Source organism: Onychostruthus taczanowskii, unplaced genomic scaffold (genome assembly GCF_017590055.1).
Source record: "Onychostruthus taczanowskii isolate IOZ18803 unplaced genomic scaffold, ASM1759005v1 scaffold59, whole genome shotgun sequence".
In the NCBI taxonomy this organism is placed as follows: domain Eukaryota; kingdom Metazoa; phylum Chordata; class Aves; order Passeriformes; family Passeridae; genus Onychostruthus; species Onychostruthus taczanowskii.
Window position 1 is genome coordinate 4,753,078 of NW_024503568.1, and position 72,089 is coordinate 4,825,166.

At 36.6% G+C, this 72,089-nt stretch overlaps 1 protein-coding gene across 1 annotated transcript; it reads left to right on the forward strand.

Annotated features, from left to right (window-relative positions):
- Positions 1 to 8,894: 8,894 nt before the first annotated feature.
- Positions 8,895 to 13,044, forward strand: NDUFA4 (NDUFA4 mitochondrial complex associated). Its single transcript, XM_041418232.1, has 4 exons — positions 8,895 to 9,306; positions 9,900 to 9,988; positions 10,310 to 10,370; positions 12,824 to 13,044. The coding sequence occupies exons 1-4, from the start codon at positions 9,262 to 9,264 to the stop codon at positions 12,878 to 12,880; spliced, it is 252 nt and encodes an 83-aa protein (XP_041274166.1). The 5' UTR covers positions 8,895 to 9,261; the 3' UTR covers positions 12,881 to 13,044.
- Positions 13,045 to 72,089: the final 59,045 nt, after the last annotated feature.

Consider the following 72,089-nt stretch of genomic DNA (forward strand, 5'->3'; position numbering starts at 1 on the left):
CAAATAAAATATTCTGTTGTCTTTAATCTGATTTCTTGTGTAATGAAAGGAGAAAACAGCCTTTCACAGAAAAAAAAAAAAAAAAAGAAAAAAAGAAAGTATGCTATGAAACTCCTTTTCATTTAAATATGCTAACTCTTATGTTCTGCCAGTTCCCAAAGAAAAATTTTGATGTCTTAGAAATACAAGACATGCTGTAGTTTCCCTCTTCACGTAATTTTCATTTCAGTCAGGAGTCTGCTGTTCAAATAAAATAAATTCCTGCTCAGAAGTCTGATTACAGTTATATATTTCATGCAATCACACAATGTGAATCTTACAGATATGCTGTATACATTATTCAAAGGAGAAGGATGAGCTCAGTCCCACATCAAAGCACATTATTATCCTTTTCCCATAAATATAATAACACAATTTCCTACATTGAAATGAAGCTGTATTTAAAGAAAGGGAATACTATTTCTCGATAAGTGGTACATCACACAGTTTTTAACCACGTAGGAGTTTCATAAAAGAGTAAGTAAAACTCAAGAATAACCAGAACAATTACTTTAGTGCACTTTTTGATAAAGCTTTTGTGATTTATTAAGGAGAGATATTGAGATACTTTGTATTCTTAAGATCAGAACATCGAGTTTTATACTAATCTAGACAAAAGCATAGACAAAAAATGTCATTCTTCAAAATGTGTGCATGCAGCACTTTAATCTGCATCCAGGCTGAAACATGGTCTATCTCCCTTCTCCCAAACAGAGAGAGTACAGCATATTTATTTATTATTTACCCAGAAAGGAGACAAGCTGGATTTCATGTTCCACTATGCTAGAAATTATCTGCATAAAGTACTAATCATTCAAACAAATGTGATCATTTGAGATATTGAAAAAGGACAATGGCTTAGAGTTTCTTTACAAGAACTTGTCACTGCCCTCCCATGCCAATTCTGTTTATGTCTGAATTACACTTCATCTGGCAAAACCACAAAAAGGTTTAAACCATTGCTAACATACCAGTTGCTTATTCCCGGTTATATGCCATGTCTCTAAAATCAGGCCACTTAAAAAACTCATCAGACATTGCAGTGTCTGATGTCATATCCTTCATAGCAGGAATCCCAAAACTAATGTTTTTGCACATCATGAACCATGGGAAAATAGCAAGACACAGATATTATTAGATGTTCTGCACAACAACTCCAAGTCTCCCCAGGTTCATATCAGGATACTGCAGATATCTTGGGTTTGCTCTGAAGGGTAATGTAAGCACGAGATTTACCCAGAAACATCTTCTCAAATGCAACTGAAGTCTATCCTTGTGCATCAGCTTTTATCTCCAGTGATTTTGGCAAAGGCCAAATATGACTTCCTGAAAGAGTGATTTATCCTAGTTCTACCTTAGATTGCCTCTGGGATCCACCCATATCTTTCTACTGATTTCAGAAGCAAGACTTGCTTAAACTAAACTCCTAACTTTTACATTTCTATTGGAATGTATTGCCCCCAGTGCATTGTCATTCACTGAAACATGTGCAAAACACAGTCCACACCAATCCTTTTCAGATGGCTCTGTGCCACCCAACCGTGCCAGGATCTGCAACATGATCCAAAGACTCCTGAAGTAATCAATAATAATTCTGTCATCTGGTATTAGCAGCTGGAATGATGTATCTCTTTTTGCTGCGATGCATACAACATACTGGATTTCTCAACTACCTGAAAAATATTCTTTTTCAATTTCTATTCAGTAATCCTTCCTACTTCGCAAATATTAACCTTCTTCTAAACACTACAGCAGAAAAGAGTGGCAAATAAAGTACGTTAATAACATCCTTACTTCCAAAATAGCAGTATCTGTCCTGTTCATAAATTGCAAGAATCCCTTGTTACCCTGTCCATAAAGAAAAGCATACAGCTCTTATTAGTGGAAGACAGATGAGATTTTCTTCAGCCTAGGTTTGTGGAAAATAGTTTGATCAGAATTATGTCTCATCCTGTCCTCTAAAGGCTCTATCACTGTCATAAATGAGAACAAGTTTTAGCTCATTGAAACTGTTAGATTTGGAAGCTTATTCTTTCTACAAATTGTGGTTCCATTAAAATACTGGCTTTCTCCATGGCATTAAAAATACAGAAAAAAAATTAGAATACAAAATCTATTTATTCTTTTCTAACTGCATAATCCTTTGTTGGCACAGCTTTTGCAGATAGTCCCACAGCAATAAGACTATACTTTATAAACATGCACAGTTTTCATGTTTGTTATTACTATATTGTCCTCTCTAATATTTGGAATGTATAGTGAATGTGTGATCTCATGCATCATTCCTGTTGCACAGTCAATTATACTTTGTGGGGGTGTGTGTGTATTTCTACATTTGCTACCTGTAAGCAGTTTGCTCTGTTCCCAGATTGTCTGCTTGAGTCACTCCTGTGGCAGCTGCAGCAGTTTCTCCTAAGCAGCAATATGTCCTAGAAAGGGATGTTAAGACCAAACTATTATTTTCTGGCAAAGGAAAACAGCTTTAATCAAAGAGCAAACCCTGATCAATTTTTTATATATCATTAGCCAATAGTGGATGAAATATGATAAGTTTTTATTAGTGTCACTCTAACTGTCACGCCAGACCTGGAAATCCATGACTTGTCTCAGTCGGTATAGATTCCCAGCATTTAACAAAACAAACAAAACAAAACAAAACAAAACAAAAAAAAAAAAAAAAAAAAAAAAAAAAAAAAAAAAAAAAAAAAAAAAAAAAAACACCCCACCAGCTGAGATGTGAGTACATTTTCCTAAAACTATGTGCAAACAAAAGATTAACCAAAGGCTAGCTTAAGTTTTGAACATCAGAGCAGAGGACTCATAACAACTATCTATTTCTTCTCCAGCATATGTAAAAGAAATTACAAAGAATGGTCCTGAACTATTATTCAAACATGTTTCTCCTTACTCCATAGCAGAAACCAAAAAGCATACTTAAACCTCCCATATTAAGATGAAAGATCAAAAGCCTTGAGACAATTACAGGAATTAGAAACAGAAGCACCTTGAATTTATCTCCAGTAAGTTGTTGCTGAATAGTTGAAGCAGCATCTAGTTAAAAACAGTTTGAGATACCAGTCCTGCTTACCTTTTTAGTGAAGATTTTGAATTTCTATTGATCCATTAAACTCATCTTTTATTTATGGAGTCCAGATAGTTTTTAAAATCAAACATAAGAGCAGCTTACAGGGAAATACCATTTATGGATGCAATTCCATGAAAAATATTATCTGTAAAATGACACTGGATCAACTTACCATTCAGGGGGACCACTGCAGTAATTTCTTTCCGTCTTCTGGTCACATTCAAGCCATCCAGTTGGGTGAAAGCTGTGTGGGGCCTGTATTTCTGCATCCTAAGTTTTGGCAGATTATATAACTTAAAGCAAACTATATTTTAAATATAAACACCAACTGTTTTCATTTGCTATTTTGAACCTAGAAAGTAAGCAGGAACAGGGACCACAATTAATTTCCTTTTAAATACTTAATTATTGGCTGTTATGTTTTTGCCCTGTCCTTTATTGTGTACTTTTAATGGATGTATGGAGATAGGAACCTTTATGAACACATATTTTTGTGACATAAATGAAAGGAATAGAATATTTCCATACTATACCTCTCAGTACCATTAATTTTTAATTTCTTCTTTATTATATCCCTTGTGCTATTAGTTTTCAAATTTCCAGTAGTTTACTTCCTTTCACCTAGTTTCTTAAATGCTAGACATATTTTTTGTTGCAGTTAAAAAAAAATCTTGTTTCTAATCTTATTTCTTTTCTTGATACTTTCTTTTTCCTCTACAAGCATAGCATTTTACTTAACTAACATTATGAAATTCTTAAGGCTTTTTTTTTTTTTTTTTGCAGAACAATTGCAAAGCTTACACTTAATGGAAGATTTTATCACAAGCTGCTGTATTGAAATGTTAGTGCCCTTATCCATCCACCTCATGTCTCCCATGTCTCCTTATGGCCATTAAACCAGGCATTCAAGAAGAGAATATGCAGCCACTCCATTTTACAGAGTCAGAACCAAATATAGATCAGATGTTAGGAAGATCTAAGTGAGCTATCCCAATGGGCTTGGCAGAGGTCTGCACACATACATCCTGTTCTGCTGTTGCCCCCTGCTAAGTGCAGAGAAAGGAATACAAGGATGTACAAGAGAGGGAACAGACAGTAAAAATAAAACAGAAACAGTAAAATAAAATCAAATCACAAAAATCCCTGTGTATTTGTCACAGGTAAGTTTTGTTTTACATTTTTACATGTTTTTGAGGGTTTTTAATATATTTTGTTCTCCTGTGATTCTTTTTCTCTGCTAAGAATTTTAAAAGTCCTTGCCTTTTCACAAAATCTGGTGAGACCCATAGAAATCCTCAGTTTATACATTGTCCAGATTAACAGAGAAATGTCCTGGTGCTATAGGACAATTCACAATGAATTTGGTTTCTTGATCAGTAACCATTTGAACATCTCCAAATCTACTAATCTTTCCTTTCTATTTTCCTCCAAGTAAAATATGTAACTTCATACTCTCTATAATTTTATCATTTTTTTTAATGAACTGACTTTGTCAAACCTTAAGAGTCCAATTCTTCAAATAACCTGATTTTATTATGACTTCTGATTCTTGTTCTTCAGGAGATCAGACCTGATTATATTTGTGGCTAAAATCAGTTGCTTTAAATTAAGAAAAATGAGACATACCATCTTGTTGTTGAACAGATTAGAAATCTACAGATTTCTATGAATCAATTCATATTGGCAGGTAAGGTTTGAGGAATTAAGACTTTAGAAACAGGAAGGCCACCAAAAACTAAAACAAAGCATCTGAAATAGAAGAAAAGTTTCTGAAATCAAAAGCTCAAATGAGCCTAAGGACAGGAACAAGGTACAGTAACAATAAAGGAAGGACAGTGGGAGACAGAAGCCATGAGGTGAGGCTGTACAGGAGAACAAAAGACAAGAGGAAGAAATAAATGGCAAAGCACCAGAATAACCTGAGGAATTGCTTTATTAGCAGTGCTGAGCACTACTGCAAGTCTAGCCCCTAGTTCTTAGTGGACTGGTTCATCACAAAATCTTGCCAAAATACCTGAAGGATTTAGGCATCCACTTATTTAAAAAGCAGAAACCTACACAAAAATAACTTAGATTAAAGGAAGCAACATGTCTAACTAAAGGATCATAAATTTAATTGTCAGGTGAGAACATAAAGGTACAAAACCTTAAGAGGGAATAAATGTGTTTACTTTCAGCTTGAATAGCTAAGTGACAGATAAGAGAGTGGCAAAATTACCTACCTTTATCCAGTGTTCACTGTCTTTCTGGGAATAGGTTGATAAGTTACAGAAAATTGTTAGTCTTGAAGTATGTCAATGACAGCATTGCTATGAAGTAACCCATGCAATTTATATAACTATAGCATAGTACAAGCACTCAAATTTGGCAGCTGAGAAGGTATTTCTCAGAACCATGGATCCATCATCAAGATGCCATGAGGTACTTTGAGTTCATACTCAGTATTTTGCTTAGTGATGCGAGGGGTTGCATTTTTTAGCAATGCTGCATTGTGTGAAATTTAAAAATATTAACTTGCAATTTTCAAAACCAGAATGGAAATATCTGAATTCTGATTGTTTTCAAACTTTAATTCTTTTATGTCTGCAAAATTCAATCCCATACACAAAATTCCAAGTGTTATAAATAATAAGGCATGCATATGAACAACAAAAGAGCAATGTCCAGGCAATAAAAAATGACAAAAATTTATGAAAGCCCATGAAATGCATGACAAATTTTGCAAATTGATCAGTTACTATGCCACTTTAAATTCCTAAAAGCATAAGTCAGCAAAAAGCTATAAATCATTGTGAAAAAAATTATACTGAAAAGCATATAAAAATCATGATGTCTTTCCTAAAAACATGTGCCCAAGACATAGCCTAGTGGAAATAATGTACCTCTGATGCTCCTCCCTTAGTATTGTAGAAACAGGATACTTGTAGTCTACAAATTTTCTCACTTAGCCATATGTTGGCTGTGCATAAGGAAGCAGACTCTTTTAGTCTGAGCAGAGTTTTGCTGAGCAGCCCTACATGGTTTCTGGCTGTCCATCTACCCTTTGGTTGCTCCCTGGTTTTCCTGCAGCAACTGGCATATCCTGCAATCCAGGTAATACGGTGAAAAGTTCAACTACTCTGCTCGAAGGTGAGCACTGTAACCTTCCAAGTTACTCTTAGAGGTTTCATACATTTCTCTTTTATAGAAGAATAGCATCAATAGTATTATTTTCATAGTTTTAACACAGACAAAATATTCTTTCCATTTAAAAAAAAATGGAAAAGTACTGTTGTCATGATACAACGAATACTGGAACAGTTAACAGACCCCTGGAGCATACTAACTATATTTTTTCTGTTTATCAAATCTGAAACAAATGAATGGGACAAGCAAAAGATTTGCATTGCTCCAAAGATAACATTGTTATAACTATTTTTTTTGTGCCACCCAATGACTTGTCAAGTCCATCTGTACAAGTTCCTGAACTTAGCTGTTATCCAGGTTAAAGTGGCTCTGGCAATCTGGGAAAAAAAAAAAAAAAAAAAAAAAAAAAAAAGATTTTTGAATGATATGCAAGCAATACAGTTTGGGGTTTTTTTAGCATTTATCATAACAGAGACAATTTGAGACAATGGTTGAAAATAAGCAGAAGCCAGTCTGTGGAACTAGGGAGTAAAACAGAAGACATCCATTTGCTTCAATACATTTATTCTCTGCCACTTTGTTATCATTTACTTCAGAATTTTACTTTGTTATACAGCCACAGAAACTAAGAGCATTCATGCAAAGTTCTTTTGCTTCTAACCTACAAAAATGACTATTTCTGTCTTAGGTTAGTAGCATGATGATGGAATCCCTTTACCTAATAATTAATTTTTTAATGCCTGGGCATAAATTTACCTTTTGGGCTACCTTTTGTGAAAGAAATCACACCTCAGAGTGGCTGGTGATACTATCCAAAGATAGGCATTAGGTTCCCAGTTTTGTATAATATACATAGTAATGGAGAAAAAAACAAGACAGCACTTGGACACAGTACCATACAATAAATAGCTATGTTGTTCATTTAAAATTATACAACAAGAAAAAAAAAAAATTCAAGCCATATTTAAATAATTAAAGCAACCTTAGTAAAAATATAATGGAATTATAGAATAGATCAGGTTGGAAGGGACCTCAAAGGTCATTTAGATCCAAGCCCCTTAGATCCAAGCAGGGGTACCTTCCACTAGACCAGATTGCTCAAAGCCCCATCCAACCTGGCCTTGAATGCAGGGATGGGACATCTACAGCGTCTCTGGACACCCTGTTCCAGTGCCTCACCACCCTCTAAGTAAAGTTTCTTCCTACCCTCTGTAAGTTTAGAGCCATTCCCCCAGGTCCTAGCCCTACATGTCCTTGTAAAAAGTCCCACTTCTGCTTTCTTGTAGGTTCCCTTTATGTACTGGAAGGCTACAAATGGGTCACTTCATAACTTTTCTCTTTTCTAGGCTGAAAAACCTCAACTCTCAACCTTTCCTCCAGCCCTCTGATCACCTTTGTGGCCTCAACTGGGCTAGCTCCAGCAGGTCCATGTCTGTCCTCTAATGGAGTACTCCAGGTGGAGCAGACAGGGAGAATCACTTACATGTAATATATCATTCTGAACCATTTTTGAAAATCAAAGGGCTGTCTCAATGCCCTGTACGCACCCTTTTGCCAACCTGACTGTAGCAAAATAATTAAGTTGGCAGTTCTATGATGAATTTCATTCCCTGTATCCTTTTCAGGACAATGAAACTCTAACCCTTTAGCCTCACCTTTAAACCACTCATTCGAGTTTTAACCCCGGCTGGTGAGTGCTCAGGCCTGCCCTGTGAAGGGAGCTCAGCTGAGAGGCAGACGCAGGTGTGCAGGTACCCACTGCTGCCACACACCTTGCCAGCGGTCCCGATGCCACAGGGAGCAGGCAGTCGCCTCTCGGCAAGGCCGTGGCGGGCTCTGCCCCACCTCTCTGAGGCAGCAGCTCTGGGACGATGTGAGGGCAGCGCCAAGAAAGTCCTGCTGGACAACGAGCTGTCCATGAGGCAGCAGCGTGCCCATGCGGCCAAGGAGACCAGCGGTGTCCTGGGGTGCATTAGGAAGAGCATTGCCAGCAGGCTGAGGAAGGTGATCCTGCCCCTCTATTCAGTCCTGGTGAGGGCTGCACCTGGAATGCTGTGTCCAGTTCTGGGCTCCTCAGTAGAAGAAGGAAGCTCCTGGAACAGGTCCTGTGGAGGGTTATCAAGGACAATTAGGAGAGCATCTCTCTTAAGAGGAAAGGGTGGGACAGCTGGGCCTCTTCACCCTCCAAATGGAATGAGTGGAAGGGAACTTGCTATCTATAGGGAATATCAAGAGGATGGAGCCAGGCCCTCCTTGGTAGTGCCAAGCAATGGGATGTAAAGCAACGGGAAGAAACTGATACACAGGAAGTTCCACCTGAATACGAGGAAAAACTTATTTATGTGCAGCTAACCACACACTGGAACAGACAGTCCACAGCGGCTGTGGAATCTCTTTTATGAGAGACATTCCAGAACCGTCGAGATGCAATTTTGTGCCATGTGCTCTAGAATGACCCTGCCCGGGCAGGGAGGTTGGACCAGATGACCCACTGAGGTCCCTTCCAACCTGGCCCGTTCTGTGAGAGGGGCGGCAGGCGGGCGCCCCTCCGTGCCGGGCTGCCGCGGCTCCGGGGCCCTGCCCGCCGCGGGTAGCCCGGGCGCAGGCGCTGCCCGGGCGCAGGCGCTGCCCGCCGACAGGGGCCGGTGTGGGGCGGCGCTGCCCGGCTGCCCCGGGGTGCCCGGGCCGGTGCCTGCTGTCGCCCGCTGTGCCCGCGCTGCCGGCGAGACGGGGCCGCGCTATCGCGGGGGTCACGCAGGGTGGGGAGCGTGGCGGGGCCGGCGCGGGGCGGCGCGACGGGGCGGCAACCGGCGCGAGTCGGCGGCGGGCGAGCAGGCGAACGCCAGAGCTGCTACATCCGGGCTGCGGCGGCGGCACCTGCAGCGTCGGGGACCTCGGTGACATTGGGGCTCGGCGGCTGAAGGGGGAGGCAGCGCTGCGGAGCCTGCAGAGAGCGAGATTTTCGCCCGCACCCGCCGCCACCAAACCACCACCACCCCGGCACCGCCGCCATGGTGCTGCGCACCGTCCTCACCCACGCCAAGAAGCACCCGGCCGTGAGTACCTGAGCCCGAGTGCCCGGCCCCGCGCCCGCCCTTCTCTGTTGTCGCTCGGTGTCCTCGGCCGCGTCCTCCTCGCCCATCCGTCCCTTGGCATTCCTGTGCATACCGACCCCCCGGACCGCTCGGAGATGGTCGAGCAGATACGGCCAGGTCCCTTTTTCCCTCCGGTTTCTGCGGCCTTGCTTGTGCTGCAAGCCCTTCCGTTCTTGTTACCCACCAATTTGCCCCCACTCTGGCCCTCTCATGTTTCTGGTTTTGTTTCCGAGTACAGACGGTGGGGCCCGTTTCGGCAGTGAAGGGATGGTTGTCTGTCGCAGAAACGCGACGTAACAGAATTCTTGGTTTGGTTTTGGTTTCTGTGGATGTAGGACTGTTTTTTTCATACCTGCCTCTTCATAGGTAGCTCCTCAATGACCCCTGGGATATCGTGCAAACAGGGGATTTATACCAGTGGTTTAGAGGGTCATGCGTTTGTAAAGTCTGTAAGATTGTTCTTTGGCCTACTACAGCTGATGTCAGGAGTGCTGTGTATCAGTACCATTTTGCTATATTGTGGGATGATACTTAAATTTTTTGTGTTATTCTAGCTGATCCCTCTGTTTGTGATCATTGGATCTGGAGGTGTTGGTGCAAGCCTGTATCTCATGCGTTTGGCGATGTTCAATCCTGATGTCAGGTATGTATTCAGTAATACCTAGTACCAGTCCTCCTGCTGCATATGTTACACTCCACTGCCTTAGTTTTTATGTTTCTGGATGCCTTAATGTCTTGGTCCAGTATCACCTGACGTTAGTTGTGTGCAGCTTTCGTTGATTTGGAGATCTCTTTGTTTACCATGGTATTTAGAGACTGCTGACAAAGGACAGTGCATTTTTCTGTGGAAACTTGCTTGGATGGGTGACTCGATGACATAATAACCACAGTACTTTTTTTTTTGTTTTTTTTAATTTTGAAGACAGTGTTAATATTCTCTCACATCTTGCATTTCTCTCAATAGCTGGGACAAGAAAAATAACCCAGAACCTTGGAACAAAATGGCTCCCAATGACCAGTACAAGGTAAAATGAGAATTACAGATTTTCAGGATCATATTAGAGGTGTAGCCTACTGCTATAGGATGTTGGATTATATGGGAAAGTAGTTGGATGAGTGATATATTCCTTTTGTGCAGCATTTGTTTTTCCCTAGAACTCTGAGTAGAGATGGCTGAGTTTGAGGTTTAAAACTCTCCTAATGGTGGTTGATAATGGTGTGAAAGGAGTCTGTATGAAAGCAGTCATATTTATTGCACTGTAAGGAAAAGAGCAACTATAAGTGAAAGGAAGAATTTTACTGGCTCATAATACTCAGAAATGAACTACAGGGAGAAGGACAAAACCCCAGAAGATCTGAACTAGACTTTTCTAAGCTCTAAGCTCTTGGTCTTTACTCATGAGAAGCACTGCAGGAAAATGTCAGTGTTTAACGTAACCATGAGTTCAGGTCTGCGGTTGATTTTTTGAAAACAAAACAGTATTAACAAAGTTAATATCCAGTAAGTAACTGGATGCAATAGAAATGTTCCTTAGCTTATATTCAACTAATTTCATTGAACTAATGAGGCAGCATGCAAAGATGTCTAAAACATTTGGTAGTTTACCGGCATCCTAAAATCGTAGGCTCATTTATGTTGGAAAAGACCTCCAGGATTAACGAGTGCAACCTTTGACTGAACACCATGTTGTCAACCAGACCATAGCACTAAGTGCCATGTTTAGTCATTTCTTCCACACTTCCAGAGATGGTGATTCCACCCCCACTCAGGGCAATATGTTTCAATGTATGACAATCCTTCCAGTGAAGAAATTCTTCCTGAGGTCCAACGGTCCAACATGAACTTCCACTGATGCAGCTTGAGGTTGTGTTCTCTTGTCCTGTTGCTGGTTGCCTGGAAGAGGCCAACCCCTACCTGGCTACATCCTCTTTTCACAGGGATGTAGAGAGTGACGGCCTCCCCTGAGCTTCCTGTTCTCCAGGCTGAACAACAGGAGCTCTCTGAGACACTCCTCATAGGACTTACTCTCTGTACCCTTCACCAGCTTCATTGTCCTTCTCTGGACATGAGTCATGTTTTAATCATGGTTTACAGAAGTGCTATGTTAGTAGATTGCTGTTAAGAATATTTTAAGATTATTTTCAAGCTTCAAAAAAAGCAAACCTACTGTGTTTTCTAAGGTAGTTTCTTGTTTGGTACCATATACTAAATAAGTAGAAAAATCCCCCACTTCCAAAATAAGACAGCTTGCGGTTCCCTTAAAAGTCCAAGAAGAAAATTTCATTCTTTGTTTTCATTGCCAGTTCTGGAATGTTGCTGGTTTGTAAGTATCTAAAGTCAGCAAATCTTGCGTAGTACACAGCACACATTCTTTTAAAGAGTGCATGACTTGTGTAGCATTCCCCTTCTGCCTGAACGTGCAAACACAGCTTCAGGGTTTGCCATATTTGGGTGTGAGAATCACTGGGAACGTTTCCAAATCTGCCTTGTGGGAAATAAAAAGGACATATATTCTAATTTGAGGATGACTCTTTAGTAAAAAGTTCTTGCTACACAAGTCTTAACTTCTGATGGGATTTTTTTTTTTCTATTGTAAACTTCTCTTTGTCATATTAACTTCCTCAGTCTTTTTCCAAAGAAAAGAGTTGATGACCTGAGCATTACTGTAGGAGTTGCAGAGAAACCTGTAATTTGAATATGCTGTAGGCTGTTGTGTTTTCTTTAAGAAAATTTTTAAAAAATTAAAATTAGGTGTAACTGAAAATAATTAAAGTGATAGTTATGTGCTTTTCATCTTTTTAGTTTTTTAAAGAAAAACTGTACTATCACGTGCTTGCTGTCAAGTCAGGCTGGGATGCCAAAATACACAGTTAGTCTCTGAACTCATTGTCCTCCATCACTTCTTGGTTGTTCTGGATTGCTTATAACAGGATTCAATTATAATAGTATAAACTGAACGTGTGAGAGGATCTGTTCTGACTTTAATTCCTCCTTGTCACCATTTGCAGTTCTAGATGCAGCTACCTAAACCAAACTGCTTTTGTAGCACTGCTGCAAATGTTCCTTTGTGCCACTGTGTGTTCACAGACACTGTGCTTTGTGCCACGTGTGCTGGCTTTTGCCTTCAGTATGCAGGAGCCATAGATTTTGAGCAAAATGGATAAACTCACCAGTACTGTAAAAAGTTGCTCTGAATGGACTTCTAACTCTGGGGATTAAGAAGAGACACTGTTGGTTTTCTCTAGTGGAAGACATGACCACTCATTTTAAATGCAGAACTTCTAATACTGGCTATAGAATTAATATTAAAAAGTTACTGTTTATCAAAGGTTGTTTGTTTATTAGTGCCCAGTTCACAGACTCAAAATATTATTTCAGTTTCCTGATGTAAGTTCAATGATACATATTTTTAGTAAATACCAGGGAAAATGTGTAGTCAAGCTTCTTAATTAATATTCTTTCCCTTCTCTTTCCTAGTTGTTCTCGATTAATATGGACTACAGTAGACTCAAAAAGGACCGTCCTGACTTCTAAAAACACAGTGATGTCCATAAGCTGCACAGAAAGGTCTTCCGGAAGCTGTTCGCACAATTGTCATGCTTAATCATCCAGGAAATAATTAAATTTGCCTCACACAGCACCAGGTCATGTGTTTGAAACTGTTTTGACGAGGCTTAATAAATGTTTAAAACTTGAAATGTCTACTCTTTCATTTTGCAAAATGACAATATCCTCCTGTTAACACTTTCTTCTGTATGGTTTGTCAATAAGCAAAAGCCAATTCATGTTTCCTCAACAAGAAAGCAAAGTTGTTGTGATGGGCCTTATGTTCAGTGTGTTGATCTCAGAAAAATAACTGCATGCTCATGCAGTTATACCAAACTTCAAGAACTTGAAAGCATGTATTTATATGTATGCATATATATTTTTTAATATACCTGAATTTATCTACTTGCCGCTTTAAGAAGTTTTGATTGCAGAAAAGTCAATGCCAACAAGTCATTATCCATCAGGGAGGGAGCAGATGTTGCCATATGTTGCTGGAGGGAAGGAGAAAAACAGACTGAGCTCTCCAAAAGGTTTTGTTTCTTTTATTTCTTTTTTCTCTTCAAGTTAAGCAGTTTTTTGGTTTTTTTTTTAATAAACAGACAACTTTCAATATTTAAAAAATAAATTTCTACAAACATTGTCAAGATTTCCTGTGGATCACAGATTTAAGGAAGGGAAGCGTGTAGTAGAAGAGGGTACAGGTTTTGTGAAATAATTAGCTATTTATGTAAGAACAAAAATACCTTTTAGAAAGGACAGAATCTTACATTTCAGGACTTGGTTAAGTCTTGCTGTGGGAAGACTAAAAGAAAATATCTTTGCAAGTCTGTGACTTATGGTAGGTTCTTTGTGCTTTACTGTGAACATCTGGCACTTCCTTGGATAAGGGGTATTAATTCTGGACTATCTGACAGAGTACAGCTGTTCTTATCTTGATACACTCTGCTTAAAGTTGACTCCAAGAATGTAGATAGCTATTGCAAGTAATAAAGTCAAATCAAGCAGCAAGAACTCGGAGAAGAAAGACTATTCTATGGTAATTGCAAAATAACGGATATTTGCAAAGACTTCATATTTTATATGGAGCAACCTTGTAGGTAAAATTATGTAGTTTATTTGGTAGCAGTTCAGATTATCCTTTTCTTAGGTACTGAACCAGTGGATTCACTCACTTTTCATTTGCTTGAAGCACTCTCATGAATCTGGATAAGAAAATGCGTGTTAAGATATGAGGCATGATTACAGTGGTGGGCAAAGCCTGTAGGTGTCTGGGGAATGGTTTTTCTCTGGATCCAAATAGAACTTGCAACCCTTCTGTTCAATTTTGAAAGTATGTTGTGTAAAAACAGGAAGTATGTTTTATAACTTGATAGCTGGCAGTTCATTTGAATTTTAATCTCTTCAAGTACAGATTCCCTGGACATTAAGAAAGGCCAATATCCAGGAAGTAAACCTGATTCTTAGGTGAGACAAAGTTATTCCTTTTTTGCACAGCTGATGAAAGCATAGGCTCATGTCTTTCTTAATAAAGGCACTTCAATGCATATTTCAAATATATTTAACAAGTACTTAAGCTATTTAAATCTTTAAATGCAGATAGACTAGGAAACAAAAGGCAGTTAATTCAGTGTTACTTGTCTTTGCCCATTACAGCATACTTGTTCCCAAAAATACACAAAACTTAAAGTGTTCTAAGTTTAATTATTCTAGAAGTTATTATCCTGAGGGGACACTTCCTCCTTTTTCTTTTAGGTATATACTTCTGTCCTATGTTAAATGTAGTGGACAATAGTCACCATTAATTACTAAACTTAATAAATATCATAAGAACCTTCCTTCCTTCCTTCCTGCCTCCCTCCCTCCATTTTGTAGCGTACTGCCGGCTTGGCAGTATTTTATCTGTATTAAAATATTCAAGGATCTTCAGAGCTGCTTCTTTAAAACATCACCTACCTATGCATGAAGCCAAAGATGGAATTCTCTGAAGACAGCGTGAAGAAGCAACTGCAGTTTGGATTCTTAGGATTACGTTTTATATTTACCTTTGGCTACTAACTTTCATGAAACAATGAAATCCCATCATTAGTAAGAAAAGTGAAATCCTTCATTAATGCCATGGCTTGTAATTTTGTTGAGCAGATGTTGTGTTATCTGAAAGGGGCTGATATTCTGCTGTCTTAGATTTCAACTGAGATGGATACAGCCACTTGATTTTGCTTGTGACACATTTTTTTGGAATGGTGAGTGTGGACCTGGTCTTCATGTCCTTTTCATGAGCCACATACCGAAGAGTTCCCTCTTATTTTTGCATTAAACCATTGTGCATGCTACAGCATTGTGCTTGCATCAGATTTCTGTTAACGCAGTTATTCTGTGCCTCCTTATCTGTGGTCCTGATTATGCAGCAGGGTGATTAAATCTGAAATTAATTCTGCCCATCTAGGATAGAAAGATTTACAGGTTTCTGTAGTTCTGGCACATGAACACATATTCTATACAGCATGTTCAAAAATTTTTTATTTGCCTGCAGTAAGGAAAGCTCCTTGTGGGTATAAAATATCTAGCTGCCTCTAAGAAATTAGAAGGGTGTGCCTGATATTAAAAGAATAATTTAATTTTTTTGTGGGATTTATAGGCAAATGTCATCTGAGGAATACATTTCAGATCTGTTTTCTAACTCTGCTTTACCTTTAAAGTTAGTTTGGAGCGTGACTATTGAATGACCTTTAAAATAAAGAAATGTGAGTTTAATGCTGATTCGCTTGTAATACTTTGTCTGGAAGAAAGATTGAGAAGTTATTACAGGAATTTTAGAAATGTATTTTGAATGAGCTAATTGAAAAAAAATTAGTGATGTGCAAGTGCAGACAAAGTTACTGTTTCTACTGTCTGGCCAGCCTTACTATGGGTGCAACTGGATGAGCTGTAGAACCTTTTCTTCAGTACAAAGCGAAGCCAAACAGGTCTGTGACAACTACAGAAAAGAGGTGCTCATTAGCATCATTCCCACAGTAGGGTTTTTAAAATATTATTTTATAGAAAACTTACTCTTCAGTCCTCTCTTGAAATCCAGAAGTTGGCTACTTGATGCTCTTGTGATCCATTCACCTTTCCTTAGAAGTGGTTTTGACGCCAGTATTTAGCCATGAGAAGTTTCTATGAAGCTCAAATCATTTCATATCCTCCTCTGATCTTTAAGCTTCTTAAGACTGTCTCTGGACACTGCTATGATGGCATATTTCCCAAATGTGTGCTGATTCTGGTGCTGTGCAGTTTGGAAGAAATTTGTTGGGTTTTTTGGGTTTTTTTGTTTTTTTTCCGATAATTTCAAAGTGCTACTATCTGTGGTTGGTAAGTCTTAACACTTTCTAAGTAAGTATAACATGAACCAGTACAGTGCAAGAAGATACAAACCTCTTCCATTTTTGAGAAGAAAATCCATTTTTAGCATCCAGAATAATGTTTTTCTGAACCAGAAAAATAATTTGCTGCTTTTTTTTTATTGTTCTGTTTAAAAGTTTCATTTACATGAAAAAAATAATGTTTAGACTTTCTAAGCTAACATAATTCTCACAGTTACTAGGTGAAGAAGCTAGGAATCACCACACTTCAATTTTCTTTTCTATTTTCAGTCAGAATCAGTGATGCTTTAGGTATTGTGAAATGTGGACATGAGTATGCAAGTAAGGACAAGAAAATTGTATTCAAACTTTTGATAGTTTACTATCAGCATTTACCTGACATTCATTTACTACTAGAATTGACACGAGACTGGCAAGTGGAACTCCTGCAAGAGACAGCAAGTTCTGAAGATGATCAGAAAATAGTTTATTAACAAATGGCAACGCATATATTACAAAGAAGAAAAGAAATTCTGCTGGTAATATTCATGAGTATTGTCAATGCTTTATAACAGTCACCTAAAATAATATTTCTAGGGTCATTAATTTGAATTACTTTGGACAAAATAATGCACTACACCATTTACAGTTCATCACTATATTGTAAAGACAACTTTACAAGAGAACTGCACAAGCCATAATCCAATAGACAAATTTATAGCCTTGTTTTTTTCACATTGGAAGCAAACTAACTATGAACATGAAATGTTTTCTAATTTTAGTTTCTCTACTGCAGGCAAATGAAACAAACTGCTGAGAAGGTAATGAAAACAGATTACTTAATGGTGAAAAATTTGAGTGCCATTCTTTTTCTACCAGTGGTGCCACTGCTGGAATTTAATGGAGTGGCACCAGTATGTCTGAATGAAGATTTTGATCCCAGCTGTTTAAAAATAGGGTTGAATCTAATAAGATTTCCTCAGTACTGATAGCCTTTTGTTTCCCCTACACTGAGAGCAGGAAGATAGAACTCGTTATTAACACAAAGAAAGTGGAATTTCATCCCCGTTTCAAACTTCCTGCTCTAGTTCCACTTACACTTCATGATAGTCTCTAGGATTTTGTTAGTGTTAAGGGGATGATTTGTTTCAGGTGTCCTTATCTTCATGTTAGGCCAAACAAATCTAACATCCTAGCTATTTTGGAAGATTAAGGGAGATAATTTCAGCCCAGCAATAAAGATGATGTGCTTAAAATGACCAAGGATCATTGAAGCTTTTTTTTTTTTAAATTTTCATGTGAAAGTCATCTCTCTCCTACTCCTTTATAAAAGCCCAGGTAAGTTCAGGAAGTATTCCAGGTAGGAAAAAAAAAGAGCAACGGACATGTGATGGAATAGACAGATGGAGCTGCATCAGGTTTTACATCAATTACAGTAAGTTCTTGGATTTAGTGCAGGAGCTTTTTTAGTTTATGTCCTTCAATTTCTGCATACATTTGGCAATGCAGAAGTTGTTTATTACACCAGCCATGACTGCTTGGCCTATTAGGATGCAGTGAGAATTAGGCTGAGAGTAAAGACAAAAGCATGATATTCCAATAGGTTTAAATTACTGCGCAAAATAATAAAGCAGTAGTTGAATAACTGCAGAAGAAGGTCTGGTGCACTGTCTTCTGAATTTAGATTACTAATGACAAATTGGTATTAGTGCTATAGTGTGAAATAAAAATAAAAAACAATTTTGTGGGTCATTTTGAAAATAGCATTCTTTCTTTCTGCATTACCTCATAGAAGCACAGTTTCTAAAATGTTCCAACAATGTAAAATAAACATGTGAACTGTGTCTGAACTGTATGTATTTTAGTTTATGCTTTCTCATATGACTTAATTCTCAGTAACCATTTATATTAGTTTAAGCTTGTAGCATTTTGTGTCTCAACCTATGTTATTGTTTCTGAACAAAACTTGTCTTACGCTTTCAAATGGAAAACGGTTTCAGAAGGTCTTTCATCTTAAATCTAATTTTATTTTTATGTATGAAAATTAAAAGCTGCATTACCAGAAAGAGTTTTTCAGCAGATTGTTACTCAAAGCATTGGAGCAGGTACCCTCTCACTTTTTCTGTAATGAACTGTAGCAAAGTAGGCAGTTGGGTATGACTCTCCCCAAAATAAGGAGAGATAAAATTTCCAGGAGCTGTTTTATGCTGGTGGTGCAACACCTAAATATGAAAGTACTCTTTTTCACAAATGGAGGGATGGATTCTGAAGAACGACTACCTGACCTCCTTTTTATCCAGGTCCCTGGCAATTGTTTGCTTTTGTCAATCCCTGGCAGAGGGGAATAAGTTCAGGAGTTGACTAATGGCCAGACTACAACAGCTGAGTACTTAAAAGTGATCTAGGCTGCCAAGCAGTGTTTACAGGGTGAGGATAAAAAAGGTGACTCAAACCTTTCCTGTTTCCCATATCAAAGCAAATCTTTTGCAGCTGGCCTGGTAGCTGGAGCAAAGAGTTGAGTTTTTACAAATTCTACATTAACTGTGTTGGGCTGATAATGCATAGAGAACCATGGGCAAAGTTAAAATGAGATCCTCAAATTTAGAGCATTTTGCCAAATAACTATTTCAACCACAGAGCACAGTATGCAGTGGTCAGGCAGTAGACACGATTTATATTGTACCTAGCAGTAGACCTCCTAATCCTCAAGTGTAGATGCTTGCCCCAGCAGTCAAATGAGTCACATAGCTGCATTTACTGCCTCATGGAGCTTCTACAGTCTGCTTCAGGAGCAGGGGAGCTCTTTTGAATGAAGCTTAATATTCCATTATCTACCTGTGTGCAGATCAAATGCAAAATAAACAGTCCAGTAGTGTATCTGAAATTCTATTTGGATGTGTTTTACTGTTTCTCAGTCATTACAGAGAGCGTTTATGTGAAAGAAGAATGAGCTTTTGGAGACCCTAGAAAGAGAGATTTGTCACATCCAAAGCAAGGAGAATGGAAAGACAGAAACAGGCAGCCTACTCACTCAGGCATAGGAAAGCAGAGGATGTAAAATGTGCAGTGGAAGTATAATGAATTTCTCTATTACAAATTATTGTCACAGGGAAATGTTTTTGTACATGAATTCTGACATAGAAAATGGGATGGATTTTTTTGTTTGTATGTTGCATCCATTGAAAATGAGAAAAGCTCAGTGACAGCAGTATATGAATGTGTATAGGTATATTGCTTAAGGTCTCCATTTTTCTTGTCTTCAGTCTTTTTTCTCTCATCTTCTCCTCTGCTAGATAGCCGGAGTTTCTGCTTACTACCCTGAGAAATCCACTTCACTCATATATCTTCTTCTTGTCAGGAGCTTTCCTTCTGTGAGGCTATGCTATTTCCTGACATGCTGGAATCACTGGCTACTTTTGCCTTAAAAAGAAATAGCACCTTTCCCCATCAACGTCTCATTACAGCTGTGTCACGGATTTCTGAGTAAACAGAAAAGTTAAGTGATCCAAGTAAAACTTTTTAGAATTTGCAATAGAAACCTCACTTGGCACCAAAATATTTACCACTAAATGGATGATCTGATGGAAGGCTCATCTCTCTGAAAAAGAAGAGATCTTGTATCCTGGGCAGAACACTATCACTATAGATTAAATAGATAAAACATTGTTACCTCTTTCAGAATTGTATGAGTATGTTATTTGGTAGCATAAAGCCAAATAAATTTAGTGCCATATACAGAAATAATATTGTAAATATTCAGCTTAAAAATGCAACAGTAAAGGACAAAAGGTATCTGTATTCTGTATTTTTTCATTTTTACAAAACAATAATGCTGGTTATAATTGGTTAATACCAAGTATTACTAACTTTACCAAGTATAACTATCTTTGTAGGTCCAGAAGGGACACATACAGTGTTACTTGTCTCAAACTAGATTTTGTGTTACTGTACAAATGTGAAAATTAAAAGAGCGCTGCATCATCAGCTACAGCAGACTTTGTATTACAAGCCTGTTCACTATTTTATGTTCCATGAGGAAGGAAGGAATGTCCATGATGACGTTTTCATATTTCACTGTAGTCAAATGAAAATTTTTGATTGTTTACAATGAGATCAGCATTTCCCTTTAGGACTGGATTTTCAGCAGGGTTTGGTGGTGATACAGTCAATTTTCTTCATAGTAGCTAGTAAGAAGCTAAGTGTGTTGGAGCTGTGCTGAAAACAATGTTGATAAAAGGGATGTTTTAGCTGTGGCTGAGCAGGGCTTCTTCAGTCAAGGCCTTTCCTGCTCCTCATCCCACCAGCAAGCTGAGGTCCACAAGGAATTGGGAGGGGACAGAATTGGGACAGCTGATCTGAACTGACCAAAGGGGGCTTCAACACCATATGGTATCATACCCAGCATGAAAAGCTTGGGAAGAAGCAGAAAAAGTGGGATGTTCGGAGTGATAGTGTTTATCTTCCCAAGGAATGGTTAGGTGTTCTGGAGCCCTGCTCTTGCAGCATGGTTAAATACCTACCTGCCCAAGGAGGCAGTGAATGAATTCCTTCTTTGTGACTTCTATTCTACCTATTAAGCTATCTGTATCTCAGCCCATGAGTTTTTTTGTTTTACTCTTCTGATTCTCTCTCCCATCCCACCAAGGGAAAATGAGAGAGATGCGTGGGACTTGGTTGCCACCTTACCCATGAAAGGTAGAGATTGTTCATAAAAGCTGCTTTACAAATCCAAGGTGTCAGAGGACTCTTAGAGCTACTTCATATATTTACTATCTTGTACATGCACACAAATACATTTAACGTTAGCAAGTTCAGTTGTCACACAATTATTTGATTCAGTGACTTTAATTCTGTAGAACGCATACTATTTTGCATTTTATCTCTGTTTCCTAAGCCAAATAAACCTTGCATTTTTTAAGCAATCTTGACTATATTAATTTTCTTAGAACTAATTAATGCATGCAACTTCCAACAGAGAAGAAAAATTAACTTGTGATTTCTAGTGAGAGGTGTACTTGGATGTTATGGCTAATGCTGTCAATTAAAGGACCACACAGCTTGCTTTCAAGCACACCCTAAGCCTTAGGGAAACTTGTTCAGCAAAGTCCTGTGCCCCACAGCAGTGTGACTTTGGGCAAACAAGCCTGTTTTTCACACTAGTAGCAGTCCAGCCATGACCACAGAACGTGGCATCTGTTCAAGCCAGCAGAGGTACCTCACGGTGCAGTAAGGCCATGGCTGCTGGTGTCCAGGCTTTCTGAGAGCCATCTCAGTTACTGCAGTGCAGCACTGCCCTCTGTCTTGTGAATTTATGGCCTGGAATATTCTTTATGATTTTAAAGGGCAACACTGAGGGATTTAGACCATTTCATGAAAAAAGAACCATGGGTATTCTGTGTTTTTATGCTTGCGAACTACAAAATGCAAACAGGACAAAGAACATTCATAACAAGTAAGTGACTTTTTTTGTACAGCCGAGAGTATAAGTACCTTCTACCAAAGTGTGCACATAGATGCACACAGTGCATGTTCTATATATAGATATAGTACACACACATGAAATATTTTTTAATATTTGCCCTTCAGGTGATATGTTCCACATTAATTAATATGGTGACATTCACACAGCCACTACAGAGCTTACATACCCTGTGATAATTAAATGGCATATGGTCTTCTCTACTTCATGAGCATGGTGTGTCCTTTTCCAGCTGAATCTCTACAGGGTCATCAGTCCTTAAAGGAGAGTTGGGGAAGCAGAAGGCAGGATTTCTCAGCTGAGCTCTGTGTTGCAGGGGCTGGAAGTGGTCCACCGAGCGCTGCGCTGCGCCAGCCCTTCAAGCCCTTCCAGCTGCACCTACATCTGTGCATCATTACAGCAGCAGAGGCTACTGCACTCACCCAGTGGCTGTTTGTGAGCAGCCCTCTTGCCATTTTATTGCCTGGACAGGAAAATTTCTCTTTATCTTCTTTCCACTGAGCTCTCAGTTGTGTGAGGTGTGTGACGTGCAATGACAGTGATTATGCTAGTAATGCATTACAGGCGATAAGCCTGTTTCTTAGCGTGTTTTAATATTCCATGTTGGCATTCCAGCATACTTGAAAAGCAAATATTGATGGTGTTTATTAATCTTTCTCCATTCTTGCATGAAGTTCATGATTTTCTAAGTAAAGGAGGACTCTTTATTGACATTCTTTTAGACACAATTTTGCTATTCTGTGGAAATGTTTTTCATCTTGCTATAAAAGGTCCTTACCTGAGAGCTGATCTATTTCACACAAAATTTTGGGGTGTGGTGATGTTATGTTATAAATGGCAAAGCTTTATCATGAAACCTTAGTTTCTTGAAGTGAATATTTTCTAGGAACAGTCAATGCAGGCTTAAGCATGGATTAATCTATAAAATTTTAAGGAGATTTTACTTAATACTAAAAAGCCATATATCTAGGTATTTAGGAGTTTTGCTGCAGTTGTATCAAAAATAGTTATTAGCATATTCAGTGCACTGGGATGACATACATTTGAAAGGGTTAGTATTGTGGCTAAAGGATAGAGGTAAAATTTACTGTTGCTTTAAATGGGGCCAAGATTTCTTTCTGAGTTAGTTATTTAAAAATCATTAGTGGAAGCTTTTGCAAACTGAACAAGTGTTTGCTTAATCATTGAGTTTTCAGTGGAGGAACATTTATGAAACATGCATGAGATGTCTGATTCTTGGCAGGAAGAGTCCTGGCTGCTTTTTTTGCTGCAAAGCATCTCAGCAAAACAGGAGTAACAAGCTTTAAACAGATTAATAGTTTATCTGATTTAGTGATCATCTTGCTTTAGGATAGAGTTAAAACCATCAGAATCCCTTCTTGATCTTACTCAGAAAGCATACACTGAGAAGGGAGAAAGCTGCTTTTAGTGCAGATGTGCTATCACTGAAATTAATGCTGTTGGGTGTTAATGTGGTTTACTTTACTTACTGGTTGCTCTAGGATAGCCCTATTTTTGCAAATAAACATCTATATAGCATATATGCATGTATGTGTGATGTTTTATCTTGCAATAGATTTTGAATATAATAAATATAACAAAGGAGGACTTTGAAATCATGCTTTTTTGTGATTTTTTTTTTGTTGTTGCCTGGTTGGTGGGGGTTTTGTTTGTTTTTATATTCACAAATAAGACCTGTTTAAGAAAAAAAATAACCCATGCAGTCTAGAGGGAAATGTCCAGTTCTGACAATCTCAATCTCAATTTTTGTATGGTTTTTTTAGTTGTTAATTGTTCTTTGAATACACTTAAGGTCCTTGTGGTCAAAGAGTTAGAGGGCATGCATTTTTTTGTCAGCTGCTAAATTATCCTTAACTTCCCTCCTTTTTGTGTAGTGCACTATGCAGTTTTAAAAATTTGACACTCTACCAGCAGCTATAAATCTTTATCCCTGTGTTTATTCAATCTGTTATTTGAAAACTCAGTGTTAAACATTTGCACTATGGCAGCTCCAGGATCCAATGCATAGACCTAATGCTAGACTGACCTTTCCAAAAGAGTATACAGTCTGAATAAATAAGATAGAAAGGAGCTGGAGAAAGAGTGCACATTAATCTACAAATACAAAAATAAAAGTGTCAATTTTCTACAACAGAACACAACCATTCTTTTATTGAATTGATTGCTTCACTTTCATTTGCTTTCATTTATTGGGCCTGCCATATGGCCACACTTTTTCTTCACAGCCAGTGATATTATCTTTGCTTTTCTGTGCCAGTGTCCTAGCCCTTGAGGTTGTTTATCCCTGAAAAAAGAGAAGATCAAACTTGTAATCCACTGCAGCAATAGTCTTCCAGACTCAATCAGATTTCTCCTTAATCTCCTTGACAAGCACGAGTGTAGCTTCCTCTGCCTGAAGAAAAGCTTAGAGTTCACCAAATCTCTGGCTCCCAGCATGGATGGTTATAATTCTCACTTTTGAACTCTGACAGCTGAAAACACCAAGTTGGTCCAATTCATTTTAACATCGGAACTGATAAACATTGTAAAATTACCTCAATTCTAAACTCAGCATTGTGGACATAGTGTGAATAAAAAGAATAGGAAAATTAAATTAAATAGATTATACGCAGAGGCAAGTGCAGTGAGGGGAAGGAAGTGGGGGAAAAGAAGAAACGAGTATTTTATTATTTTGTACTTGATTTTAAGCAATTTCTTAATTACCAGACAGCAAAAATCTAGCTGATAGTGTAGATGTTGAAAAGGGTTTCTAGACCTGCAGAGGAATAAAAAGAGGTTTTATTTAAGAAACTGGGACTATGAAGGGCCCTTTTGCATGAAGTTATGCTCAGCATTACCCCTGCACTGTGCTAAGTCCTGTACAAAGCTCATATAGATTTCTTTTTCTGGTGCTGAATTATTTCTTATCTCAAGCAACTCAACCTGTGAGGAAAAACTAAACTATTATATCTAATTGAGTACAAAATGTTTAGGCAATAACCAGAACTTCACTGTTATGTTACAGAGAAACCCAGTTGCTGTTGCAGAAACAGAAAAAACTCCTAGACCTTGAATATGAAGTTGTCAAAAAGTCTGCTGGCTAAGAAAAAGTTCAAAACGTTTCTTCTAGTGTCTGCACCATTTACAAAGTATAAACTGGAGTAGCTGATAAATTGTGGGTAAAGCTTAGAACTATTTGTCAAGGGTCCAACAGACATAGGAAGCTGACTATTTTTCCACTAGCCTTATGCACCTTAAACAGGGTACATAAAACCAAAGTCACTGTAAGACATCCCAAAAATTGTAATTGCATGCTGATAGTCTTTGCCCTTATCCACTGTTGGAGGGGGGAGCTGAGGAGAAAACTGCACGATAAGCAGAGCTGTTGGATACCTGGCCAGGCTCAAGGGCTTGCTTTCCATTTCCAGGGGCTGTCAAGGTGGAGAAAAGTGCGATAAATTTCTGTTCAATGACTCTTTCTCTTTCTGAGAGAAATGGAAAATCTGAAAGCTTCATAGTGAGTTTTTCCTCCTTTAAGTGAAATCCTAAGGAATCATGTATTGAATTCTAATTAAGCAGTGATTTTAGGTGATCTTCTTTCTGATAAACTTAAGTCAATATAAAACTTCAACTTCTGATAATTTATTGCAATATTTTAAAGCACTCCACTTTATACCATGCATAAGGCAAAACAGGAAATAGGGTAATATTAGTACACAAACTTACAAAATTGTCAGAAATGTATTGTTTCAGCTGTGATTCAAACCAAAATACTTAGATACTAAAAATAACTGTGCTCTTTTTAAATAGTAGTTGCACCAAAATGTAACCAATTAATGGAAGTCAATTTATTTAGGAACTCAATAATTTTGTTTATTTTTTTTTTGTTTCCAGAACTTATTGATATTTGTTACTTGAATATATGAGTAACCTGTGAACCATATCTGTCTGGATCAGTTTTTGTGTGTATGCCTTAGCACCACTGAGTTCACTATATGTTTACACAGTGCAGTGTGGCTCAATAAAACATTACGCAGCTTAAAATTTTGAAACTTGTGGATCTACTAAATACCTACAAGGTCAGTCCAATCAGTGAAAGGAATTCACTTTATTAATTTCATGTCTGATATTAGGAATTGCATTTGTGAAAGTGGTGAATGGATCCTGTTAGCATTCACTTTAGAATGCTGTGTAAAAATATGTGCACATATATTGCTGCCAATGAATATACTTTGTATACGACATTTGGGATCCTGGATATGTGCAGTTAGCTCAGGTTCAGGTGAGCCTCACTTCTAGAAACAGATAGAGCAAGTAGAATTTTGTCTGAAGGACTAGGATGACATTAAATAAAACAAGTTGATAGGTCCTTAATAAGAAATATATATATTTTTTTCTAATATTTCATATTTGAGATAATACAACTTTCCATCCTTCTGCATCTTTGTTTTGTCTCAGTGCAATTTCCTTTCAGTGCCAACCACAAGAAATGCCCAGACTGTCCAGATACACTCAGACCTTTCTTTTGATAAGCCTAACACCGATCTAGATGAATGCGAGTGCTCTGAAGGGTCAGCATTAAAGGTTTGGAGGCACTTTAAAGCCCTAAATGGCTCCTGTCTTGTAGTTTAAAGCCAAATAGGAGCAGGCACATCCTTCTGACCTGAAGTAGACTGAGAATGAGTAGGCTAAAAATGGGGTGATGAGCCCAATGGTCTCCAGTATCTTAGATGTACTTACACTATCAAAAGAAATTTAATAATGATATATCCTAAATGGATTTGCTTAACTCTTGTTAGCTGACTTGCACTGAAACATTGGGAATTTTACTTAGCAGCTTGTATTAAAATCAATAGTGAAGTTACAGTTTTCACTTAGTTTTCTGACCAAGTTAAAGTATAGTTCTTTTTCAGTGCAATTTCACCAGTTTGGCTTGTTCTGAGGATATTTTGAATAACCACGTAATTAGGCCAAGATGGACGACTTTTAACTTAAAAGCCCAACTTATATAAAATGAAACCTTTCTCTAGCTGTGAGATGAATGCTTAAAAATTGCTTTAAGAACTGACTATGGTGGACTAGAAATAGAGAAAATTTATCTGCCTAGCAAGAATAAAAAAAAGAAACACTTCACAGTTTTTGAACCCACTTTAACATAGAAAATTACATGTTTTCAGGTTGTCACATTCTGAGGCATGTACTTCTGGGGTAACACATTTTACTGCATTTAGTATGTAAATTGAGCAAAACCAATTTTGTAGTAGTGCTTAACTATAGGAATGATTAGGAAAAAATAAGGTGATTTGGGAAATAATTTAGTCAGTGAGAAGCAAAATGAGTACAAATTGAAATAAATGTCAGAATGAAACTAACTCAGGAGGAAACACTGTTTATAGGCAAACTCCTTTGTTTAGTGACGACTGTGGAGATAAACTGACGGATTTGTGGCAATCCATCTGCACCAATTAGAGCATCTTTTTACCAAAGCTTTTACCAAACTACACAAGCACCCTCGTTAGAAGATGAAAAATTGCAGAAAAATGAAACCTAGAAGCAATGCTTTCTGTTTGTTAGTTTGTTTACTTATTTAAATGACAAATGCAGAAGTGGGGAAGGGAAGCCAGCTACTTGAAATTTAGCTGAGTTATAGAAATATAGGTGGGGAACTTTATTTTGTAATGTGGTTTTTTCTTTGGTTTGTATAACCAGTAACACTGTTCAAGAATATAAAGTATATTGCGTGAAGAGAGAAATAACTCTCAGAGACATGAGATCCAAGTTAATGTATGCAAAACAACATGCCCAGCTTTGCTTATGTGACTAGCCCCTCTGTAACCAAAACGTGTGCCCTTACCTCAATAGGCAAGTTCTTTGCTTGGGTATGGTTCCACAGGATCAAACCCTTGAAGTGTAGCTACTGTGCAGCTTGTTCCAACTACAAATTTCATGTAACCATTTGACAAAGAGTGTCATTTGACAAAGAGTGTCTTTTGCCATGAAGCACAATGTAGCTTGTGAATCCCATCGTTCAGTCCATCAATCCCAGCAGCAAATCAGCAGTGCCCCAAGTATTTGTATTGGTTTGTGGTGAATTACAGGTTAGGGAACAGGGTTATTGAGTATGGAAACATTGAAATGGTTGGAACTCATTCATGCTGTTCACCCAAAACTGTCTTCTCTAACTGCGTATCATTGCACCCTGCACAAGAGACTTTTAGCACTTTATCTGTGTCACACGTTACAGCAATTTTAAAAACTGGTGTCAATGTCTTCCTAGGAAAATTCCAAAAACAAAGGATAAAGGATATATTTGGGTAATAATGTAATGTTCAGGGTTTTTTTTTTTTGCTTCCACATGGTCTGAGCTGTCAAACAAGAGGATTTATTTAGTTTGACTGCAATCTCTTCCAACTATTTTACGTGTGAAATTTGCAGTGCAGTCATTTAGAGGTACAGGAAACTCTGCTGGCTTGAATTGCTTTGTTGTCCCAGAAAAATCAGTCCTCTTAATGCAAGTTGTTGTAGGAGCATTGGAGCTCATGGTGCTTTCATCAGAGAGCAGAGCATCTGAGCAAACAACAGCATAGCAGTCATGGTCTTCTTCTGTGTTTGCATTTTCCTCCTTGCCGTACATATCCCTCTTCCACTGAGGAATCACAACACATTTCCTGTTCTCTGCTTCTGAAGACTTCCAGCTGATAGCTACAGATTTCTCAGGAAGTATCCACAGATGGGCTTTTAGAGAGAGGTGTTAGGGACAAGAGCAGGAAGAGATTAGCAGAACAGAGGATGTACATTTAGGCTGTTTTGATGCTTCCCTTGCTAGCTCTGCACTGGGATCAACATCACTTCATTCCATGTTTCAGTCAGATGTGTGCATCTTGCTGCAGAATTCCCATTGCCTTACATACAAAATCTCTGATTCCAGACTTCCTGGTGGCCATGGTTCCATCTCCTCTCAGTTGTTATAGTAAAGGCTCACGTCTACTTTTCAAGATTTGTACACTGTGGCTCTTCACCCCAATTTGTTCTTTCTGTCATCATTTCCTTTTACCAAAAAAATTAGTACTCTTTCCCCACCAATTTCCCCAATCCCATCTTTATAATCCATTGTAACATTAAGACAAACATTCTTAGAACTAATTCAACAATTTTCATTTTTTCTTCATTATTTTTCTATTTCCTCAAAGTTCAAGATATACGCATGCATGTATATATATATATATATACATATGCACATACAAATATATATGTATGTGTGTATATTTTAGAACTGACCACTACTGTAATACCACAGTAACAAACACTTAAGCAATAGCTTATAAGAGCTCTAAAATACTTGCAATTCATTATAAACAACATGAAACAAAATAACACCCATTTCTATAGCACCAATAGAGTAAACAGTACGACTGTGGGAAATATCTATCATGGCTGACAAGTGACAACAAAAAAGAATATTTGAAGGAAAGACAAATTAAAATTCCTTGAGGAATTATTCTTTATTTTTTGAAAAACTGCCATAGAATTCTGGTGACACACTATGGTAATATTATTATTATGTTTATTTTTATTATATATTATTATTATAAAACAATTTCAATTGTTTTAATGTATTTGGGTCTAACCATTGTAGTCATTAATGTCATTAATTAAATTTTCATAGCTTTGCATGTGGTAGACTCAGTAATCTTGTTAAAATCAATGACAGCAATGTTTCTAAATTCCATCAACTTCTTGGAAGTTTAGTAATTATGTCAGATAGCCTCATCATGACGATGATCATACTGGAACACATTAGGGAGACAATAGTAGCTTCATCGCCAATCTCAGCATTTTGGAGGGAAGAAAGGAAATAAGTCAGAGCTGCAGCATATAGATTAATTTCCTAGTCCTATATAAGTAGAAAGATGTTCCATATATAGTGACATTAAAGCCTTTCTTATATTACACATAAAGAATGTTGTAATGATTTGAAAAAAAATCCTGTTTAGTAGGGCTTTCTTCCCAGAAATTGCTTTACTATCTATTTAGCTCTTAGAAACCATGAAGCACCTATAAGAGTAGTAATAGTAGTAGTAATAATATTAGTAATAGTCAAGCAAACTTGCCACTCAAAAGTTTTCTCCTTTTTTTCTTTAATTCAGTATTTATCTCAAGAGATTTTTTATATCAAACAGAAGGATCAGCCTGACTCTATTAAGACTGCTGTAATGAACTAGGGAGAAGAAGGTGTAGGAAAGGTTACAGTCAGAAGCTCTGCAGTGAGGAAAGGAGATGGAGAATTTGTTTTTGGGAAAATAACATCTTCTTTTCTTTAATACAATTCTCTACTTAGAGAATTTAGACTCTGTTAGAAATTACTTTTATTGTGAATTTGAAAGTACCCCATTGAAATCCACTTATTCCAGGAATACTTTGTTTGCTATAAACTTGTAACAAATATTCACATTTAAATAAAAAACTTCCTAACATTTTTGAACTTTCAAGTGCATGAATAAACACTATACAAGCAAGTTATTTTGTGGGTCTCCTCACTCTTCCAAGAAACGTGAGCCCAAGTTTTCCATCATCTCATGACATGCACCAGGAGCATGTGCTGTGGCTAGCCAGGGTCTAGATGTGTGCTTGTGCAGCCATCTGTCAGATTCCAGCCACAGTCAAAAACTCTCTCCTAAATTCTGCTTAAATTCCTGCCTCCCTTACATCAGAGATGTTGGTTGGGTCTCCTCCTTTCAGTAGACAGGTTTCATGAAGTTTGTAGTTATCTAATAATTGTAGAAACTTAAACCAGTCTTCAGTCTTGTAAAAGTGGGTCAACAGATCTATGTGTTAGTGGAGAAGAGATGAGCTGACATAGAAACAAAGTCTTAATTTGTTTTGTATGAGAATCCTTAATTTTATTTCAGAAGTTGATTAGAAAAAAAACCCCACAATCGTTTACCAAACAGATTTTATTTATTTAGGCACAGTTTAATCAAGCAGGACAGTACTTCTTAAGCCCTGGAAGAATAACAAAATGCTTCTCAGAAGTGGGGAGAGTCTAATAGATTTGGATTTTAAACTAGGAATAGTAATAAGAACATATTGCTGTGTGAAATTTGCTGTACTGGAGAATAGCTTGATATTTCACAGAGTTTCTGTCCCAATGGACCTTTACCTGGAGTCGTTTGTCATTCATTCAGCTTTCAGGGGCTGGTGCAGCATTATACTGCTCATAGTCCATGAGCTGTTGTCCTGGAGACCCCTGGTTCTAATTGAATCATGATGTCATCTGTGAGGCATCAGACCAATATATTTTGAAGTGTTTTGTCAAAGAAAAAGAGTTCCTATGTCAGCAAAATGTTCTTTATTGTATTCTGATGGATCATTGCTACCAAGTGTTCTATTTCATGTCAAAATAGTACTGAAATAATTGATCTTTTGATTGTTTTGATTCCTTTACCAAAATATCAATGTTTAGTCTGTGCCCAAACTACAAATAAACTTTTTTTTTTTTTTTTTTTCTTTTTGGTCATTGTTCAGGGAATTTACTGATTAATTTTTTGTACAAAAGTCTCCTCTCTAAGTACAATATAAAATACTCATCTTTTAGGATGAAGGACTCCAGAATGTCATTCTCAAAGCAGCTCAGAGCTTTTGATCCTTCTAAACTCCTTCTTCTTTACAGAAATAGTGAGAAACTTCAGGAAAAAGTGCAATTTAGATCTGGAATTAGACACCACCTTGGCACAACCTCCTTTCGAGTAATCAGAGAAAGGACTCAACAAACATGTTTGGTAATACCATGATCAGGTAGTTTTTAATTCCCTAGGCCCACTCATAAACTTAGTAAGTGCTGTTGGGTGAAATTCAGTGCTGGATTGAATTTCAAATGGATCTGAAACAGAACCATTGTACTACTTCATGCTTTTCATCAAGTATAGAGGTTGTAGAGATTGTGCAATATAAATGTGAGGTCTGCTTAACAAAAAATAAATAATATAGAAATGCTTCTTTGTATTGAAGCTTCTATGGAAAAATATTATTTTATTAGTCTATAACAGTAGGAAAGAAACAGGTATTTTCAAGCAAGTGCAGAGCTCAATAGCAGTTAAATATGCTGAAATTCCTCAAGGCCATCATCACACCCTGCACAATTTTTAGCTCAGATTCTGTCACCCCACACTGTGTGTGCATGTCCAATCTGACATACACACCATAACAAACCCATCAGCTCTCAAGTTATACTCAAAAAATGTGATGTGCAGACCACATCCACAGCACCATTCTCACCATTATTCTTGCTCTACATTTATCCAAATATGCAGCTACAACTCTTCACTCTTTTTCAGACAGAGGAAAGGTTCATGCCCAGAAGATTTATAATCTGTATAAAATACATGTGAGGGATAAGAAATTACATTTAACAAGGACAGTAATTTATCCTACTGCTCACATTATTATTGACATTTAATATGAATGTTGTCATTGTTTTTTAATACTCAGATGATAAGAAGGCTGTTGTTTTTTTTGTCTTCTACAAGAAATAATTCTACATATACAGGCAAGGAAGGTATTTCACAGACTCAGAGAAATATAGGGCAGCTCTGAGACAAACTAACTCAACAAGCTTATAAGCATTAAAAGCAGGAAAACTTAATAGGAAAAGAAAAACAAAGATGAAAGTAAGAATGAAGAGTTTTACTCAAAGGCTCTCACATATCATCTAAGTGTTAATTAGTGTGAATAGATGTGTGAGCAGTTGCCCTCATTTTCAGTTTTTGTCTGTATGGTATCACATATTTGAGCTTTAACAGAAAATTGTGTTTGAAATCACAGCCATCAAAAATATATCTGGCAAGAGCAAACCTTGGGATTGCATCCAGCATGTGTTTTGAGTGTCAAAGGAACAAACAAGTTAATTAATTTTTGTGGTCCATTCTCCAAACATTCATGTCCAATCACTAGCCTGTGGCTTAATGTGGTATAAACTCCATTCTTTGTCTGAGTGCATTGTGTGATTTTCTTCTTTGCCAAGGTTATTATAGTAGGACAAATACTGTAAAGCCATAAGGATATACAAGGCAAGTCGTAAGTCATATGGGCCAACAAAGCCAAGACTTGGCCTTGCCTTTGTCAGAGGTTGTAAATTTGACAACGTTGACCTACACAAATGGGCACAGCTATTATTTAACTCAAGTACATCTCCTGAACGCTCTGCAGGGGAACACTGGCTAAAGCTGTTCTTTTCTGGCAAAGTTTTTGAAACAAGGCAGCATTGCTATTTTTCTTTTAAAGGTAGTGTAAGGTGCATCCATACTGAAATTCACGTTGAAGCTCGCAGTTGTGCAGACACAAACCCAGAGAAATTTCAATAATTTTAACATTATGATTGTGTTTATTCTGCACCAGTGAATATTCCCAAAATCCTGTTTCTATGCTCCCAAAATCCTGTTTCTAGGCAAAACCATGGGGTATTTTCTGCTGAAAATCTCTAATGGAGGAAAAGGAACTTCAGCAGTCAAATAATGAAAAACCCAAGCAGATATCTTGTTTATTCTTGGTATAATTGGTCCCCTGTAGTGTTGCTAATAAAAAAATGACAGCCAGAAAGCAAGTGAAAAAACAGAACATCCACCCTTTTCTTTGCAGCAGCTTTCAGGAGGCCCTAGGCTTAGATGATGAATGGTTGCTAAGTGAGAAAAGAGATTTTCTTTAAAAGACCAAGTCTTCCTTTAAGCTTTTATCTGATATTCATGCAGAAACACTATGTGCAAGTTATAGACAAAAATATTAATGTAAAGCACTAATACATTTATAGACGAGAGGAAAAAAAATTGGATAAATATGTAAATACCCTGCCACTAATTAAAAAGAGGAATTTACTTTCCCATTGTGTTTCAGGGCTGTTATTATGTGACAAGACTTATTAATTAATACAATGTATCAAACAGTAGGGAATACCAGTAGAATTTAGTCCTACTTGAGAAATAAAACATGTAATTTTATCAAGGCTTCTTATATATATATTTACATAAAGCTATTGAATAAAGGAATTACTAGAAATAAAACTGAATAAGGGCAAAATTTTCATGTTATAATTCTGGAAATAACATAAGAACATTTAAGAGTCTTGGATTGCTTCTGATGGCTTAGAAACCTGGTGTTTGCCTCATTATTCTCTTAAGAAAAAGTTACTGAAATAAGGCTTCACACAAAGAACGATGTTTTCAGAAAACTTGTTATAAGCTTAAAGCATTGTTTAGCAAAATGAAAAATGAGCTGCTTAGACCATATATCCAGCAGACATTGACAAGTCTAATCTTTCTGATTATCTCTTCAATAAATCTTAATTTTAGAAGAAAACTGCCATTTCAAAGTATTCTTTTATAGCTAGCAGAACAATAAAGAGGATGATGGAATTCCTATCCCATAAATCATATTGCAGAACACATATCCAGCTCAAAAACTATGTCTTCAGCAATATTTTTCTGATCCTGTTTCAGATGGATGAATCCTTTAAAGACTTTCTTATATCTTGTAATAATCTAATGGTTTGCCTATGTGTTCAATAATTCCTATCAATACTCATACTTCTCAGACCAGGTCTTTTTTGCCTGAACATTTATGATACCTTGTTTTTATGAAAAAGTCCAGGGCATGACTTAACTGTCTGCTACCTACCATAACTCATGCCAGGAAACCTGTAGATGAGACTATTGCTGCATCTTAAATGCCTTTATTACTGATTTCTTGACATTTTCAGCCCAGGATGAAGACCAGTGTAACCACACTGTTGGAGATATCATTCTTATTTACCTCATTTTGAGGGCAGTTGCCAACGTTATTTCTTCAGCCTCACACATACCACAGTAATGAAGCAGCCTCTTATTTTCTTTCTGCATTAAAAACCACCAAAAGCAAACAAACAAATAATGAAAAATTCATGAAGTAGTTCACACAAAAATACAATCCTTGCAGTACCAGGATTTTTTCAGTATGAATGGGTTCTGGCTGTTTACCTAGTCTGAGTCCTTATCTTACTTGCATCACATATTTGAGCAATTGCAGGTAAAAATTTAAGATTGGAATATCTTTGAAGTAGCTGTATCTTGTGATCATTTAGTAAATAAAAAATCACCCAAATGAATCAAGGTATCTTCACAGCACTAAAAGTGACGCTATGACCAGACCTGGTTACCAAAATGTCAGGCAATGTACTTAAATAGTGCATTTTCCTTCTTTTGTTCCTTGAAATGATTTTAATGCTAATATTCTGCTCTACATTAGACTAGATTTCTGATTGATATTGCCTGGATATCAAGATTGCTTGTATACCTCCTTTCGTTACCTATTATCTAATGGACATTAACCTTACATGGAATTTAAGGGGGAACTGATCCTTTGGAGCAGGACTGATGATGTAAAAAGCATGGTTGTAGTTTAACCGTACTTTTGGATTACTCCAATATTTGTCTAAAATGTATGATTTATTCAATTCTAAGATTTCAGAGTAGAAAGGAAAATTCCTTAGTCATTAGTAGAAATGTGGAAATCACCTTTGGCTTGCATTCAAGTTGACAGGTTAATAAATATTGAAGCTAAAGAAAAAAATAAGAATTCTGATTTAATAAATTTTAAATGGCATAGCATCTTTACACCCAGTTTTTGTCCTGTGCCTTGAGAAATATTGATATGACATACTATGTAGGGTTATTTTGTACTGTCAACTTTTAAAATATACTGGTTTGTGACGTATATGTTTATGACGTATTATGGAAAATATGATAGCTTTGAATTAGAGAATTACTTAAGAATGTAGTTTGATTCTGATGGTACTCCTAGCTTCAATGTTAGCATTTTAGATGTAAAATTATTTTAATAAAAATTATTTTATAAAAGGCACAATTTTGTAACAAATACAGGCATTTTGTAACAAATAAATGCAAGAATCATTTCTATTTAGGCTTAGCTCTAAACTGAAGAGTAAAAGCCAATTATTTTTTTACTAGTAAAAGCATGCTGCATTCATCCTAGCAGCTGATGCACAACCTAAGAAACCCTTAATAATGGAAATGACAATAAATAAATGTCTGCTTGCATACTTAGGAGAGATTGGTAAATCTCAGTGCAAAAACATTCAACTTGGTACTGTACCAGAGAGATTAAACCTTTGAGAAGGTATCTGCAACATCACAATGCTGGTGTTGCGGTTCTTCAAGAGTGCAAACTGTAAGGGAATTTAAAGTGTTCTGGCATCTCCTTTAAATGAGCTTATCTGCATTTTCACATTCTATTTAATGAATATTATTTTTGTGTCATGTCTGTTTATATGCTGTTTGCTTAACCTTTTTATTTGCTTTATAAACATTAAAAAATAAACCACACTTTTCATTTCCTCTCTTTGTCTTCTCTAATACTCTCTCTCTCTCTATTTCTCATCTGTATGGTACCTATGCATACAATTTGCAACTGCTTTTTTCTATACAAACAACTCATTATTGATATAAATGAGCTCAGATTGATTCAGATACAAGAGGGGCTGGAGAGTGATGGCTGATGCAAACAGGAAAGGGGATTAGCATTGTTCTTGCTGCATGATGAATTGCACTACATCATGCATTAAAACAACGAATTGTCCTTCAGGACATCAAAGACATTAGCCAACAACATGATGGCAAATATACAGTCTTTTATCTGATGGAGACAGTATTCCTCACAGAAGATGCTGAGGCTGGAGGAGCATCAGCAGGGTTTTTAGAATCTGGCTGCATGGAGGCAGAGCAGCTGCTTGGACTATGAGACATACTGCCTGAAGTAAACCTTTCACAGTCAGCTCTCTTGCTGGTGTTTTGCTTTTTTTTTTTTTTTTTTTTTTTTTTGAACAGTTGTGTTTTAATGGCCATCATCATCATCATCACTAACTTCCTCAGATGAGGGAAGGTCCAATCAAGTCAGTCAAAGGTGGAGAAAAACCCAGTAATTTTCTAATGCCAGTCTCACAGATGAAGCCCCTTGAACCTCACTGGCAATGTCACAGCACTAGCATGTGCTAGTCCATAAACACTGGGCCTTTGGTTTGTAGACAAAATTTTCTTCTGCTGTGTCAGTTGTCTTATAATAAATAATATTTTCTTCATATGCAAGACAGTATTTAGCAAAATTGACTATGCTACTACAGCAGCTTGCCTTGAAAATATTTTTCTTGGAGTTATTTTATTAAATTTCCTTTTTATGAATATATCACACTGCATGAACGTTGCAAATTACATTTGTATTGATGAATAGCTGATGAGCAAATTTAATTGGCAAAATGCACCTCCAGCACAAATGCATGAACAGAATAAAGCAAACAAAGTCTTTCACCTTTAACTACTGTTTCCAGTGATCTAGTGGCCTGTTTATAGGAAAAATACTTGTGTTACCTCACAGTCAATCAGGAGCATTACACAACAGCACTAATTGTATCTCTCTCATGTTATGGAGAGTTCAAGCACCTTCTTTTTAATTTATACATGCTATGATGTACTTGTTCATCAGTGGATATTCAGAACTTTGTCAGAAATTTAAGTTCACATGCAAATGCAGGGAATTAAGACCTCACACAATGAGAAATGTAAAACATGGTTGTAAGTGCACAGTTTTCACTTTATATAACAATAATACCCAACACCCTACAACAATTTTAAACCTCGTTCCTTTATTCCTTCTGAACAGATAATTAACTTTGGTGTTAGGCAATTTTTTGCCCAATCAAAAATAATAATCCCAATAAACTCTAATGACATTATTTTTGAAATAAGAATATTTTGCTTGATCAGCTACAGGGTATTAAAAACTATATTTCCTGCTAAGATAGACTGCATTAGTTCTTGTTCACTTCCTTAATTTCAAGGGAAACTCTAAGGAAACAGGCACTGATTTTCATTTAGTTAAAAAGCCAATATTTACAACTCAGTACTATTTAAATATTTCAAATTTCAGCAGTAATTTTCAAATTTTCATAATGACTTATGTTTAAGACAGATATTGAAAATTTTTTCATATTGTTCTGTCTCTAACAGAGGGTTTTTTTAGGTGAAAACATACTTTCAGAAATGTTTGAAATGTTTAAAATGTGATTAAGTGGTACTTTAAAAAATTTCAATGTTCTCTCTAATAAATCTGATTTGCCATATGCATACCAAACCCACAAAGAATGACAAAAATTACCATATTGAATCCCTGTAATGCACAATCTACTCCAATACTTGTCCTGCAGCTCCAGATGTGGAGTGGTTTTAAAATCCTCTGTATAATACTCAAACCTTCTTCTCCATTATGGATATCTCTTTGGATTGAGGAATTCAGGGTTGGTCCTGACTTTCCTCCTCTGCTTTGAAGTCATTTACTTTTATCTGTCTTGCCTGAGACAGCTGTTCCATTTCACTGATAGATGTTATGTCACCTTACAGCTATCTTGGCTTCTTTCACTTTATGAAGGCTGTTTTCATCTACACATTTTCATTTCAACTCTTGTCTTCTTATATAAATGATGAGCTCTTTAAAAACATACTACTGTAATCTGTTGGCAGAGATCAAGAAGTGTCTACAATCCACAAATGAAACTGGTGTGTGGGTTGTGGTTATCTCAACTCTATTCTATTCTAGACATCAGAATCATAAACTTTGACATTTCACAGAGGAAATGAAATGGTCTTGTATTTTATCTGGCATAACTATACCCTCATTTGTTTCAATTGCCACGAATTACTCTGGCAATATATACTGTTTGTAGCAAGGCCAGTTATATCAAAGATAATAATAAAAATATGTTTGCTTCAGACTGAACTGCATTTTCAATTTAGTTGCTTTCCAAAACAGAGCAGCAGTAGATGTAGTATATTAATCTGCACAATTTAAGCTTTAATGGGCTAGGAAACATGCTTTTACATTAATATGATTTAAACCTAAAGTACAGCAGTTCTATTAAAAATAAATCAACTTCTGCATGGATGTCTGAATAACCAAAGTTTTTTTACAACTAGCATTGCTTTTTCTTTGCTCTAAAAGGCAGAGACAATCCTGAAGAGGCTGACACAGGAATTTCAAGCTGCGGTGAATAATGAAAACCATATATAACAGATGAGGCATAAAGCAAGTGCTCTAAGCTTCCTTAACATTTTTCTGTTCTCAAAAAATATAAAGCAAACAGCATTAATTAGGGGGATTTTCCTTTCCAACACCATGGTGTTGGTGCTCATGTAGATGCTCAGCTCGGCGTAGGGTTGGCCCACAGCCGCCATGCTCGGTGTGTGTGCACGTCTCCTGCTCTGTGTCTGTGCAAGTGCCTTCCTACATGGCCTTTCATTTTCCCTCCTTGCCCAAGATCCAGTTTGAACCTGCTGGTTTTCCTGGTCTGCTGTACTTATAGGTCTTTTCCTTTCTGCAGGGGCATGAAAGCTTTTCCGAGGGCCGTGGCAGAAACCTGGAGAAGGATGATCCCATTCACCAGGTTGCCAAAGTCATGGGTGATGGATAAAAGTGTAAGCAAGAACAGAAGGGAGGAGAGCAAATATGAACTGGTCACTGGAGTTTCATTTTGGAAACATCATAAATTTTCATGACTTTTTTTTTGCTATGGCTTTTGTGAAGATACAAATAGGAAAATTGCTGCTGTGGTGGATAGTGCGAAGCAGTGAAAGATAACAGTGGGATTTGGTTTCCAGCAATCAATGGAAAAAAACAGGCTGGAGGCTTATCTTAATTTGGAACTGATTGTTAACTGCATGCATCAGAGAAAGTAAAGAAATATTGAACTTCATTTTATGAACACAAATCTACTCTTTATTAACATCACTGCATAGGGAAGTAGAACAGTGAAATGCTGATGTTGATGTAGTAGTATATTTTTGGTGTCTTATTGGAGGGTTATTTTTCTACTTCAGTAATAAATAAATTTATTATATAATTTATTTTTATTTAAATTAAACTCATAAGAACAGATACATATTTTATGAGAGGAGCTTATAATAATATATAAATTATATTGAAATCTTTTCCTTTCATACAGGCTTCTTAAAAGTGGCAGTTTTAGAGTGCTTTGCCTTTACTGAGCCTTAAGTATTTGTCCTCCTCTTCTAGAATGTGATGAATGTTGCTGTGACCTGAAGTATGCCTAAGTATACCTAAGTATGATCTAAGTGGATATGACAAGCTCTAAATATTCAATAAGAATCTTCATTATAAAACTCTACAGAAAAAAAAAAAGAAAGATGTTAAGATAACAATGCTGAGATTCTAAAGCCAAGTGTTTGCAAGTAAAAACACTCCAGTGTGCAGCAGGGTTTATCCCCCTTTCAGCTGTTAGTCACTTATTAAGCAATTGAGTAGTCACCTTTTTCAACAGTCATTAGTGATGTTATGATATATTGCTTTAGCAGTCTCTGGAAATTAAAATAATTAGTAATAAATGGAACACAGTTCAGTCATGCACACTGCTAATATTAATTCTAGAAATTTAGTCAGTTGTTCAACTAAAGTGATAGTGATTTTGCACCTGAATTAGACACCATTTTAACCACAAGAAAGAAAATAGATTAAATTAAGGAGTATTCAGTAATCAGGAGACTATCCTGGTTCATGGATGACATCTGAATGTGGATTTGAGGCTTTGTACCAGGATCAAACACACCAGGAAAAAAACTGTTCACAAAATCTTCACTAATAGCAACTAATGAAGGATTGATGTTATGTTCAGAATGTTGAGAGTGTTCAAAAATTCTTATGAGTATGGATTTTTAATATTTAGGCTCTAAATTTAACCATTAGATGACCTTTTCATCTTCAGAAGCATTAAATCATTAGGAGCTCCCTCGCCAGGACCTGGCACTAAAATTCCTCAGCAACAGATAGTGTGGCAATAATTGTCACTGTAAGTTCATGAGTAAAAGACCGTAAGTCCATGAGAAAATAGGATTTCCAAGTTATCTTCTGGCTACTCAGATACTGTGAGCGTCTTCAAGAGATGTAAATCCAGTCATTTGATCTCCAGCCCAGGAGGGTTAAGCACTGGGGAAGGAGTCTACATGGGACATATTTGTGATTAGGTTGTTAAACAAGAAATGCTAGAGGTGGCCTGTAGTTGCGTTTATTGTTTTTTAGATCCTGTTCCTTCACTCTTTGCATGGATTAGAACTTGGCAAAGCTCTAATCTAATGGAAGAGTTGAGACTTCTCCTTTCTGCTACTTTCTGCTAATACATTTATCATGTTTTAGTTATGTGATTGCTATTCCTACTCTGGAAATTCTTTATTATAAGACAAAGAAGATATGGACAAGTAATCAATTTCTTCTTAATGACCCTGTGTGGTAAATGACAGCTATTTTAAGTGTTACATGTAAATTAATGTGCAGAAATAAGTGGGAGGCTTAGGATTTTCATGGGTAAAAATATGGGAAGGACTTATTCTGAAAACCAAAGAAACAGGGTTTATTTTATAATAAATGTGATAAAAGAAATTATTTAGACTAGGGCAGGGTGTTTTCTAATGAAGCCTCATTAGCAGTGTATTATATAGCCACACTGAGATTGAGGATCCAGTCCTACGAGTGACAGAGCAGTGATAATTAATCTGCATTTTCTCTGGCTCAGGCCAATTGTTTTCTTAGGCAGTAATTAATGAAAGATCTATTTAGGACTCATGAGCTTTTAATATAACAATGAGTAGGTATTCCACCTTAGGGTGTAGCACAGATGACTAAAATTAATTTGCTTTAACAGACAACACCTAGTCTCAATAAAAACATTTCAAATGGAATTACATTTTAGCCTATGCATTTAGAGAGCTCCTTACACTTTCATAGGATGCCAGATAACTACAATGTTTCCAGTGACATCAATGAACTTTGGATTAGGACTATTGGATCAGCAGTTATTCTCTTTATCTGTGTTCAGGGCATAAAATTATGTTTGAACATAGCACAACATTTTAATTGCTTAAAAGCTCAATGCATGCTTAACATTAGTCACAAAATTTACATGGGAAAATTTTTTGTTTGTTTGTGGCAGGATAATTTCCTGCAGCATAGATTTCTTTGTCTCTTGGAATATACTAATGCTATCCAGTTAATTTTTGTCATTAAACCCTGAAGCTTTTACTGAAAGGAAAAAATTATAATTCTATCCCTTACACAGAATTGAAAATTTGCAAACCTAAGATTAGGTAGAACACATTAGCATGTGCACAAGTACTTAATTACATTAGTGATGCAAATGTTTTGCAATACTGTGGTTTTGTAAACAAAATGATCTTGTTATTATGGAGAATTTGCAATGTGAAGGAGGCTCAGACGCTATGAGAACTGAAACACACTACCATGTTTAGTGTCTGATACAAAGGTTGCTTAAAAATCCATTAAATTCCCAAAACAATATTTTTAAAGAATCACTGTTTATTTTTTGCATGGTAAATTTTGTAAAAAATATATTTAATTTTATTCTTGTTTTGTATGGATTACTTCAACTTCAGCTGAATAATTACTTCAACAGTAATATATTCAGCTGTAGCAATTTTTTCCCAGCTAAGCTTCAGGATATTCTAAATCCCCAACAATCAAAACCACGTGCAAATAGAGGAATAATTTCACACTTTCAACACTACAACTAAGGATATGCATTCATACATTTACTTTGCAAAATATTAGAAAATAAATTATGTGACATGAAGTATGCTGCAATGAATAGCTATAATTTTTAGGAAATAGGTTATAATTTCACATTTACACTGGTAGATTGTGGTCTGCGTCTTGAAAATTGATGCATACCTGTCAAAATATTGACATTATTTTCTATTAGGGTGAAGGTGTTTACTAAGTTTCTTATCTTAACATTAAGGTGTTGATTATAATTTATCAATAACAATTTTTTCCTTTCCTTTCTTTAGCCATATTTCCTGAAAATCTCCATATTATTCATTGAGTTCCATGGGTATCTGAGTTGAACAAAGGTAACAGATTTAACTGAAAAAATACTTTCATTACTCAAATACGTGTAATTTTGCTTGATTATCAAAAGAGAGAATCTGAATGCAATTCTTCTTTGGTGACCTTTAAAGCTCAGCATGTTTTTTTTTGCCAGAGGCATCCATCCCAGTTTCACAGCTATCAGTACCCTTTTGCCAGGGCACAGCGAGGGCCAGCTGCTCCCTGCGGTACAGGGGGCCAGAGCAAGTCATGGTGTGAGAGGCATTTATGCTGTGCAGCATGAAAGACTATGGGGGAGAATTATTTAAAATTAGATTGCAAAATCACATTGGTGGAAATTGGGGTGCACTAAGATACTTTAGCTGCTTCTGTTAGCCTCATTCACCTTCCCTGTGTGAACAAGTTGTGCAGGGAAGAAAGACAATGTGTTATGTAAAATGTAAAATTGATTAAGCCATCATTAGATTTTTACGTGAAGAAGCAGAAAATGCACATTCAGCACTTCTTAAACATGAAAGAGTGATTTTGAAAACTAACCCTCCATTGTTTACTTCAAACCACTGCACACTCCTATTTTTTGTCATTTGGCTGTGAGCTTGAAAGCTGTGACCCATATGGGCTGAGTTTCAGCATTTCAACCATGTGCCAAGGAAAAGTTAGTATTTCACTGTATTTTTGCAAAAAGTATGTTAGGATGCCTGTAACCTTAACTGGCACCTTTTATCACTTTAAGTCTAAAAAAAATGATTTTTTTTTCTGAAGGGATAACAAGCCTAGGTTTGTGTCCAGAAACTCTGAGGAACTTCCAGCAGTTCATGGCATCTCTGGTATAGTATATCATAAGGGGGCCAGTTCTGGAACATTTATTGGGAAGATAGCCTAAAGTTTTATGAGGAATCCACCCATTGCAAGACAAACCCTGATTTTAACCATGTTAAATAAATAAAGAAATAAACACAGCTAAGATTGTTATTTCAAAGCAATCTCATTTTTTTACTTTTTCCCCCATGGATTTTCTCTTTGCTTTCTTGGTATTTTCATGTTGCATCAAAGGAGGTAGAAGATATAAAAAGGCCATAGAACATTTTTTAATGGAAAAAGATAACCTAAGGTTCTCTTGCTCCAAGTTTCCTTATATGTTTCTGTACATGTAGCTGTAGATGCACCTATATAATCTATATCTACATATAGACATACATATATGCACACATGCAGTGCCAGATCCTTAGCAGATGAAAACAACAGTTGTACCAATCTGATTTGTCACAGGATGACTATGTGTCTAGTAAGGACATATACAGGGTCATGTGTATAAATAATAAAAGTTAAACAATACTCTTCTATTTCTGCATTAAATTGTAAATATAAATGTGCATTTGTATAGACATGCAGACGTATATAAATATGTATATATACAAATATTCAAGAGACTGCTTTGCAGCTATCTGTCCATTTATCTATGTAATTTCAAACAATCCTCTAATACTGTGATGCTTTACTACCATGAAACTCATTTCATATTCCATCAGTCCCTCTGAAAATGATGAAGTGAGATCATTTACCCCATTCTTGTTAATGGGCTGGGCTTTTTCTTCTTGCTACAACAAAATGAGAGAATAGCTTGGCAAACTCATATCCATTGCAGCAACAGATGTACTGCAGTGATATTAGTCAGACCATGTTTAATATTTGTGCTAATAAAGAAAAATATTCTGTAATTTGACAAAGTCTGAAATGAGAGAAGTTAGTGAATTTTCTTTCTGTTCTGCAAAGGTTCAGGTTCTGACTGAAAGTAAGCTTGACCTCAAAATTTCATATATTTTTGTGAATACTGCAAAGTTCAAGAATGCTTAGGCACATATGGCCTTAACTGGGACTTGTGTAAGTCAGAAGATAGTTGCCTATAGGATGAGTTTGTAATTAATTACACTTTGCAAGCATCCAAATACCTCAAAGTCCTCCGCAAAATTTAATTAATACAACAACCTGGAGAAAAAGTCATGGGAGATAAAAGGATTTTTTCACATGAATTGAAATGCAGCTGTCCTTGGACTGGCATGTAGGAGCTGTTTAACAGGAAGTGGAAGCACAGATTAAGGCTGAAGATGAGCTAAAATCAAGAGGTAATTTCTGTAATAAAAGTATAGAATTGAAGGTTAGTTGAAGGTGGACGTTAGGTCGAATCCTCTGTTGACTGTGTTATGATTTCTTATGTGTGGCTTATGATAACTGTATTTTGTTGCAGATTGATTAGAAAAACAGACAACTAATAGATGCCTTCTATCTACTTAGATAGAACATATAATTAAATTAATCAAATGCAAATAAAATGTTATTTTGATAAAAATTTTGCACTTAGCAGCTACTTCTGATTTCCCTAATGTGAGAAAAGATTCACAAATCAGAATAGATCTATTCCACTAGTTTTGCAAAAGTCTCTTAAGGATGTGTGGAGCAGCAGAATCAATATGCATTTAAAATAAAGCTGTCATCTTAGTGCTCAAATAATAAGATGTCAATAAAGAAGATAAGGTAATTTCCTATCATAAGTTCACTGTTGATAGAGGTATCTTAAACATATGGGAGGTCTTGTTTGCAGTAGTGACTGGGGTCTTTGAGCAAGTAAATGTGTTCACAGAACAATTCTCCACAATATGCAATTTGGAATGATGATCATGTGTGTAGGAATCATCTTGGATTGATGAGCATGTGTTATCAGAATCATCTCTCTAGATAGAATAGTCCCTTTCCAGAGTTTCTGGCAGTGAAATATGACTTGTCAATGTGAAAAGACTGTGAAGACCCACAGTTTTCTCAGTGTTAGAGACTCTCCTTCCATAGCAATGGGGAGCCTTTGAAGGTTTACAAGAGATCCAGGCCCATAGCCTCCACCTTTGGATGACTCTGCCTGGGAGCTGGCTTTATTAAAGCATCCATTGTAATTCACTTTCATTAGTGCCAAATTAAAGACTTAGAAGCTAAAACAAACTCCATAACTCTCCATTTTCTGCTGTTGCAGTGCATACAATATTAATATATTAAATATAATTTCTCAAAATGACTTGTGATAAAGGCAGTCAGTGATACTCCTTCCTCTGGGTTAGTTCCTTAGTTTAAAGAGACAAGCTTCTGTAGAGCTTTAGTGGCAATAGTATTTTGACAAACTGCTATAAAACAAGAAAAAGTCCTGCTTTCCAGTATTAATCCATCAGGAATCTGTTAGGGATTCATCTTGTCTGAAATATTCATAGGCAGCAAAATGTCCTGAATGCCCTACAGAATTTGTGCAGAGTCAGGCAGGTGATTGATAGTGAAGTTGTGTTTCGAGTCACTCACAGTATGTAACTCTATTTGTCTTGCCAAACACTAAAGAGCAACCAGCTCATAAAATGTAAGGGTAACGGGGCTCATATTTCCCCCAATTTAAGAAAGAACCTGGTATCTCCACTTCACTGTATGTCACTGAAACTAATTTCCATTAAATCACAGGGGAGAGGCACAGTATTCCTAGAAGAGAACATAGAAGATGAATTAGGCAGATGTCATTTACTGTGTTGTATATATTGTGTATATGATTTTTAGAAAAATCCTTCACAATTTTGTATTGTAAACAGCTGAATTACGGCTGAGATGTTGAACTTTTGCCCCATTTCGCCAAACTGAGAAATTAATTAAATACCAGTGAAAGTCCTCATGGGCTTCCAGAGAAATTCAGAGCATTCCTCAAGAAAGTGGACCAGGTTACATGTTGCTTTCCCGAGTACTTTAACAAGGTACCCAGTGACCCAGTGGTTTGTGCTGGATATTACTGGCTATAGTCCACAGTAGCGAAAAAATGTTTTTTTGTTCTGGTTAGCAGTCTGCATGCCACAGATGCAATTTGGGAGATCCAGAGCTCAAACTCATTGAAACTGGTGACCTTTTTAGTAGGAACATTATGCATTTTTCCATGACAAATGCATCCCATATTTTCTAAACACAGGTGCTGTAGGTTGTGAGGAGGGAAATATGCAGGCTCAGGACCTTGTTTTCATACCAGCTGAGTAAATTCAGCTATTTCACCTCTCCCGAGGGCAACAGATCCTGTGAAAGCCTACAGGATTGTCTTCCTCTTAGGACTTGCCATCTTCAGTTCCCTACTTCACACTATAGCCAGGTAGTGCAAGTGCAACCTCATTTATTAGAGATTGAAAATGCCACTATACAGATACAAAGTAGATATTAAAAAAGTGCTTACACTTGAAAACTGATCATGTAATAAAGATAAATCGAGCTATATGCTCAGTTTTGATGGAAGAAAATGAGAAGTAGGGAAAAGACAAAAGAAGCAACATGGGGTTTATGCACCTTTTACAGAGAGAAAGTCAGATTAGAGGCAGAAAGGAAAAATGGGAGAATTAAGGTCAGGGTGCTGCACAACACAGAATACAACCCTATCCATAAACCAACCATTTTTTACCCTGCGGCATCTTTCTGTTCTACAATACTTGTGCTTAAATAATGTTCATCTGTTAACTTGTTTGATGAATAACAACCTGGGGTTTTTTTGCTTTTGTTTTTTTTAAAAGTATTTCACTTGGATTTTTTCCCCATTTGCTTACTTTTGTCTGTTAAATGAGTGGAGAAGAGTGTGAGGCTTTCTAACTCTGTAAAGAACAATTCTATCTGATGGTAAAATTATGCATAGCACAAAATGGCTCACAGAATTACCCCAAATTACAGACCAATTCACCCTCCCAAATGTGGTTGAGATGAACCAACAAATATACTATAAATTCAGAAGCATGTCCACATGTGAGCCTGTTTTGTTTCATCCTTATTCCTTTAAGCCTTATTGAAATCAGTAATGCAAACATCCTCTTCCAATCAGCAGCAAAGACAATTAAAAAAAATTACAAAAACAATAAACTGTAAAAGAAGGTTTGATGCCTTCTGGCAAGATATTAATGGCACTGATTGCACTCATGTCTCAATAAAGAATCAAAGGCCAGATTCTCAGCTGACATAAGTGGTATCAGCAGAACTGTGTTGCTTTAATATCCCATGTGAAGATCACACTCTATTTAGGGAAAGCCACGTTGCATCCTTAGTTCCAGAATCTATTTAGGTAGAAATATGGGGGAAGAGCAGAAATGCATGTTACTTAATAGTTCTGTGTCTGAGCAGATGAGGGGTTTGTCTGCTCTAAACTGCGCTGTAGTTAAACAGAAAGATACCTGTGGAAGGTACAGCTGGCCAAAAATGACTCAGCTGCTTCTCTACTTAAAATTTGAAAATAGAAAGAGGGCTTAAACTCACACTAAGCATTGCCAGGATTCTGGGTGCCTCATGAAGCCCATGTAACCTTTGCTCTGTGATCAGGCTGATGGATGAAACTGATTTATTTTAGTGTGAGTAGTATCATGTTGTGAGAAGGTTAGTAGAGAGATCCAGGCTGTGATTTCTGTGCTCTGGGTAAGTGTAAAAGGAAGCAGAGTAAATGCTTTCTGAAGCTGTTTTTGTGGGCAAAACTGAATGGCAAAAAGGTTAATTATGTACACAGTCTGCCAACGGTGTAAGAACAGCATGTGTTCAGGACAGGAGTCAGACTCCTGCTGAGGAATATGATCAAGATAAAACGAATGCCAGGAGACTGAGACAACAATGCAAACGACAACACTCGCCTAGCTTGGTAAAGCAGATGGAGCAGAAACCCCAATAAGGTGAGGTCATTCTACAAGGAAGTCACTGAATGGAGGCAAGACTATCTAAAATACTAAAGGTGATAAAGGACAAAAAAATAATTATCACATGAATAGAATACACATTTACACAAAATGCTGTAATAGATAGGTGTGGTATTTTGACAAGTGCTGTAGTGAAGATTTCAGTAAGGGTGAACAACCATTGAGCTCTGTGTTGAGGAACCAAATTTTGACAAATTTCAAGAGGCATCAGGCATGTTCAAACAAAAAAGCTTCTGGTATCAATCCACTGAATTCCACTAAAGTATTAAACATACAAAAGGAGAATTCAAACAATCTCTACACATTGATTTTATGCCTTTTGGAGGTTTGAAAATAAACATGAGTACCCTTCAAAAAGAAGTGGCTATATATTTAGTTTTGAAAAGGGAAGATAAAAGGGAAGAAGTGGGAAGGTATTCCATTACTGTTTATGCTCAATAACAGCCATTCTCTGAGGTCCTTTTACGATGAGTGATGCATCCTAGAAAGCCAATATGTCATATCACTGTAAAATTAGTCTGAATACCAGCAGATGATGTTCAAATTCAGTAGCAACTTGAGAACAGCAAGTATAACCAGAATATGCACTTGTTATTATGTGATTTTCAGAAACAGGTAGTAAGGTTCCATGCAGTAACTTGTGACATGAAAAAAAAAAAAAAAATTAGAAACACTTAATAAAGTGATTAAATTGCCAGGGTTGTGCACTTTTGGCTCAAAAAAGGCTGTAAAAGCAAGGAAAAGCATTCATCTTTTGTTTATGGCTGGTTGTCAAATTATGGACAAGCCTAAATATGCAATCATATCCCCCATTTTCAATACTGAGGTAGTTTGCTGTCAATTACTATTAATTACTTACAAAAGTTGTTGAGGAAGGAAGTTTAACCATGGATACATAGAAGACATAGAATTCTTCTCATTTTCTGCTAGTGGAGAATTATAGCTCTATTTAAATACTAAAAAGGCACTATTTCAATTATGCTGGGCCAGGTATTTCATATGAACAGGACTTGGTAATTTTACTAAGGAAAAGAAACAAAGGCAAGTACATGAAAATAAAAGGGTCTTGATTTTTTTGTCTGCTTAGTCAATATGGGAAGACACAGTTCTTATAAGAAGTGATAGGAAATCTGTGCAAATCCACACATAGCCAAAAAACCCAGAAGCCAGCTTAGCTGGAATACTGAAGAGAGTTTAGATAAGTGCCATTAGATAGGTTTTCTGATGGTAATTGAACTGATTGCTCATTGAAGAGCAGGATGGAGAACAGGACAGTATCTAAAAGCAGTGAATGTGAACGATTAACAATAAGAAAGGTCAGGCTGATGAGGGAGGGGACTGCAGCAAACTTTCAGATTCATAAGGGGAGTCTTCTCTAGCAAGGGACCTTCCTTGAGACTGGAAAGGTATATGAGTGTAGTGGCCAAACACAGAAGCATTGTTCTTAGCAAAAATTTAGCCACTGAGTGCCTTAATTGTTGCTAACTGCTTAGCAAAATATCCATGATGTTTTATCCTCAGATGTAATTTCTAAGTATTTTTTTGGTGCTGTCTAATCAACCAACACTGATGTGTGCACATCTGAGCAATATTCTGCCTTTGCTCTATCACCATAGCCATCCTCATCCCTGTTCCCTGCCTCTGTTACCATACTTTTTTCACTGCAGATGTACATATCATATGTGTACCTTTGTAGACCTTATTGTCCCTTATATTTAAAAGGAAAATATAGTCTCTCATTTCTCTTTTTGAAGAGCTTCTTTTCTATTCTGGCAATGGCTGATATAGAACAAAGGCTTCCTTTTCACAGAGATTTTTTTTTTTTTTTTTTTTGCTTACCACGTTATCCACAGATTCCCTGGTTTTCACCTTTGGTATTTTAAAAGACAGAAACTGAACTGGTTTTGACACATTTCACTCCATCTGAGGAAAAAAAAAAAAAAGAAATAGAAGGTTGAAAGCTTAAACATGGACAAAGGGTTATGGGAATCTATGTCTTTTCTTGTAGCTTTGTCTTTTGTAAACTTTTCCTCAAAAATTAAGAGCTGTTCATTCAGTAAAATGTATAGCAGAAAAAAATACTGGAAAGTCTCTTTTGCTACATTTAAGAAATACTATACAATGTGCTATCATTTTATAGACCTATGTGGAGGACTATTTTGACTGCTTTGATATATACAATTTGACAAATCAATGTGTTTATAACACTGTGTATTTAAATGGGTTACCGAGTATAATGTAAAAAGGAAATACACTCACCAGATATGGGGTTTTCTTCTTCCATTTAAAAGATGCTGCTTTTCTTAACCCTGTGGAGCTATTTGCTTTGAAATTGTAACAAATAGAAATAAAACTTTTTCTTATCCTGATACCTTGAATTTTGTGTTTGGTATTTGACAGGTCCCTTTCCAACAGTTTTCCTTGATGTTATTCTGCCTTCAAATACTGAGAATGTTACAATTTTGGTCTGACTTACAAGAGTTTACGAATGTGTTTTCCCTTCCTTCCCAGGGGGCATTGTTAACGTTTAGCAACTCTATTGTCTGGTGCAGCAGAAGGAAATTTACCACTTTGATGTGGATTCCTATTAAAGCAGTGCAGAGCATTAAAATAGTGATCCAGAGCTGCAGAGAGTTGAAAACAAACAGTGCTGTTTCAGAGAGCATTCATGAATTCAGCTTCAGGAAAAAAACACCCAAAACCCAACCCATGGCCAAAGCATAGAATAGCAGTATTAAATTTTATGTTTTGATGAGTAACTTAATAATTAGTGATATGTATGGCAGCATTACTATGTACATAGTATCCTCATAATTCTACTGTGATTCACCCTGTGGAAAAAAATCTTATTTTCTTAAATTTCATCTAAAATATCTACTTCAGTTTAAATTTGAAAGAGAAAGATATGTTCATTGGAGCTACAATAACACTTTGGTTGAGACTTAATTAATGGGAGCCATCTGAAATTTCATTTTGTATATAATTAATCTTTTTCTACTAAAATTGTTTTAGCAAATCACATTTCACAATTTTCTGCTTCTCTTTGGCAGCTGAATCCAAATTCTCTGGGATGAAACTGTTTGCTCTCATTTACTCTCATGTATGGATGAAAAGTTAAATCACACCCAGTTACCACCTACTTTGGCACAATTGTATATGAAGAAAAAACCAGAATTAGAATAACTACAAACTAGAAATTAAATACATTATTTCTATAAAGATGTATATTGGCACAATCATTTTATTATGTGTTGCTTGGACTCAGTAGTAAGGCTTAAATTCTGAAGATGCGTATGCCGCAGCCAGAAAAAACCCCAACTACACAAATTTCTGTGTAGATTGTAGGAACCTGCTTCTAAAAGCCTTCACTGGAAACACGCAGATGTTGGATATGAAACCTGGCTGAACGGGGTCATGTCCAGGGAGGCCAGGCACTAGTGGTGTACCATAGGGTTGGGACTGGGACCAGTGCTATATAACATCTTCATCAGTGATGTGGAGGATGGGACAGCATGAACCCTCAGCAAGTTAGTGTGTAAGACAATTCTGGGATGGGTGGATGTCGCCACAGGCCCCCAGCTGGGTATTAATTAACATTTACTCCATGATTCTCAGAAGGCTGATCAATCCCCTTATTATATTATACTTATTAAGAAACCCATTGCCCTTACAGACAGTCATGACAAAGGTGGACCCAATTGGTCCTTCAATCTAAACACCATCAGCACTGGTCAATTAAGAAACCACCCTTTGGTAAACAAATCTCCATAACACATTCCACATGTTCACACAACAGGTGCAGCAAGTGAAGATAAGAATTTTTTATCATTTTCTCTGATCTTACGGCATTCCCTAGGACAATGCCTGGGAAAGTTGTGCATTGCTCTCTGAGGCCAGCGAGCTGCTGCCACAGGTGGATGATACAACAGAGAGTTGTGCTGTGATCTGGAGGAGCCTCAATAGGTTGGAAAGCTGGGCTGACAGGAAGCTTTTGAAGTTCAACTGAGAGAACTGCAAACTGCTGCATCTGTGGAAGCATGTGTGTCATTGTGTGCTGGGGCCATCAGCTCAAGAGCAGCTCTGTAGAGAAGGAATCTGGGATCATGGTGGCTGACAAGCTGTCTGTGAGCCAGCACTGCCTAGTCATGGCAAAGAAAACCAACAGCATCCTGGGCTGCACCAGTAGGAGTGTTGCCAGCTGGTCAATGGAGGTGACCTTCCCTTCTACTTGGTACTGGTGAGGAAAAATGCCAAGCTCTGGTTTCTGCTCTGGCCTCCTTGGTACAAGAGAGGCATGGATATGCTGGAGAGAATCCAGCAAAGTGCCGCAGAGATTATGACAGGACTGGAGCATCTCTACTGTGAGGAAAAGCTGAGGTACCTGGAACTGTTTAGCCTAAAGAAAGGAAGGCTCAACGATATTATCAATGTGCAAAATAACTGATATAAGACAATGTAGAAAAGAAAACCAGGCTCTTCTCAGTAACAGGACACGAAGCAATGGACAAAATTAAGAAACATGAAATTCCATCTGAACACAAGAAATGAGTCAGTCTTGTCAAAGACTGGAGCAGTTTGCCCAGACAATGTGGAGACAGTCAGAAGCTGTCTGGACATGGTTCTGGCCTACCTTCTTTACCTAACTCTTCTTAAGCAGGGGGGTTGGATTAAATGATTTCCAGAGGTTCATCCAATCCTAAAAGGCTCTCTGTGATTCCTTGTAATATGTTGGCATATTAAGGATTTTGCATCACACCATTCATTCAGAGCTTTGGATCAATAGCAACATTTGCTTCAAAACTCAATTTTATGTTAATATTTCTGGACACCTTTCTTCACATTTTCGGTTGACATACAATAGGTTTTACCAGGCAATTCAATGGAACCCATTGATAGAGACTCAAAGCCAACACTAGATCTCTGAAACCGTGTCTCATGCCAGGGACAACAGACATTAGTTTTCTGAATGAATATACCTCAGAGCTGAGCTAGTGCTGGTTTATGCCCTTAGCCATAGGGATAAACCCTGTGAACAAGCTGCATATATGATGTTCCTGGCTGGGAATGCAACAATTGAAATGAACATTAGAGATCATACCCCATCTTTTGGCTGCTTAAGCTCATACACATCTGTCAGTATGGCATTATGCCTGTTAGCAGTGCTGTGTGCCAATTCTTTGGGTCTTGGGATAAACTGGAGATACATTCAGGTGGGCAGCTTGAACATGACACTAAAATACATTCTCTTCTGCATGGGTCATTGCTTTCATGATGTCATGAAGACGTCAGTGCCTGCCTCTTGGGATTTTTACTTACTGACATAAATGCCAAAGACGTTATAGACAAGTAGTCAAAACTAAGAAAGATTTTAGAAGCAGTAGGAAGGACAGTTTGTATTTTTTGGACAGTTTGAAATATTTTAAAAGAAATGTAAAACACAAACATTGGGATCTGGGAATATTCATAATATTTTCTTCAGAAGCTAAATGCATAGGCTGTACTTTTATGAAAGGAATTCAGTACATGATTTCAGCTACATGTCTTCCACACCATCTCCCAATGGTATTTTGTGCAGCTGAGAATTTGGCTGTAGCGCATTGAGTCATACCAAGCTGTGATTGTTAAAAAAATATTTTGCTGGTTAACTTTTTTTAATCTCTTTATACAGATACATTTCAATCTGCTCATACACTGCTTGCTATCAATAGTATTCCTGTAGTGTGGAGTGTTCTTTTAAAGAGGGAGTTTTGCTTTTGCTTCTTGGTATCAGCTCTGCTACAGGAAGGAAATTACATTCCTAAGATGTTTTACTAGAGATGAATTTGAAGTTTGGCATGAGTTTAAGTGTTTCGTTGAACTGAATGCTGTGAGTATAATCTTCATAAATTGCTTGCATTAATCAAAAAGTGCTAATTAGTAGCTAAGCTTCATTTTTGGAAAAGACTGCATTTATTTATTAAATTAAATAAAAACATCTTCCCTCTGAGTGGCCCATGTAAAGAGGGTTGCAGATCACAGCCCAAATACTGAGGGGAGTTAAAAGCTTCTTAATAACAGTTTCCAACAAGCAGATCTCACTAGGAGGAGGTGAAGCTGCCTAATGCTCCATTATGTGTTGAGTGTTGGGTAACTGTGGAGAAGTAGGACAAAACAGCTTTTGAACCAGCAGCATAAATGTTGAACTTCATGGAGCACTCTTTCTTCTTTTTTTTTTTTTTTTCTTTTTCACATTATGGGGCTCTATGAGCTGAGTGCCTCAGTCCGTGTATGTCATGATTAAATGGATCATATCCATTTGAGCCAAAGGTCAAAACCTGTTGTCTGGGACCACTGGAAAGAGCAGACTTTATTTTGCTTGGGTCTGTGGGCATGCAAGCTCCATGGAAGTAGCTATCAGTGTGTTCTGCAAGGTTGAGACTATGGTATGCATGTCTGCTGCTCTCATAAAACAGCCCTGCATACTGTTGGAGCTGGAACTGGTGGAACAATAAGAAAGTGCTAGAGGTGCTTCCAGTGTTTGAATGGATTTGCATCAAAAAGTTTAATGTAGATGACTGACAGTGAACTGTAACCATGGAGATGCTTACCAGTTTTTAAATTAAAAAAAAAAAAAAAAGGAAATAAAGAAATAAAAGTATTTCTCTTTTAGGAAAATTGCTGCAGTGACTGTCTATTGGAGCGAATCCATCTTCCTCTTCTGTGCATGTGTGCGTTCATGTATTCTCCATACGTGGTGCAAGAGCAGCTTGCATGCACAGTGTCTGATCCCTTATTTAGTTGAGCCCTTGTCAGTGTGGCTGACTTCCACAGTGATCACTGAATAACAGGAGCACAGGTAGTTCCATATGTGAATGGTGACATGATATAGCTGTGCCAGCAGCATGGTATTTCAGCTGAGGAGTGGGTTTAGTCCTAATTCTTCAGTAATCCCTGGCTCCTCGTCTCCTGTTTACATAGATCCAGGTAGTTGCAGCTTCACTCTGATTGATGAATTTCATCAGGGGACATCTGGGAACTGGAGAGAGGCTGCAATACTTGAGGTAAGAATTCAGGTATAGTCATGAGAGGCACCTTCAGCCCACCCCGGGAAAACTGTGTCTGAGGAACGAAATATTATTTAATTTTCATTGCAAGAGGAAGTACCTGTCTGCTTGTCCATCTACCTGCAGGTTGCTCTTACACTGTCATGAGCAGTGAGACAAATCCTTCGTCTATGCAATACTTGAATTCTCACATCCACCCTGTCTATTCTCCTGTGCAAAAATATTCCTACTCCCCTTTTATGGATATGAAAGCTGGCCTTCACACTGGAAAGCAAAATTTGCAGTAAGGATTTTATTTTTACATAATTTAATCTCTTCAGGGAGTCCAGCACTTATGATCTAAGCTGAGCAGTCCACTCAGCTAAGTATTGATCTCCTAGAAATATTTGTAATTAAGTGAGTGGAGAGAGAAATAGAATTTCTGTCTGCATTGTTCATGACATTACCACTCAAACTGTTCAGCTTGAGACTTACCAACAGATTTAACAGGGAAAACATCTCCCAGAAATTTTATGAGATCTTTATTCTTCCTGCCAGAATGTGAATATTGAGTACAATGACGTAATCTTCTGGCTGTAGTTTTAGATAACTTTGTTTTATTTTTTTTGGTCTTTTATAACTCTTTGAGATGTAAATTTGCTTCCTATGATCAAACTTTTACTGTCTTTGATAGTAGTTTTCCCAAAATAAAACTATATTTCCTCACTGACCTTGACCAACACAAATTTTCATTAGAAACGGTTGAGAATATTCTTTTAATAAAAAAAAAATCTAAGAAGGACAGTGTTTGAACATATGACATCTGAAACAGTTTTATGAATAGCAAAGAGAATAATTTGAAAAGAAAAAAATAATATTTCAAAACCAATGATAATGATAAAGGAGATAAAATCTTAATCATGAGGTTAAAAGTTATTTGTTTTATTTATGCTATTTTAAGATCATGCAGTTCAGTTAAAACATTCTAAACAGTGACATAGCAATAATGTAACAGTGCAAATATGTTGGGTTTTTTTGTCTATGATTTTATCATAAAGACTGATTTTTTTACATCAGTGACTGATCACTTTCTGGTTTATTTAGTGCAGTTTTCTGCTTAGTGTCTTTAGAGGATGGGTTTTAAAATACTGTAAAATTTAAGTGAGACTAGATGAGCCTTCAGCTGTTGTATACATCAGTGGCACAAACAGAACAAAAATTAAAAAATCAAACCATATTTCCAAAGGAATACTGGAGAGCTTTTTGTGGCAGTTGGCAGATACATAAAGGCATTATTCTGCAGATATTATTGTTGATAGGTTTGATATACAGCATGGTTTGTCTGAGCCAATGGGATATTGTCCTCTTAACAAATCTCATCATGCCAGCAGTGTTGCTTCTATAGGATGGCTTATCAGCTCCAACCAGAGTCTGCTACACTTGCACTTGCCTTCATAGCCTGAGAGGAAAATAAATTGTTCCCAAGCAGTTAATAAGAAAGAATTATTGTGAGTGAGATGCATGACATTATGAGAAAGCATGGTGTTTTACTGACTAAATGTTTCCTTGCAACCATCCTCATATTCCCTCACTTGGCAACATTCCCTCTTCTCTCCCCCTCCCTCCTAACAAAACAAAACCAAAAAAACACCTCAGGTTTAGTATAAATGAAATGAACATTTCATTTTTGGAACAGAGGCTCTTTAAACATTGTTACTGATGTGCTATTCTATTTCAAGAAGTGTATTTATGACATTTCTCCTCTGCATTTTAATATAGACATTGGAGTGAGCTGGAGGAATATTCCAATATTGCTACTGTTATGGCAACATGCATCTTCATTTTTGCTATCTATGCAGCTAAAAATGAACATACACAAATACATTACATAGTACGTAAATATTAGATCTGAATACAACTCTCTTTCTTCTGTGTGTTAGTAGAGCCTCTCCTGGAAAATTAAAGATTTATAGTACTGAATGTAAGCAGTTTATGGGGCAAATGCTTCTTACCTTACATGTGTAAGTGCATCCATTTAAATTAATGGAGCCATGCAGGTAATAACAATGAGTGACATTTGCTCTTTTAGTGAATTCCACACAACTATTGTCTGGGAATCAAAAACAAGAGGTCTTTGGTAAACTGTGAGTTTATGTGGAGGCTGGTAAATACAAAGGGAAATGTAGGCATGTTGTGGTACAGCTTTATTGTCTTTTATTGTGCTATATACCTAATGTCTTGCTTAGCCAAGCAATTAAGCAGCTCTTTAGCTTTATACCCCTGGTTAAATCCCATTTTGGGTAAGAAGAAATGGAAGCTATTTTCTTAACTGTGACTTTATACAGAGCACATATGGAAATCAGTTGCCATATTTTTAATTTCATTTATACAATTCTGATTGTTCACAACTCAGCCATCTGCCATTTCTTATCCCAGTGCTGGCTGGTACGTCAGTGCAGGGTGTCTCAGAAAAAACTGAGAATTCTTATGCAGAAACCTCCCTCTGAGGGAATTGTTCAATATTTTTTTTGGCTTTGAAATGGAAAGTGACTATGAAGATCAAAGTACAAGAGAAAAACACTGATAAATACAACACTATTACAACTCCTAAATGTTCTGGACTTCCTGAGTACCCGTGATCTTAGAGCTCAAAACATTTTCAGATATTATTTAAACCTTTTGACATCTTTGTAGACAGAGTTATTTAGGTTTAAGTGTTGATAAAATTAGAGGCAAAATTGATCACCTAGTCCGTCATAGGCACCAAATGACACAATTGCCTGGGGTAACAGGGAACTGACTGAGAAAGTACCATATAGTTATGCCTATTTTTGAAACCACACAGTTAGTTTTTAAGATAACTGGAAATTGAACTTGTACCCTTCCTGACAGTAATTCACTTCTTTAATCCTGGTTTTTGTTGTGTTTAGATTTAGAGGCTGTCAAACTCATGATGGAAATTGCAAAGATCATGAATTTAAACTGATTTAATTGTTTTAATGCAATTCTGTATAGACCTTCTTGGTTTTTTTCAATCAAAATTGAGTTTGTTAAGCCAATATGAAAGTTTCAATCTTAGGATACATATAATTTCACGACAATATTTTGATAACCTATAGGCAAATTTTAGAACTTCTTTCAAATTCAGCCCAACAAAAGCTTTCCCTGACATCAATTTAACAGTAGAAGAAGATTCAGGCCCCTTTTCCAGTGAAGCATCTCACATATGTATAGGATATCTGTGTATAATATTGGAGCATTGCACCAAACATGCTCAAGTTCACACACTTTTCTTAGGAATCTAGTTGAATCTTATCTCTTCTCACTATATATAAGGAAAGAAATGATTATGTGTCTGAGATTTGCAGAAACAGTAATCACACAATGCATCAAATCTGCATGTGTTGGCGAAAATAGTCACAACAAAATGTATTATGCAGAACAACGGTCGATTTGATTAATTCCTATTCAAAATAGAAAAAGAGTAGGCAGATTTATTTCTTTTTATTATTCTGCACTACTGAAGCAAGTAGGAAGAGAAGGGGATAAAGGATAAATTGAATTCAAATTGAGATTGAGACAAGCAACATTCAGAAATTCATATCCATGCTGTTCTCCCAGAGCTTCACAACTAATTGCTTTGAATTTTTTCTCTTGTCCTTATCTAGGCCATCCTCCATATGGCTCCATATGCCTGGGTTTTTTCACCTTGAATTAGTTCTTTGTGTTTTCTTCCCTCCTAACCATAGCCTTTCTTAAAACTCATATCTGAGCACCTTAGACTTATCTTCCTTTTGCTAACAAAGCACACTTTCTTCTGTTAACAAAGAAAATAAAATAAAAAAAAAAAGATCTTTAAAACACCTTCTCAGTAAATTTTTGGCTAAAATGTCTGCTCAGTTCTAATGCAGCAATTTGCAGTCCTAGTCAGTATATACCAGCACATCTCTAATGAATTCAGCTCCATGCTGATTCTTTAGTATTGTCATGTCCAGTTCAGAAATTTGAAACAAAATGCACAGAGTAATTAGGAAATCAATGTCTTTCTGAGACTATTTTCATGCAGAGAAACATCTGGGCCCCCAAAAGAGAGTCACAGGGTTAAAAGCAGGTGGGAAACAATATCCACATTTTTTACCATGTTGGAGCAGAGGAACATCCCGTAGGAAGTTTTTGAAAAAGGAAATAAAACTAATTTTCTAAAATGGCTTATAAGCAATCAACCTCAAATAGATAAACAGATAGATAAACTTGTTAGTGAAAAAGAAGGAAGATGAGGGGACAGAGAGTGCTGCAAGAGGGCATCAGGTCCAGTCAGTGAGAGGAGCTGGGGAATGACTGTGGAGCCCCATGGTGACTCTCTGCTTCCACATTCTTGTTGTTGACATGAGGGATGTGTGCAGGTGTGTGTGCATGTGTCTGTCTGTGTGTCTGCATGTCCGTGTGTCTGTGTGTGCAGTCATGGAATATCGCTCTTCTGCTCACACACAAAGCGTGATAATCCTACGTAGGAAAAATGGAAGTGAAAGCAACTCATAAAGGACTGGATACAGTTCTTTTAGTCATATTTTGAGGCAAAAGGGCTAAATTCTGGTTAAGCTATATGATAATCCCTTGTCCTAGAGACATAACTGCATTTAGCAGACTGTACTAATACTATATCCGGTAAAACCTGCAATATTAGTAGGCAGACTTTTTATTTATATGTTACTCTTCGACTGGAACTATGTGACATTACTTTGATGTTCATGAGAGTACAGTTTTTTTTTGTCAAATTGAGTTAATCCGAACTTCCCTGAGATGGAAAGATGCATTGTACCAAGCAGAGGATATGAAATTCAAGCCTTCATTTGAATGTTGAAGAATCAAATCCAAATTAAAAAAAAAAAAAAAACAAACGAAAAAAATCCCAGTTTAAGTCTCTTGCATGTTTAGACCTACTTTATTAGTCTTAACTGAATTGTCTTATCTGTGTTTAGTGGATAGTTAAGCTTAAAATTAAACATGTACAAAATCATTTGGACATGTTAAACAGATTACACACAATACAGGAAAATTCAGTCTACGGCACTTTCCAAATTAAGGTACCATGTAATATTTTTACACACCTTTTCAGCCCACAAAATGTCCTTCTGCTGAGGTAGGCACTGACACTAACCTCACTAAGATTTAAGTCTATAGCACATGGAGGCTGAATTAACAAAACTAAGGAAAACTTAGTTTTACCATTTCTTGATTTCTGAATTTTCAGTCAGACTGTTCTTCCATGTTCCTTTTTTGATTGTGAATTCCTTCTAGTTTATAGCAGTGATTGCATCTGCCAGTTGCCCTTGATAACGGTGCCTGGTACCCAGCTGTGCAGCTGCATTGGGAATGACTGGATGCTTTACACCAGCTTTGAGCCTGGTCTCCTTCTGCTGACCAGGAATGGACTTGTGTATTTGTCCTGGTCTGCCCTCTTTGCTTAATAGTATCCCTAGTTCAAAATATCAATGCACTATATGAAAACCTGAAGCGAAGCAAAGCAAACCTGAAGCAAAAGTTTAATTACAACCACTTTGGCTCACCAGAAATGTGCACATGCAGCCTCCTCCACAGACTCCTCAATGAAAGGCTTATAGCACATGAGTAAAATTATTTTAAACTTTTCTCTGTAGATAATAATCACATATTATCTTTGCTTAGAATCCTTGCTTATCTTAGGCCATGATCATTTAAAAAAGGTGGTAAAGTAGTAAAGGTTGAAGAGAATAATAAGAATGGAAAACAAAAGAAAAGGTAAATAAAAAAAGGACCTAGAAGAGCTTGGTCATATCAAGAGCAAGGTGAAAAAAAGGGCAAAAAGAGGATAGGAATGAAAAAACAAAACAATTCATTCTGCTATTGGGCTTCTTGCACGAAGGAACAATATATAAATCTCAAGAGTGAATATGTTTTAAATATTATGAAATTAATGTCAGAATATAGATTTATGCATTTAGTACAATGTTCTCCTACCCTGGGAGTTGGAAATGTAGAGTGATTATTAGCTAGGTTTCTGTTTTTCTTGAGTAGGTATCTTTTCTATTATTACTCTGTTCCACTATATGATCACATTTTTTGCATAATTTAGATCTGATATATGCAAGTGCCTCCATTTTGAACAGACCATATGGAGAGCTCCATGAGTGCCCAGGGAACCAGAAGTATGCAATGATTAACCGTGGTTTCTGTTATTTGTTAAGCAGATGAAAAGAGCTGTGAAATAAAAGGCATTTTGTGATGGTTTCTGTGTCCTTGTACTGTCCTTTGTTTGGTTGTGCTGCACTAGGGGGGAAAAAAGAGGCAAGTTTTAATACAGCAAAGGAAATTGCATAGCCATTCACAAGATCCAAAGCCAGAAACAAAGGAAAAGGGCACTGGAAGAAAAGGCATACATAAGGTATATATAATAGGTCAGTGATGATGAAGTAAAGGAAAAAAATCTAGATTGCACATGTATATATTTAACCTCTATTTAGTTAAGACTTATATAAGGAAATTTTATTAATTTTGTCTTTCAAAAGAGAGAAATGCAGCATAGTAAGGCTTTTACTTCACATAACATAATTAATATGATATAAATGAATATGTCTGCAATTGACATATGTAACAAGTATTTTAAGTTGGAATATTAATGTGGCAACAGAAAGTTTAGCATTAGATAATTTCTACATAATCCATGGGCCATATTTGTCTTTACATAATGCATCAAAAAGGATGAACAGAATTGAATATATTTCATGCAGAAGAGATGAATTTTCACTTTTGGATGTAGTTAGGACAGAGTATTATGTTACTTGCATGTTAACTGTGTAGTCTGTTGTTGCTAATCTGATACAGAGACTTTGGCTGATGCTTTCAAAATGGGTGATATTAATCTCATAAAGAGGAGAAAATATAGAAATCTAGCAAATTAAATAAAGAAAATTAGTGAGTGGAGTAAATTAAATTATTTAGGTTAATTTACAAATTGAAGAGAAAAGAGAAAATAGAACTGAAGTCATGTAGACAGTCATTGTCTTTGATGATATGAGATAAAAGGAGAAATTATTATGATTTTTTTGGCAGACAGGAAAGAAGAATAAGGTTCAATGATCATTTCTAGCAAAATGAGAAAGTATCTGTTGTCCTACAGTTAGTCCTTGGTCTGACATTTGATTTTTTAATAATAATCATTAAAGAGTTGAATACTGCAATAGATGAGACAGTAGTATTTAGCTTCATTGAAACTTCAAAATCTTGATGGAAGATTTGGGCCTGATGCAATTCATGGGGGTTAACTTGAAATAAACTTGTCCGTTGATAAAAATTGTGCATTTATTTTTACTCTCTCTTAAAAGAAGTATTTTAACCAAAAATATTACTACTATTATATTTTAGCATAGGTGTTACCTGCCATGTGCTGTGTTTTCCTTTTGATATTTCCATGGGCTTGAAACCTCTAAGTATTTTGCTGCCCTTCTGTGAAGCTTCCAGCTTTAGCTTTTTGAAAGGATCTAGATGCCCACACTAGAACAATTTAATGCAAGTGCAAAAGCAGAATTCCACTGCCCAGAGAACTTTCTAATCTAACCTGATGCGTAGTGAGATTTGGGGATGATGTGAGACGTAAAGGTATTAAAAATGGTTTCAGAAACATAGCTTTGGCACATAGTGCAAGAAGTGCATGTTATGACTATTTTTGGTGTCAAAGTTTTCTTTTTAGATCTCTTGTTTCAGTAATTATGAACTAATTCATCCAGTGTCTCTTGATCCATTACATCTGATAGACTTGATTGTCCAGCTTTAGATATGTAAGCATGATAGAACAGAATCACAGTCTCATAGGATCATTTAGTTTGTAAAATGATCTCTAATCATTTACTGAGCACTGGCATATCCACCACTAAACCATGTCTCTAAGTACTAGAGCTACATTTTAAAAAAAATCCTAGAGGGTCAGTGGCTCAACCTTTCCCCAGACATCCTATTCCAATGCCTAACAAGCCTTTCTTTGAAGAAATTTTTCTTAATGATAAGGAAATGAAGAGTGAGACAGCAAAAGGAAAGAGATTTTATGTTCAACAGCTATACTAGACTTGTTTGTTATAATTTTTATGGAATTTTTTAATATTGATATTTATTTCTGTATATGAGATCACTGTGCATCATGTTCTAGTTGACCTACATACCTAACTAGCAGCATATGTCAAAAATAATGGAAAATGCTCCTCTCAGGAACTGGTTATAGATCTTGAGAATTTTAACTGTAACAGAAACAAAAGAAGAAAGAAGAGATCCATAAATGCTGACAGAGAAAGGAAAAATGCCACAATTCATCTTGTATGACATAAATGCTAACTTTGCCAGTACTGGGAGAGAAATCTTTATTTCCTTCTGAAGCCCAACACTTACATTCTTTAAAGACAATACTATATGTAGGATCTATGATACTTTGACAAGTGCTCAACAGCTTGTTCTAAAAACTTGTTTTTTGAGAGATTTTATGATAAGAATTATACGTTTAAGAATAATTCTGTCAATCAAGAGTTGTAATACTGCTAATAATCTTGAGGTTTTAAATTGGTAATAGTTTGTGCATTTTTTGACTGAAACCTATTTTGTTTATCCATTGAGAGTAATTGAAGGAAATAACATTTATTTTCCAGTCAAAATTAAAGACTCGTAAATGGTTTGAATTTAAAGGAAGCTTAAAGATCATCTAGTTCCAAGCCACTTGCCATTGGCAGGGAACCTTCCACTCAGCCAGGTTGCTCAGGGTTCCATGCAGCCTAGTCTTGAGCACTTCCCATGGTTGGGCCTCCACTACTTCTCTGAGCAACCTGTTTTGATGTCTCACTAGCCTCACAGCAAATAATTTCTTCCTAATATCTAATCTAAGCATAATCTCAGTTTGAAGCCATCCCCCATTGTCTTGTCACTATATGCCCTTGTGAAAAGTCCCTCTCCAGCCTTCTTGTAAGTCCCCTTAAAGTTCCGGAAGGCTTCTCTAAGGTGTTCCCAAACCCTTCTCTACTCCAGGATGAAAACAACTCCAAAACTCTAAGCCTTCCCCTTGTAGGAGAGGTGTTCAGACCTGTGATCAGCTTACTGACATTCCTCTGCACTTGGTCCAAGTGGTCCATGTTTTCTTTGATGTGGGCCCCTGAGCTGGATGCAGTACTCCAGAAGCAGTGTCACAAGAGCAGAGCAGAGGGAGAAGAATCATCTTCCCTCATCTACTGCTATTGGTGCAGCCCAGGATGCAGTTGGCTTTCTGGGCTGTGACAGCACATTGATGAGTCTTGTTGAGCTTTTCATCCATGGATACCTGCAAGGCCTTCTCCCCAGGGACAGTCGCAATCCATTCTCTGCCCAGCCTGTACTTGTGCCAAGTCAGGTGCAGGACCTTGCACTTGGCCTTGTTGAACTTTGTGAGGTTCCCACGAGCTCACCACTCGGGCCTGTCAAGATCTGTTTAGATGGCATCCCTTCCTTCCAGTTTGTCATCAGCACCATGCAGCTTCAGGCCGTCAATTCCACTGTCCATATCACCAAATTTCAGGATGCAGAAAAATGTCTACGATGACATGACAGAGCAAATATTGCATTTTTTTTCTAAAAGAGCACTAAGATCCATTTTTCTACAACAATTTTAAGAACAAGTTGAAGTACTACTATCATTGCAAGTGCTACCAACTTTTGATCTGTTTTAAGTGAGGATTTGTGGAAAGATGTTAGCTGACTAAAGTAAGGAGAGCAAAAATGTGAAAAACTGGAATCTACTCATTCCATGGAGCACCCCATAGGTACTGGAGTATAAGGGCACACTTGTATACTTTCTCCTCAAAGTCCTTAAAGAAAGAACCATGCAGCTCTTTTAAAACTTAATTTTCTGTTCTTATGTATGCAGCATTTGATGTTGTTCCTTTGTGCAAATGATATGATAATGTTTCTACCTTTGGGATACAAGCTTCTAATAGCTGAAGGGAAATACAGTCTCTCAAAGGAATGGATGCAAAATCAGTTCGGGTGTAAACAGATTCAGCCAATTATTTTCGATGGAGTTGTATGAATTTTGAGCTAAATTAAACCTATGATTGGCCCAATACTATAATAATCAGGCAAAATTCCCATTATTATAATCAAAGTTTGTAGGATGCAACTATAAAAAAAAGATGACTTAGAAAGCTGTATGTCCCATTTGTCTTTCAAAGGCAAATTGTGAGCATTTTTCCCTTTGATCACAATGTCAAAAAGTATTTTTGCCACTTGACACAACACGAAAATACAAATAACGAGCCAAATCTGTAACTGGTGAAAGTAAGTACAAATTCGATTACACCATATCTGAGTTTAGCCTCCTCATCTTTTGACTGGAATTATTAGCGATGACATAATTAATTATTCCCTCCCCCCCCCCAACATTAATGTGCAAAGGAAGCAAATATAATACAAAATAACCAGTCCTCTCAGCTGCAGTCTCAGGGTTTGCACATATCACACTTTATCCATGTTATTTAAGGCCTGAGTGCAGCAATATATATGATCTTTTTGCCTTTGGAAGCAGTTGTATTCTTCTGGTCTAATAGACTGCACCATTTCTTCAAGTTAAGAACCTTTCTGTAGAAGTATTTTAATACTCATGATTTTATTCTAGCTCTCATGGTTTTCCTTATCTTTTTTTTGGAAGCTCCGGCTTCCAAAGATGAGAGGCTATGTAGAAATCACTTTTTTTTTTTTCTTTCAAACTAAAATTCTTGTCCTCTGGCTTATAATAAAGTGTGTGAAAATAGGACTTCAGTGAACTTCAAAATAAATAAGAAGAGATAAAATATTTTAAAAATCTATTTTAAAATACTTTTATTTTTAAAAACCAATTTCATTTCTTATTAAAACCACACTTGAGATTTTTTGAAGACTTGAAATTGGTGGACTTCTATCTCCCCACAGCTGCCAGGTTGAAATTCTTTCCTTACCCATGACTGGCAGATACTGAGAGAGCAGAAAATGAGTATGCAGCCTCCCAGTTGGCTTTCTGTGAATTATTTATAGATGACAGAAACATTAGAGAAGTCCAGACAGCTGGACCGTGTGTAAGACTTTCAGTGAATGATTTCATTTAGAATGTTGTTTCAGGGTGATAATGTAATTAATGTAGTTGGGAGATGAGAAACCTCACACACTGCATCTGGAAGTTTCTCCTCAGGAAATCCTTGTAGCTCACTGTTTCTGTCAAGCAGGGTAATGTGCCTATAAAATGCTTTTGACAGAAAACATATTACTGCATCAGCAGAACCAGAAAACGAGAAAACAGACACAATGTGGAATAGTGAATGTCAATGTCTTTTCACCAAGCAAACACACTCATGTAAGCAAAAGAAACCTAAATCAGCTGGATTCTTGTAAAGAGAATGGAAGAAACAACTTTATCTGAGATGTTCCACTGGTTCTTTTATTAGGTAAACAAAACACTTAGAACAATTGAGGAATATCATTATTAGCACAGTAAGCACTTTTTTTTGGACAGAAAATGACAGAAAACTACTGCAGCAGGTAACAGGTTTGGGTTTTAATTTTTTTTTTGAAAATTTTTTGTTGTTTTGCCATTGTAACTGCGAAGAAGCAAATAAATATGAAAGCAAGTATACACATTTTAAGATCATTAAAATGGCAAATTTGCAATCTGAGTGTTCAAAAGGCTCCAGAGAAAATAATCTGTATTTAACTCTTATTTTGTTTGTTGACTTTCCTGCCTTTCAAATCACATTTTCAAACTTTTACTATTAGACATGAATACAGAAATTTACATGACAGTAAGGACACATTGAAAGTTTGAAAGAAATGTCAAAATTAGAATACTGTGCTCAAGGGCCAGTGGCTGTCTTCGTTCAAAACAAAAACCCAACCCCTCATCAAATTCTAAGCTCTTCTAAAGAGAAACAAATGCTTTATGCATAGAGTTTTTTTTAAACTATAAAGATGATATAAAAGAAAAAGAGCAATATAATAGTCTCTTGCTCAGATGTGTTTGTGATGAAGGTGGAATTTGAGCATATCATTAATTTGAATTACACACACAAAGAGAAAGAATCATCCTTATATGGAAAGAAAAGGATGAAACCAAAGAGACGGAAATCTCCTTCAAAAAGATCCGGGTTTTTTATTAATTACTACTTTTTGTATTCTTGATACCTTATATGCTTCAGCTTCTGCAACAAGAGAAGAAGAAATATTTAATTTCTCTGCTTACCCAGATCTGTAAAAGAGCAAAAATTTAAAGTGGTAGTCTAAATGAAAAGACACATTTTTTTAAGTAGCAACCTCACATTTCGACTGAGTCTGTACTAAAAAATTTTAGTATTTTTAGTAACAATATTAATTTAATTTAATAAAAATTGGTTTATGTATTATCCTTTCAGACTGTATTCATTTTTCCTAGACATATTCAGAGCTCTCTTGAAATAATCCTAATTTTTTATAACCAAAAGATGGCAGCACTCCATGCAACATACACCACCTTCCACTCTTATTTATATTCACCGATCTCTTTGCAAATTCCATTTTATTGTGCTGTAGTTTGTGCTCTCATCCTAGGCAGAGAACTATTTAGAAAGCTTTTAACAGAGAATATATGCTTATTAATTTGGGAAGGTTAACATCATTTTAGAAAGATTAAAAATCAGTTCCTTTATTTTCTTCAATATAGTTCCAGACTAGTCAGCCATCAGTATTAAACAAAGGGGTCTGAGAAGCTCCAAGCTGAAGTCCATTTTAGGAAAACCTATTCTCATTTTCTGGGGACTTAAGCACCAGGCAGTTTGTCTCATCTAGGTCTCCTGACACTTTTCAGAATATTTTTTCTTTCTTTTTTTTCCATATCTTCTTTTTGCTCTTCTCCTCCTTGTCCCATCTCATTCTTTACTGTTCCGTGATCTCCTGTTGGGCAGATCTCAGCATTTGTGCCCTCTGTGGTGTAAACACCTCCTTTATTGGATATCTCTGTTCATCCTGTGGCTCTGTGTTATCTGGTGTCTGCACCCACAGTTGTGCCAATTCATGTTTCTCTGTGAGACCCAAGAAAAAACACAGCACCTCTTTCCCAGCCAGACCAGTTTGATGGGGGTAGATGGTTAGTGTCTGTGTGACTTTGACTGTGTAATGCAAAAACATTAATTAAGAGGTTGCCGAATTCAGAGCAACTTTGCTTTTTGGAATGAAATCAAGGGGGCATGTAGAATAGTCACTAAGAAAGTTGGATTTTTTTGTCTGGTTTTAAAGATGAAATTAAGAACTGAACTGGTTTGTTGAACAAATGAAGGGGTGAAAAGGAATGTAGAAAATGAAACCAAGACTTTACTGTACAAAAGGAGCAAAAAAATGGAATTTCTAATAGATAAACAGCACAAATTCTGCACAGTCACCCTAGAAAGCGCCAAAGACATAATGGGTAATGTGATCCAAATAAGAGGATAAAACAATGAAATGTGTTCTTGTATGGAGCCTTTGACAGAATGGAACCATTAGGCAGATGGATGTGAGAGGCCACACACAAAATATACAAAAAAGTTATTAAAGAATTGTTATGGTCTACTTTATTCCCACACAGGTATGTCCAAATAAACAAGAGTTCTCACAAATGGCATAGGTTGCTGGGCTGTAAAATGAACAGGTAAAAGCAACTGAGAAGCCAAAGCATGGTGCAGAATAAGACTATCCAAGACAATCCCAGAGGCAAGACAGAGATAGGCCACTCCAATACATAGTCATTGCACATATGGAGAACTGCATGGAGTAATAAAACGTGTATGGAAAATGATCTTCAGTGCAAAGAGTATGAACAATTGAGTTTTCAGTTACATAACATATGAAAGAGAATCACACAAAATAACATTAATGTAAGAGACTCCAGAATGTGTAAGGAGTCACATTATTTGGTTTGGGTTTTTTTTTTCTTCTGCTTCTTGTTTTGTCATCTACATTTTCCACTGAGTCTAATTAGACTCAAGACTGATTTTATTGTTTTCTGATACTTATGCTTATTATGAATACTTATGGATATTGTTGATTTTCAGAATTGTTACCACACTCATTAAGTGAATGCTCTCCTCCACTCTGTCATAAAGTTCTGACTTTTAACAGAGGTTGTGCTGAAAAAATGGGATTTACATGCCTTCCCATGCTGGAGTTGGTTTCATTTAATGAGCCAACAAATTTTGTGACCTTAAACATTGTTGCATGGCTGACCTGAAATCCCAGGCTTTGATAAAGGGGAAGTAGAAAGAGGGCTAATCATGGATATTCTTTGACCTTAGTGCATGTTAATGTAATATAATTCAAGTAGTTCCTCTGCTACCTGGAAATTGTGTTTCATTACATGTTTTCTAGTAATAAAGAGTCTCATAGCAAAACAATAAAAGCTCCTAAAAGTATCTTTCCTTTTTATGTAGAAATAAATATTAGCAACTATTCAATATCAATTTACAGCTTCATTTTCCATACAATTAAAAAACAAAAACAAACAATAAAATAGAGTAGAAGAAAAATCAAAATGGTGAGATTTTATTTATGCTTACTAAGAAGATTCTGAAGGTAGAAAGTAGATATTCATTTTATGAAAAACAATAATGGTCAAAAAATGCAAAGCGCATAAAATCTTTCCCTGGCAGGAGTCTGCTTTATGTCACAATATACTACAGGCAGTAGATAATAATATTTAAGAATAGATCTCATCCAATTCAGAATACTTTGTGAAGCTGTGATTCTGTGAAACCAGGCACTCACTCCCTCCCTGCCCTCCCCTGTGGTGAGCTGGAGAGGAAAACTGGAGACACAAAAAGTAAAGACCACGGATGGAGATAAGAACAATTTACTAAAAACAGCAATGAGGTAAGAAAATGACCAGCAAAAGTAAAATATTAACAATAAAAGTGCACAAGGGCTCACCACTGTACCTGGCAATATCCAACTGCTGCCACGCTACCCTGACCTGGAAAGGAACCCTTACCCTGCTCTTGGAAAATGATGTGGTATAGAATTCCTACTCCTAGCCACACCCCTGGCTACTGCTAAAACTGACCCTGTCCTGGCTGGAGCCTGGACATCAAGGTAATGCAATCATAGTGTGTAAAAAAAGAAAACACCTCAAGAAATAGATATTTACATGTGTCCTGGGTGAAAACACCAGTTAAGTGCTTTACTTACCTAGCCTAGAATGAATAGGATTATCAAAGCACCTGAATGGAAGCAGAGGACTGAAAATTTAGCTGGACTTTTGAGACTTTTGCATCTGAGAAATTATGCTGATTACATAATCCTGTGAGAAAATGATCTTAATAGTCATTAATAGTTTATGAATTGCACTGCCTTGTGTAACTGTGGTTACACTATGAAATGTCAAGAATTAATCTGAGGACAAAAAAAATGGAGTTTTCTTTAGCAACAAATAAAATTATTACTATCATTAAGTATGAAGTCCTGTGAAATCCAGCTCTAGAAATTTTTGTGTGCTGGGGTCCAACACTTTTCTGTGTAATACAAATATATATCTATGATGTATTTCTATGAAATCTATGGAATAAGAAATAATTTTATTGTATTTCTTCACCATAAGATACAGCAGGTGACCTCCTGAAGGGAATATCAGTGAACCAAATGAAGCAGCAGAATGTTCCAGTCATGCTCCATGTAATAGTGGCCATTAGCCTGGGGAGCAATTATCTCTTTTAATCCTTAACATTTAAATTTGCAGAAAATATCTGGCATTTAAGAATATCAGCATGTGGAAAGGAAGCAGAGAGCAGACTATGATGAGAGAAATGGAAAAGTCCATTCCATTTATGTAGCATCACTTTACTATTATATTGAATAAAGTGCATTTTAATTTTTAATCAACTTTGAGTCCGCTCACTATTGTAATTCAGCACAAGATAAATGAAACAATAATTGCATTGCAAAGTGACCCTCTCTTGAAAAGACAATTGTGCTATAAATCCTGAGTACATGCTGTGTAAACCTACTTTTGATCTTGAACTCAGCCCTTTCCATACTCTCTGTCTATAATACACCTTTCACCAATTTACCGACTGTAGTAGTAATCAGAAGAGACAAATCCTTGTCAAGATATTCCGATAGGAGATATTAAAAAGAGGGCTTAGCAAGAATTCATTAAAATAGAGATTTTAAGTACCTTTACATAATGTCTGCAAGTTTGCATCCTGCAACACTTTATTCTGGTTTTTTTTAGGTAATATTACAGAATACATTTGCACACCATGTTATATACATTGATTTTCCCCTAACTGCTCTCATGTATTTCAAATGTAGATGCTAGCAGTGCAAAGCTCACTGAAATTAAAAAAATCAGGCTTTCTGTTAATATGATCTCTTCTATCTGCCTTCTGAATGGAAATGTTTAAAAAAATGGAAAGCACTTTGTTATAGTTGGGAGTGAATGAAGATAAATACTTCAGGTTTTAAAGTTAAATAACATCTTTGGAAATGATACTGAGCTTTCCTCTGCAAGCTTTTCTAAATTTCCCTTGCTAAGACTGGGGATTAACAGGTTATTATTGACTCTGTTTTACTGCATATACAACTGTAAGGATTTTTTATGTAAAATAAATATTCCCAGAAAGTTACTTTCCACACACAGTGTTTTTCATTGGTTTTCTTTTTATG

Bases quoted from the DNA above. Each gene is read 5' to 3' on its own strand.
- NDUFA4 (XM_041418232.1), top strand. From the start codon at position 9,262: ATGGTGCTGCGCACCGTCCTCACCCACGCCAAGAAGCACCCGGCC. The intron at 9,989-10,309 runs GTATGTATTCAG...TTCTCTCAATAG, and splicing joins ATGTTCAATCCTGATGTCAG to CTGGGACAAGAAAAATAACC. The intron at 10,371-12,823 runs GTAAAATGAGAA...TCTCTTTCCTAG, and splicing joins CTCCCAATGACCAGTACAAG to TTGTTCTCGATTAATATGGA.